This window comes from Onthophagus taurus, chromosome 5 (assembly GCF_036711975.1).
Source record: "Onthophagus taurus isolate NC chromosome 5, IU_Otau_3.0, whole genome shotgun sequence".
Classification (NCBI taxonomy): domain Eukaryota; kingdom Metazoa; phylum Arthropoda; class Insecta; order Coleoptera; family Scarabaeidae; genus Onthophagus; species Onthophagus taurus.
In genome coordinates, this window is record NC_091970.1 from 12152027 (window position 1) to 12224115 (window position 72089).

The following is a 72089-nucleotide window of genomic DNA, read 5'->3' on the forward strand; positions in this document are numbered from 1 at the left end:
TCTAAAAACAGCAGGTAGTTTACTTCCATTAATGGATGGGAAAGAGGAAACTACAAAACAATTAATAGATTCAATTGAATTATATCTGGACCTCAGAACCAAACAGTATTAAGTCACATTCTTTAAATTTTACAGGAGAGCAATTTGAAGATTTTGAACAAATGTATTTTTCAAACCGATTACTATTGTAAATAGGAGAGCATAGGTTTTTATTTTCCCTGTTATGATTTTGTAAGCTAACTAAAGCTGATAATAACCAACCTCCTACATTAATTTATTGAAATAATTTTAAATTAATTGTGGGACTTAATACTGTTTGGTTCTAACAATGGACTTAATATCTTGTGACTTAATACTGTATAGCTCCTACGAATTTATAGATACGTGCGACTTGATACTGAATTATTATTAAGAAACTCATAGTAGAACAATCCAAAGTAGAATCAAAATGAATTAATACCAATTATGACTAATTAATAAAGGGTAACAAAAGGCAAAAAGACACTAAAAATAATTTTTCTTACATTTGAGGCAATTTTGTTTGAGGGTTCATGTTTACCCCTTTGGTCGGGTATTACGATACCACCAAGTTGTCTTTTCGATAACGCATTACGTACAGAGGTTTGGGATATATTTAAGGTGTTAAGAAAATAAGTACGGCACACACTAAACTTCTTACCATCTACACTAAAAAAATACTTCAACGACGTTTTTCTTTTACCAGCACGAGATCCCGTTCTAGCACGTACACGCTCAACTGGAACTTCTTCTATGCAGCTAGCTATAAATTGTCTTTTCTGGTCAAGTTCGATGCTACCATTCCAAAATTGTGAGTGAATTAGAGCACGACTCTCAACTGATATGTTCTGCTTGCACTGCTTTTTACATTCATCAGGACAAGGTGCTTTCATTTCTTTTTTTCCAGTAAGCTTATTGGTGGCTGACAGATATTCTTCACCAGCAGCTCTCCTTTGCTTTCTAATGTTTTTCTTCCAATTAACGAAATTTCTTTTTCTTTTCTTTCCCTTAGTTTCTCGGATTTCTACAGCTCCTTCCTCTTGTTCTTCTTCCAGTTCTTTTGTATCACTATTTTCCTCAGGTAGATAAGGTGAGTCTTCAGATTCAGTATTATAGTCTTCTTTGTGTTGTAAATTATTTGCGTCTACTTCATCTGCTTTATAGTGAGGTCCATCGTCATTATTTTGAATAATAATATTTTGTAGAATATTGATTTTAGAAGGTTTCTCGTATTCGTGATTTTTATCTTCATTCCTATTGCCTTGAACAAAATACTCTGGTGAGCTTTCTGCTGGCTGAGACTCGTCTGTATTATCTCGTAGGATATCTTCGGTATTGGAAAAAGGCACATTATTTTTACTAACAAAGATGGTATTGTACACATTGTTATTCAAAGAAATAACATCCTCTGCAGCATTGCCATAACCGGTTGCAAGAATTTTCAAATTTTCATGAGGGATATCCTGCGTACTATTAGTGGTTGGATATATTTCCATAACTATCTCAGCATCTTCTATAATAATATTATTATTTAATAATATTTATTATTAAAAAAATTATCTTATTTACCGTTCTCCTCAGCCAAAAGTGAGGTTATAACAGGTTTTTCAGATATTTCGTTGCACTTGGCTTGTGTTAGTGTCATTTGTAATATCTTTTGGCCTCTTGAAGACATCATGTTGATCCTATTCGCTTATTAAATATTAAAACTATAAAATTATCAAGCATTTCTTGTTAACTTCACGAACAAAATAATGTGACTTAATATTATGACAACTGATGTACACTAAAACAAAACAGTATTAAGTCCAATCACCTAACCTCACATTTGGACTTAATAGCTAAATACTGGATATCTTCCAGAGCCAAACAGTATCAAAAACCTTTAATACTGTTTGGTTCTATTTAATACAGGACTTAATATCAATAATCTACACCTATCTCGTAAACGGGAAGAAACTGGACTTAATACGCGTCGTCATTGGAAAGAGCGGAAAAAAATACTATAGGAACAATCATAACCTCAAAAACGAAAAAAAATGGACTTAATACTGTTTGGCTCTGAGGTCCAGATATTCTGAATTGTTAAATGCAGATGGTAAAAAACTTTTAATTAATTATGTTTTAAAAACCAGACTATCTGGCAATGCTAAAGTAAGATTAAATAAAAAGTATGATACCGTTGAAACGCTTGTAAGAGATATAAGAGAAAATTATACAACTCGAAAATCTGCCACTACTCTGTCCAATCAACTCCATAATTCCCGGCAACAGAGTAAAACAGTTGATGATTTTGGTAGGGATATTGAACAGTTACTTACTGATTTAACTTTGGCACAAGCGGGTGATGATGAAAATTTACTAACAAGGGAAGTGTCACAACTGTGTCTCACCGATTTCGATGCAATTTGGTACAGTCATAGAATGGGCCAAAATAAGGTTCGTACATTTTTTTATACGTGCGGTAAAAGCCCCTGGGGCGAGTTATAGGGGTTGAAAGTTTGGAGAAAAAGTACGTTTTCACTTATATTTTAAAAATGAAAAGTGCTATCAAAATTTGGTAAATTGTAACTGATATTCATTTTAAAAGAGCTTTCTTTTGATGTATCACACATATACCAGAGGGTTAAGAAGGGCGAACTACCCCTATTTTTTTGGAATTATTTAAAAACCACCCTATCGATTTTGGCGGCATTAAGTATACTTCCAGCACGTTCAAAAATATTAGTTAAGGGTTTTTTCCCATTCGCTCTAGATCATCCCCAGCGAAGTTACGGGGGTTAACATGTAACCACTTTTCGTAAGAATGATGTGATAAAATTGTCAGGTATTTTGAAAATACTTTAACAAAACCGTAAATTAGTCGCACAATAAAATGTTTAATGTAAAATAAGGCATAATACACCATTTAGGGGTGGTTGGGGTTAACCACCCCCTTAAAAATTAATTCTATCCCGGGCATTACTTGTTGATTACGGCGAAATTTGGTACTGTGTTTGTTTTATATAGTTTATTAGTTTATTTTTATTCTACATAATGTTGCCAAAAATACACCTACCAAAAAAATTTTGGCACAATATTTGTTTTTTTAGTGCCGCTTGCTAAAGGTCATTTCTCAAAATAGTTTTTTCTAGTATAAAAGAACGTGTGCCCAGTGGGTAGATTTTAGTTTCAGAGCAACTGACAGAAGCAATGGTTACAATAAACCCAATAAACGTTTTAAATTTGCTAATGACAGTTTTTACTGTTATGAATATTCCCCAGACTCCTGTAAATGAAGCAGAAGTTAGTTTAAAAGAAAATATACAGCGTATTTTAATGGAAAGTATGGAAGACTACAATATGCAAATTGAAGACGAAACTGTATTAATTTTCGATTCATCCAATGGCATCAATGACGGTCAGCAAATTATTGAAGACCAGGATACAACTGACAGGTTTGTAGAAGATACTGATGCTCATTGTCCATTGAAGGATGACATCGACTACGAGTACAAATTAGAGGCGGTAAATTACTGGACAAGTGGGAAGAAAGGTTATTTGAAACTAGAAACCGTAAAAAACAAATACCGAAAAGTAACGTCAAAGACCCAATTGCACAGATGGTCTAAATATATTGAAGAAAGAGGGACATACAAAGAAAAATTAGCAGAAATTACCGAATTTGTAATTCATCAAGCGAGAGCCGCCGTAGATAATAAATTGCCACTACATGATATTGATATACGCAGATGGGCTATACAAGCTAGAAATGAAAAGAATTTATCTCCTCAACTGTTCAAAGCATCTCATAGCTGGGTGCAACGTTTTAAGAAAGCAAATCGGTTAGTAAGCCGAAAAATAACAAAATTTCTATCCCAAAAACAAATTGGAAATGTTGATCGAGTAAAAACTTTAGCAAAAGATTTCGTTAAAGAGGCAAAGCTACAAATCCAAATATATGGACCTGAAAACACCTACAATTCGGATCAGAGCGGTTTTAACTTGGAATTCCATTCGGGAAGAACATTAAGCGATTTAGGAGTTAAAACCGTAGAAAGTGTGGTCCAGTCGGTGTCATCTACAACGCACAGTTACACAATTCAACCCGTAATATCTGCTGATGGGAAACTTCTTTCTCCACTTTTTATTGTTTTAAAAGAACCCTCTGGCAGCTTTGGACCGAGGGTAGCAAATACAATGTTTAAAGCAGACAATATATACGTTTTGGCATCAAAATCTGGAAAGTTAACTTCAGAACACATGAAAAATTGGCTCCAAAATGTATATTTTCCAAATACTGGTTCTAAATCATTATTATTATTAGATTCTTGGAGTGGCCATTGTCCTGAAGTTATTAGTGAAATAACTCCATCAGGTACTAATTTTAAACATTTATCTATACCTGCAGGGACAACAGGTCAAATACAGCCCCTAGATGTATTTGGTTTCAGAATATGGAAAAATTTTATTAGAAGATTCTCTGATCAGATTATTCTTTACCAGTATGATGTCAATTTACATCAGAGGGATAACATATTAAAATTGCAATCGTTGACGCATAACCAGTTGGCTTCCCCTCGGTTTATAAATGTTTTTAAATACGCATGGTTTGCAAGTGGCTATATAGAGGAGAGACCAGACCATTTTGAAAATCCCGTGGAAGTTTGCTTTTCGAGTGAGAAGCCAACGTGTGATATCTGTGGGGATATAGCGGTCATAACATGTGCATGGTGTAAAAAATCCTTATGTTTAAAACATTTTTTCCACGACTTTCATTTTTGCCAACACTACGTAGAATAAAAATAAATTTAATATTGAAAATTAATATAATACATAAAAAACGTCAATTAGTAATGTAGAATAAACTTCTTTGGTATATTGAACTATTTTTTTTGTCAGTTGCTTTTTAACTCATAAATAAATAAAATATCTTATTTATCTAGTAGTTTTATATTTATTATTTAAAGAAAATGAGGGTAGTTTACCTCGTGGAACATCGATAGATAGATTTTTAAAAAACAATACCACAGTTACGATGGCAGTTTTCATCTTCGAGGTATAAACAAAAAACTACCCCTAATTTGTAACCCTTATAACCATTTTCAAAAATTTTTACTTCAAATATAAAACAAACACAGTACCAAATTTCGCCGTAATCGACAAATAACGCCCGGGATAGAATTAATTTTTAAGGGGGTGGATAACCCCAACAACCCCTATATGGTGTATTATGCCTTATTTTACACTAAACATTTTATTGTGCGACTAATTTACGGTTTTGTTTAAAGTATTTTCAAAATACCTGACAATTTTATCACATCATTCTTACGAAAAGTGCTTACATGTTAACCCCCGTAACTTCGCTGGGGTTGATCTAGGGCGAATGGGAAAAAACCCTTAACTAATATTTTTGAACGCACTAGAAGTATACTTAATGCCGCCAAAATCGATAGGGTGGTTTTTAAATAATTCCAAAAAAATAGGGGTAGTTCGCCCTTTTTAACCCTCTGCTATATGTGTGACACATCAAAAGAAAGCTCTTTTAAAATGAATATCAGTTACAATTTACCAAATTTTGATAGCACTTTTCGTTTTCAAAATATAAGTGAAAACGTACTTTTTCTCCAAACTTTCAACCCCTATAACTCGCCCCAAGGGCTTTTACCGCACGTATAAAAAAATGTGCGAACCTTATTTTGGCCCATTCTATGACTGTACCAAATTGCATCGAAATCGGTGAGACACAGTTGTGACACTTCCCTTGTAAGTTCGTTACGCATTGTTAATGAAAAACTCGCGATAAATTCGTTTTGTAACGGGTTGAAAAATCATGCATTAAGAACAATCCTTAAAGCACGAAATTGTAAAACCCCAAAAGATGCAATTAACGTTGCATTAGATGAGGAAATAAATAAACCCTCGTCATCTACTGTTTTTCAAATGAATGGTAGGGGTAATCAAATCAGAAGAACAAATTTTCGGAATTCTACACCATTTAACGGGTATAACCGAAACAATCGAGGAAGTAATAATTTTGCTCCTCATAACAATAATCGCGGATTTAATAATTTCAATAGCCACAATAACAACCGAGGTAATTATGCTGAATTTAGAAGTAACGATCGTGGTAGTCAGAGAGGATCATATCGCAGTCGCGGTAACTTTCGAGGTCATAGAGGAATCTCAGGTTCTTTTCGTAGAAATCATGCGTATTTTGCAGAATCTGACGCGATGGGAATTCCTGAGGTTACCAATAAAAATACAGCCAATGACATAAACGAACAGCGGTGTTTTCGTGAATAACTCTACAGATGAAGTAATATGTAGTATGAATGGTATGAATTATGTGCGAATGAGATACGGTACGGATGATCTATTATTTCTTTTGGATACGGGTGCAACATTAAGTGTAACTTTTTCAAAATTTTTACACAAAAATGAAATAATTGATACCACTAAACAAATAGATATAAGAGGAATTGCAGGTTCAGTAAAGTCAATGGGTTTAGTAAACATTCCTTTAAACATTTATTATTATAATATTACTCATTAATTTGTTGTTATGAATGATTTTGATTGTGGTGTGAATGGCATCATAGGATCGGATTTTTTTGAAAAATATCGTGCAACCATAGATTACGAAAAATTTTCATTTTCATTTTGGATTAATTCTTGTAAAATTATGTGATCAACTTAGAGTCTAAAATTGACAGTTTTGTAACTATACCACCACGTTGCGAAGTTATAAAGTTTTTCTCGACAGATTCTTCTGAAGACTGTGTGATTTTGCCAAGTGAGATATCTGAAGGTGTCTTCACTGCAGGAATCATTGTTCGACCAGATTTGAATAAGGTCCCAGTTAGAATTTTAAATACTAACGATAGGGAAGTTAAAATTAAAAATTTTAGACCTTCAAATGTATGTTTATCAAAATTCGAATTGCTAAATTTTGAAAACACTAATATAAATTTAAATAGAGTAAATAAACTTTTAGATTTACTTGATGTAAAACATTTAAACAAAGAAGAGGTAGACGCAATTCATAAAATCTGTGCTAAGTATGCAGATGTTTTCTTATTAAAAGATGATCCTTTGAGTGTTACGAATATTATTAAAGAAACTATTAAATTAAAAAAAGACGCACATCCAGTTTATGTCAAACCTTATCGGTTACCTCAAGCGCAAAAAACCGAAATCGACTCTCAAATAAATAAATTGTTAAATGACGGAATAATTGAAGAAACAAAGTCAAGTTGGTCCTCACCATTGCTAATAGTTCCTAAGAAAAATGATAGTCAGGGAAACAAACAATGGCGAATTGTTATCGACTATAGGTTGTTAAATAAAAATATTGAGGATGACAGATTTCCGTTACCTAACATTACTGACATTTTTGACTCCTTATCAGGCGCGTTATATTTTACCCATTTAGATCTTTCTCAAGGATATTACCAAGTAGAATTGGAACCATCCAATCGAAATTGTACAGCTTTCACTACCAACAAAGGCCAGTTTCGAATGACTAGGCTACCAATGGGATTAAAAACAAGCCCTAGTTCATTTTCACGGGTTATGACCATTGCGATGTCAGGTTTAAACTATGATTCATGTTTTGTTTATACGGATGATCTTATAGTGTTCGGAAATAGTTTACAAAATCATAACAAAAATTTAATAAAAGTACTCAATAGGCTTAGAACAGTAAATTTAAAATTAAATCCAGTCAAAAGTCAATTTTTAGAAAAAAAAATGTTATATTTAGGTCATATTATTTCTGCAGACGGAATTTCACCAGATCCTGCTAAAATAAATGCAATAAAAAATTACCCAATACCGAAAAATGCCGACGAATGTAAGCGTTTTGTAGCATTCGTAAACTATTATCGTAGGTTCATTGAAAATTTTGCTGAAATCGCATATCCGTTGAATAAATTATGCCGGAAGTCTGTACAGTTTCGATGGGATGACACTTGCCAAAAATCGTTTGAAATTCTAAAAAATTCTGCAATAAACCCACCGGTTTTACAATATCCTAATTTTTCAGAGAGTAATAGGTTTATTCTTAGAACTGATGCTTCTGGTTATGCAATTGGCGCAGTACTCTCAAATTCTGATGATAAGCCATTGTTGCATATGCTAGTAGGTCATTGAATAAAGCAGAAATTAATTATCCAGTCATTGAGAAAGAACTTTTGGCAATTGTGTGGTCCGTAAAGCACTTTAGACCATATTTGTACGGTAGAAAATTTGAAATATTTACCGATCATAAACCATTGATATATTTGTTCAGCATGACAAATCCTTCTTCGAGAGTGACTAAATTTAGGTTAGTGTTAGAGGAATTTGATTTTTCTGTGCACTATACAGGGTGATTCATAAGTAATGGGCCAAATTGTAAATGTACGTTCAGGAGGCCAAAATAATAATATTTTCATTAACAATAATGGGTCTTAGTCTGCTCCTTACTGAGATACAGGATGTTAAAGCGAAAAAAATAAAATAGATTTTTGTTAATAGATCAGCTACTTTTCTACATAATGACTCATAGTTGACTTATAGTTTTTGTAAGGGTAAACAATAATGTGTGAGAGGATTTGAGTTAACTCGTAGATGTACTTACGACAACTGTTATCAAAACCTACATGTTAATGTTGTGCGAAGTTAAATTAAATTTAAGCTTAATTATGAGCTACTGCAAAAGGTTTCAACATGACCACCACCAGCATACACGCATTTAACCGTTTGGTTAAGAATTGTCTGACTTTAAAAAATGTAGCAGGATTATTTCGTATTGAATTGGCTGCATCTTGAATTCTATTCCATAACTCGTCTCGTGTATTTATAGTAGGTTCAGCATAGACCATTGATTTCATGTAACCCCACACATGGTGGCCACTGAAATTCACTACCACGTCCAATCCAACGGTGAGGGAATGTTTCATTCAGATGTTCGCGCACAGCACGTGAAAAATGTGGAGGAGCACCGTCTTGCATGAACCACATATTTCTTCTTAGTTGTAATGGAAGATCTCCCAAGAGGTCGACTAAGTCATTATTTAAAAAAATTAAATATGACTCTCCATTTAAATTAGGAGGTAATTCAACTGCACCACACATTTATTTTAAACTCGTGCTGGAAATGTCTATCTTTTTTTAAACGAGGGTTTTCGGTTTCCCAGGCATGACTATTTCGCCAATTAAAAACTCCGCGTCTGGTAAAGGTTGCTTCATCCGTGAAAAGAATGTTATTTAGGAATGTTGGATTATTATTCAATTTTCCTTTTAGCCACTGACAAAATTGAACTCTGATTCGATAATCTGTTGGAAGTAAATTTTGCACAGGTATAAAATGATAGGGATATAAATTTTCCTTGTGTAAAATTCTAGTCACGGATGGTTGGCTTATTCCAGTTGCTGCAGACAATCGACGAGTGCTTATTTCAGAATTTTGCGCAATTCTTACCAAAATTTCATCTTCTTGCTGCGGAGTGATAATCTTAGGACGTCCTGTATGATATTTTGGACGAAATGAACCTGTTTCACCCAATCGATTATAAATATTTTGAAATATCTTCCGGTTTGGCTGCCTTCTGTAAGGGTACATTTCACGATATTTTCTGGATGCTGCTTGCCCAGAAAAACGTTCTTGTGCGTAAACGCATAACATGTCTCTCATTTCTTCGTTTGAAAAGTGATTATGTCTCGGCATTTTGATTTATGTTAGGACAAGAATGAATCAGTTTACTTAACAATAAAATGTTTTAAACTATTCATTAAACGTAAAAGCTCATTGACGCATGTGGCGACATCTACGAGTTAACTCAAATCCTCTCACACATTATTGTTTACCCTTACAAAAACTATAAGTCAACTATGAGTCATTATGTAGAAAAGTAGCTGATCTATTAACAAAAATCTATTTTATTTTTTTCGCTTTAACATCCTGTATCTCAGTATGGAGCAGACTAAGACCCATTATTGTTAATGAAAATATTATTATTTTGGCCTCCTGAACGTACATTTACAATTTGGCCCATTACTTATGAATCATCCTGTATAAAGGGAAAAGAGAATTCCGTAGCGGACGCGTTATCAAGAATTACTCTTGACTCTACAGATCTAAAAAATATGTCACACGATGTTTTTGTAACGACACGTGCACAGCAAAAATTAAGAAACTCTGAATCTGTGGTAAGCTCTGGCAATGATACTGATAAATGGACTGGCCATCCAGGAATTGTTGAATTGCTAAAGCGGCCAATAGGTTCAGTCGAATTAAGAAATTTGAACAATAATGAATTAGTGAACTATAACTATAATGATGTGGATATAATTAATTATAATGAAATTTTATATGATAAAAGGCATCAAATAATTTATATAAATTTAAGTTGTCGATCAATTTCAGCCCTAGACGCAAAGTTGAGACACTTAGAAGCTATATGCATTAATAATGAAATTTCACAGCTGTGTATATTTAAATGTAAAGAAAATGATAATTTAATTGCCAATTTAGCGAAATATTCACAAATAATCAAAGAGTTACGCGTAAAATTTAACATAATAAATAAAGGAACTTACATTGAGTGTAAAGAAACACGTCAATTAATTTTAAATGAATTTCATATTTTACCTACGGGAGGTCACGCTGGTATCAATCGTATGTTTAACAATATTAAGCGATACTACTGTTGGAATAAGTTAAAACATGATGTAACGAGATTCGTAAATAAATGTGATGAGTGTCAACGGTACAAACACTCGAGATCTCATAAAGAACCGTTAACACTCACCACCACCGCATCATCAGCCTTTGAAAAAATTTTCTTAGATTTGGTAGGTCCTTTGAATCAAGATAATGAAGATAACAGGTACATTTTAACCGTTCAATGTGAACTTACTAAATTCGTAGGAGCATATCCTATTAAAAGCAAAGAAGCCGAAACTGTAGCAAAATCTTTTGTTCAAAATTTCATATTACAGTACGGTATTCCACAGGAAATTGTTACGGATCAAGGTACTGAGTTTTTAGCAAGTGTTTTTAAAGAATCAGCAAAGGTTTTAGGTATAAAATAATTACATTCATGTGCTTATCATCATGAAACTTTGGGATCTTTGGAAAACACACATAAAAGCTTAGGCGCATATTTGCGAATTCAAACTTCCAAATTTCAAGATACTTGGAGTGCATGGGTACCGTTTTGGGCATTTGCTTTTAATAACACCGTGCATTCAGAAACAAAATGCACACCGTTTGAATTAGTATTTGGAAAAACATGTAAAGTGCCAACTAGTTTGCTTAATAACAATCAGCCAGTATATAATTTTGACGATTATAACCATGAATTGAGATTTAGATTGAAATCTGCATTAGACGATGCTAGGACGAATTTAATTGAATCTAAAAATAAGAGAAAATGTAGGTTAGATAAAAATTGTAAGGAAATTAACTTTAAGTTTAATGATAAAGTATTATTAAAAAGCGAAACTAACAATAAACAAGAAGCTATTTATAAGGGTCCATACAAAGTAATTAAAGATGAATCCCCTAACATAATTATAAAAATTAACAATAAATTAGTAACTGTGCATAAAAACAGAGTGAAAAAATACAGTGCATAAAAAAGAGACTGTTACGTGTAGTGTTATGTAAATTTAATTATAATAGATTATAGAATTTAAGATTTAATTGTTATAGAAATGTAGTGGAATAAATAAATTTAACATGAAAATTTAAAACATTAAGATGTTTAAATTTTCTTTAACAATAAGGGAGATGTAGTGGAATAAATAAAATTAGAATTAGAAATTAATTAGAAATAAGTGTAAATTATAAAAAATAGCATAAGTAGCATTAAATAAAAGACGATGAACTGTGCGGCTCGTGGAGTAAGCATTTTTGGTCGTTGACCGATTGCTTAATTGATGAGCACGCACAATGAACCGTTTGAATAGTGCAATAATTAATATTGCAAGGAGTATTATTTTAGCGATCAATAAAGTTAGTTGTTAAGGAAATTATTTTATGGTTTTTACTGAAACAAAGTTAAATATCCTATATGAAACTCCAAAAGGGACCAAGTTATTACAATGCTAACCGTTGCTGATTATCTCCTGGCTGTAGAACGTTCTGTTTACGATACGGATGAAGGACTTGGCGGTTCAATACGCGCCATGCAAAATTTTGACTTACATGTTGTTGCTCTAGCAGTATATGTGGTTGAAATTATGTCACCACTTACAGAACCACCATATATTTTTATACAGGTGCCCATTATTTGTGGAATATAGTATACAAAATAATTCTGACAAAGATTGCAAAACCTACCAAGATTTTTTCATTAAAAATTCATTCCAACTTTCGATTAACAACCCTACAGCTTAACAGTTAGTGTTTGCTTAATTATTTTTTTTCTCAGAAATTATTAAATTTTATAAGAACATCAGAGAGACAAAAAAGTTTTAGAATAGTTTTATCTATCTAACTAAAATTTTTCCAATGTATTTATCAGCTTCATAAAAAAAATCTAGGCATAAATTGAACGGAGGTGGTTACGTTTAGTAGTTTAGAAGGGTAGGTTGAAAGTAAAAATAGGATCAAAACGTGCCCTATTATGAGTTAAACATATTCCCCAAATTTAATTTTCCTAGCGTTTATGGTTTTTGAGAAAAAAAATTAAACAAAAATTTCCACCATTTTTGGAGGGGTGTAGCTCCTTAGGGGAGCCGAAGTCGCCCATGGTTCATACATCAAAGTACCCCTAAAACTGCCTAAAGAATCACCCCTAAAGTTTGGGCACGTCATTCAGATACACCTGTATATCTCGGTAAATGTTGACTTTATAAAAAAACATTTTATACAAAAGATGTTTAATATTTTATTTGCCATAATAGGACAGCATTCAATTGTTTATATTTCAGAAAACAAATGAGCAACGAATAACACTTGAATTGTTTTAAATGGCAATGTACTCTTTTGTTAGGTTCATTTGATAGAGATTGTTTTTCTCCAAATTTTAGATAAATTTTAGATTGTTTTTCTGATATAAGGGTATATCAGAAAATTTTTGAACAAATGCAAAAATTGTTTATTAAGAAAATTTTTAGTTTTTTATGAGTTAATATATTTTTTTATTATTTATGTTGTATTATTTATTTTAAAATATACCTTTGGTGATATTCTTTACATTTTTATTTTGTATTTATTTTAATAATTAATCTAATAGTAAATGATCAGATAATTGTGCAAATATTCCCATTATTAAAAATTTATTTCCACACTTAAACATTGTTTTGCATTCTACGTAAATTAAATGTTTAAATTTAAATTAGTGATAGAAAAATTTTTTGATCTATCCGAAAATATTAATCGCTTCAGGTTTGTTTTTCTTGGGAACTGTAAATAAGTAGACATTCGACAAAAATCCGGAATTCGAATATATGCTAATTTTTTCTGCTAATGTATAGAAAAGTGTCCCTTTCATTATAAAATGGCCTTAAAACAACTTTAAAAAAGCTGTAATCTGCTTTGAAGTTACTTGATTAAGACTGTTATAAATCACTTAATATTAGCAACGTAATTACGATAGAGTTTTTACAGAAATACTTCTGTTTGTAATCCAGTTAACGAAAATCGGTTTATATCCAATAATAGTGTAATATTTTGAGATTTCTAAATACATGCTTACTTATACTCACAAGTATGTTCTTGAGAAATATTGAAAACATTGAATGTACCCTAATTTCTAAAATATATATATATATATTTCGATGTTTATAAAAAAATGCTCAAAAGTGCAAGATGAACTATTAGCGTAGGTAGATTAGCTATAGTGTCTACTATGGGAAACTATCGATATCTTATCCGACCGCATCCGACCAAAGGATATTTTCGATATTATTTGTCCCGCTGTTCCTTACTAAAAATTGATATTTTTCAAGTTTTTAAAAAATTATTCTAAGGTGCAAGGTTAATATTACTACCACAAAAAGATTAGTCAAAGATTATAGGCTTAAGCCGGGTTCACACGCACTTTTTTTTACAAGACAGTTTTTTACTGAATAATAGTAACGCAATCAGCATAGATTTGTTCACTCGTCGTTTATACTGCAAAATTGCGTTATACACAGGAAAAAATCGTGTCGTGTAAAAATTTTAGAGTAGTTGGTAAAAAGAATTAGAGTAAAAATTGTAATATCACATGGTAAAAACAACTCTAATGTACACTATATTTAATATTAATATAGAGTTCATATATTATTCACTTAATAGAGTAGTTTTTACAGTTCTCTAAAGGAGAGTTCATTTTTACTTATGTTAGTGAAGTTATGTAAGATATAAAACATTAAATTTTACACTAGACGTGTACTTTTCCTTCGGGTACTTCGTAGGCACCGCACTATTTTGCTCGGGATTACTCGTCTGTACCACGTGATCAACATGTGGTGATCGGTATGATACAGCTAAAATTTAACGGTCATCTACTAAACGAGTCGGAACTAGATAGCGTCTCGAGACCTGATTTACGCGAACCATGACCATGATAGATGGAAAGGTTACTACTGTAGTCTCAAACACTCCTTCCGCTTCTACTTGTAATGTTTGTTTAGCTAAGCCCAGTGAAATGAATAATTTATCTGTTGTGCTCACGAAAGAGGTAAGATGTGATGTCTTAAAATACGGATTATCAACGCTTCACATGTGGATTCGATGTTTTGAGTGTTTAATACACATATCCTACAATCTGGATTTTAAGGGATGGTGTGCGCGAAAGGAGCATGCACCTTTAAAGGATGCAAGAAAAAAACAAATTCAAGCAAAATTTCGTAAAGAACTCGGTATTTTAGTTGATGTGGTAAAGCAGGGGTTTGGCTCTACTAATGATGGCAATACTGCTCGAAAATTCTTCAACAATTTTGATAAATCTGCCAAAATTACAGAGCTCGATGAAAATTTAATCAAACGTTTTGCTGTAATTCTTCAGACAATTTCATCGGGGAGAGAGATAAACATAAATGCGTTTGATAAATACTGCAAGGATACAGCAGAACAATATGTTTCTCTTTATGGGTGGTACTATATGCCATCAAGTGTACATAAATTATTAATTCATGGGGCGGAGATTTGCAAACATTTTTCAATTTTACCAATAGGAAAATTATCAGAGGAAGCAGGGGAAGCGAGAAATAAAGACTTTAGAAAATTCCGAGAAGATCATTCCCGGAAGCAAAGTAGAATTTTAGCCAATGAAGATGTAATGCACAACCTCTTGATATCATCAGATCCCCTTATATCAAGTATTAGACCGACATATTCACGACATAAACCATCAAATTTATTTCCGGAGGCAGAGCTATTGTTAGTTCATGATGAAAAGGGCGAGGAATATGATTCAGAAGCAGGATCATTCATTGGGCGCTTGTGTTTATTCTTCTGTTTATACTTTTCTGATTAACATTCAATTTGTTGTATGTCTTCTGTGTTGTTTTGTGTTTTAATACGTTTGCCACTATTGTTACTTTTCATTGAGCGTTTATCTTCATTCTTTTGTTTTTACTTTTTTTCAAGAGACAGTTTCAAATCTGCATTAATTGTTTACCAATTAACATTCAGGTGTTGAATGTTTTTGTGTTATTTTGAGTGTTAATACGGTTATCACGGTTACACCCTCTAATTACCGTTTGGTGTAATAGTTTCTTATTGCTATTTTTTATTACTCTTATTATGTTCGTTATATTTATTTTGTTTGTTAACTCTTTTTTTTGTGATAGTGGATTTTCTACCATTAAACTGCCCATAATACCAGTTTTTAAGTCATTTTCTCTGAAACTGTTCAATTTATGAAAGAAGTAATTAACTGAAAGACAATCTTCAACGCCGTGTATACATTATATGAGCAATATTTTGCCAATACATTTTTGGTATTATTTTCATTTTAAATGAAAATAGAATTTGTAGTTACTCTATGGTCAATTTATTACCGACCACCTGTATAACACTAATGTGTGTATTATGAACACACTGTATATGACTCAATTATTTTATAGTTTAACATTTTATAGTTTTTGGTAGCAACAATCTGTAAAAAAGAGCATGGTATAAAAATAAAAACACCCATGTCCACCCTTTTTCACTTTTGTCCCACTGTGCGACGTCTCAGTCACCGAGAATACCGAGCTCCACTATGTCTCGGGTAATGTTTGGGACGGAGCAATATTTGCGATGTTGCCGTATTTATACTCCGAAAGCAATCAAAACCGACTAAACGTTTTAAACCCATTTTATTTAAATTTGCTGCATTTAATAAAAAAATTGAACTCTTTAAATATGATTTACTTTACATTTCACTACCTGGTGATGCATTCCGTTTTTAAAAATTTTTTAAAACGCTATTTTAGAAACGTTACGCGACATTTTTTGAAAAAACTAAATGCATCACTAAAAACTATATAAAAAAATAGAAATTTTGATGTAACAAACATACAAAAATTTTATACGATGGCTGAATAAAATGGTATTCGTTGTTTTCGCTAATAGGTTATCCTCTTAAGTAGGCGAAAAACCAGCTTTTTATTGCTATTATCGTATCGATTCGAAGCCGGTAGAGATTTAAGATTTTTTTCGACAATCGTTTCGATATTGTAAGGAGCGGCTCTTACTTTGTTGTGTGGGCGTGCTAAAGGCGTATGCGACAAGCAGAACCTTGTCACGCCGGCTTGGATTTAGGGAGCAAAGTTAAATGAAAGTTAATAAAAGATATCAAGTCAAATTTAAATACTAAATTTAATAAATTAAAATCAAACGAAAACAACAACAAAAAAAATACAAACTAAAATTAATAAACAGAATGAAAGTTAAAATAAATTGAAACAAACAAAGTTTAGCTACAAAAATAACTCGAAAACTTTATATTGATTAACAACAACAGAAATTTTAATCTAGTAATTTACCTGACTTTACTTGAAAATCTGTATGATCAATTTAATAAAAAGAATAATTCAAAAATAATATCGAATATTACGTGGGTTTATACCAAATCAGAAAAAGCCAAGCAATTAGTTACAATCTTTACAAGTTAATATGTAAAATAAAACATTAACGACTTACCAAGGGTTAAAGCGATCATATTGAGAGGAGTGACTCGTCAAAAAGTATAACACTTTAATTTTAATCCGATCGAATAAAAGTTAATTAATAATCATTAATTAAATAACTTACATCAAACTTAAGAATTACCGTAGTCTTACTCGGACTTTACACTAAGACTCTTAACCGAAACCGAATAGGGTGCTTCGCCGAAGGAATTAATTTAAATAAAAACCAAACTGAACTTCACTCAACTGCCTCAAAAGGCGCTCCTCCTCAATATTTAAACCTTTACCCCCTGGACGCTCTTTCCTCTAGGAAAGTCCTTATTGGCCAACACATGGCTCAACCAATTAGAAATTGCAACATCAGCAATTAAACAAAAGAGAGGGAAGGAAAACAAAAGGAAAACGTTTTCCCCCTGAACGCTCTTAAGGGGCTTCGACCGCAACGACAAACGTATTTCCAATAATACGCGTTAACCGTTAGAAATAACAAAAAAAGTTTCAAACAAAAGTTGTTTAAAAATGGAAAATCTATGCTTCTTCTGTGAGATATTTGATTAATTATTGTTAATTACCGAGATTATTAAGAAGCATTTTTGAAAGGGCTTAGAAGAGGCATAGATAATTATTAAACAAACACTTTTTCTAAATAAAATTTTTTGATATTTCATAAAATAAAGGAGGAAAATGAGAAATTCCCACGCCGAAATATTGTAATAATTTCCTAATTTTTGTATTAGCCCCGCCCTCAAAGGATTGGTGGTGTGGCATACCAGTTTTTGCGAGATCGTGCGTAGTCTATCTACCATTGAATCTTTTACGACTTCGTAGAAATACAAATTCATTCTTTAGGAATTAGCCGTAAAAGCACAAAATAATATACGAAATGAAATATAACTTACCATTTTTTAAAGTAGGTATATTAATCCGAATTCTTACGTTTCGTTTTAATAATTTAATTAAGATATGAATGTTTAATAAAAATAAAAATTTGAAGTAAATTCAATAGTAGACTAAAAATTAAAAAACTACAGAATATAAATTAAATATATTATAATAAATAGTACTCCTATACAGCGTGCACAAATGCAATAATTTATTGTTGAGCTCGATTTTTATTATTCATTAAAATTAATGAAATTTATTTGCATTACTTTTTAACATGAATTATTGTGATACAAATAATAATCCAATGCATACCGTCCCCTTTCTCACGTAGTGGCGTATCTGACATGCACACAATTTTACAGGAGATGCAAAAAACTAAAACTCTATAACCATAACTTATTAAAACACAAGTAATAATAAAGATCAGGTTATTAAATTTGGACAACAGGATTTAGAAGGTTGCTATTAAAGATGTCTATGTCAAATGGGAAATATAACCCATAATTCATTCTTTTTTTGTTAAAAACATGCAGTTACGTCAGTACGTGACTTTGCACCAGATTCATTATATCAGATACGCCATAGACTATTTCCCTTTATGAAAATAAATTACACAATTTATACGAGGTTTTATTGTGAACTAATTCGGAATATGCAAAAATATTTATCTATAATAATAATTAATTATAATTAAAGATTAAAAAATGTTCATTAGATACCTAATTAAAGTTTATTCTAAACAGAAACAAGAATTAATGAAAAACGAACTCAAAAACTCAATTATTTTTTTCATGAGGTAAATTAAAAATAAATTGTTGACATTCTGGAATGCGAACAACTGGATGGTTTCCTCTACATAACGAAACAAGATCATCAAATTTCTTTCTTGAAATATTTATTGGGTGTTTATTCAAAGCAGCGACAGGGAAATCCAAAGGGTTCTTGAGTAAACGTTTGAGACGAATGCAGTCGTAAGTATTCTCAAGATGACTAGTTTTAAGAAACAACTTATCAGGTTCAGTTTGTCGCACTTGAATCTCCTTAATATCAGTCCATTTTATGCGTTTACCAGATTCGGATATTTTCACATTTAATATTCGAATTTCTTTCGAAAGAGCTTTGAAATCCTTGAAATCTTTGTATGTCATTGGAATGACGTTATAAGGAGACTTTTTTCGTGCTAACCGAATCACTGGGTGTAACTGTGAAGGCATAAATATACTGCCAGCTGTGGCAATAGCCTTAGAGATTGCACTATGAGCAGAATCGCCTTCGTTCTGACCATGGTTAGTTTCGAAATAGCTTAGAGTAATTTCGGTCAACGCTGAAAATTTGTTAACTGCGTACATCAGCATTGCTGCAATTATAGAGTTTTTATTTTGCCCATAACACCAATCAGAGAAAAGGTTCGCTTTCACTATTTTTTGTTTTTCACTGTATTCTTCTAAAGTCTTGAAAATGCAAGTAGCGATTTGCGAAGAACCCCTTCTACTAGCTGTTTCATCCCAAAAAAAAACAATTACAGTCTTTATTTGCAATATTATAAACAGTAAAATTAAATGTCGATAAGCGGCTTTTATAAAATATGGCACTTTCTTTGGATATGGGAACGTATATAACTTGTTGAAGGTCGAAAACAGCACATAAAATGTACGGATTTTCTTGAGCTTCAGATTTACATACTGCTTTCTTTGCACGAACGGCTGTTTTTTCTGCAGTATAAAGATTATACCTTTCTCTCAGATTCTCTTTCACACTTTCATCACCCTCGCGAAAAGTAAAACATAATGAACATTGGTCTTTTTTAGGGCTACTAAACGATAAATTTTGTTGTTTGAAGACTCTTCGATAAGTAGCATAACTAGGTACTCCATGGTTTCGTCCCTGTTTTTCTAATTCTTCCACAAAGAAGGTGTACATTTTACTCAAACTTAAGTCTGGGTGAAGATATAATTTTGATGTCTTCGCCCTACAGAAATGTGACTCCATCCGTGGAAATTTGTCTATTTGCTGTTTAATCTCAATTAGCATTTTAGATTCTTTTATTTTATGTTCACGTTGTCTTTGCCTTCCTCCTCGTTTTTCGTTTTCTAAAACACCAGTGTCGGTTACTTTATTCAGGGCTGTTCTGCACATTCTTTCAGATATGCCTAGGGTACTTAAGAACATTTTTTTGCAGACAACGTGAGGCTTCTTATCCATGCTCAGTGCGTATTTCAAGGTATATTTTCTACGTGATTCATTTTTCGTTGTTGTTCGAAACTTATTTGAGACCTTAATATGTCTTATTAGAAATTCACGCTGTAGGTGAAGGTTACCAAGTGCAAAAAAATCAGTGAATATGCATTTTCTCTGTTCTTCACTAATTTCGCAACACTCCTTACCCTTTGCTTTACATACTACACTGTCACACCGTGTTTTCATGGTTCTAGCAGGAACTATTTTCTTTGTAGTAGAGCTGATGTACTCCTTACCTGAGAAAGAAATTTAAGAAGGTACTAGTGATATACCGGTAATATTGTTTTTCAAGATATACCTAAATTCCTCTAATTATAATATATTAATTGATTAAAGAGGATTGGTTATTCATTAATGATTAAAATCCAAATACATGAAATTCCTCTTGATTTTGTATTTATTTTATTGTTAAGTCATTTAACGTTTCGAACTATTTACATAGTTCATCATCAGAAATCACTATAAAAAAGAAATTTAAAAAGCAACGTCGACGAAATTATCTCCTTTATTGTTGTTTTAACGATTTCCATAAAGGAGATAATTTCGTCGACGTTGCTTTTTAAATTTCTTTTTTATAGTGATTTCTGATGATGAACTATGTAAATAGTTCGAAACGTTAAATGACTTAACAATAAAATAAATACAAAATCAAGAGGAATTTCATGTATTTGGATTTTAATCATTAAACTAAATTCCTCTGTTTTTTAGCAAATTTTTGCGCATTACTTCGTTGAGTTCGAGGTGTAACCTCTTCTCTATCCTCTCCTTCAACTACAAATTCCTCTTGGATACATTTTTGCTCTTTGCCATGCTCACAAGAATCTCTCTCCTCAATAAAATGACGGAAACACAAAAGAACTTCGCATCGATGACATGCCGCAAAAACTTCTCCTGTGCATTTGTGAGCTTCACAGATTCCAAATGGAGGGTCATCATCAGAATCATATATAGGAAATTCACTGATATCATCGCAGCTGTCGATTGGGTTAGTCCTTTCAGTCTCTTTTAAATTTATTGTATTTTGTGTTTGCTTTAGATTAGCTAGTGGTACATCATCTTCTGAATCAAAACTATGTGAATCCTCAGAGACCGTCTGAATGTCCAGAACTTTCCCGTAATACCACTTTTTAACGTAACACATCTTCACCGAACATCCCACTGTTAAATTTTTACAGTTTACGGTTTGTAATTCATTAGCAGCAACCACATTTTTACTGTACTTTTTACTGTACAAGTACATCCATTTTTTAATTTTATTATCAAAAAACACAGAGCACAATATGAGCGCAAATTACACCGTGAACACAGTTGAACACAATATCAACAATCGTATGACAGATACGCCATATTTATGCTGTTGGCCAATTAAGCATGCTAGATTCACACATACCGTCGTAACTGACATACGTCAGTACGTGAGAAAAAATTAAAAAATATTAACACATACGACAGTACAAGATTAACGAATTCCTAGTATTGTGTTGGGAATTCACATACGCCACTACGTGAGATGGTGTGGACGCTTTAAACTTACTTACTGCCGGTATATCTCATTTTTTCATTCTTTGCTAGATACGTCACTACGTGAGAAAGGGGACGATACGTTTTAATGTACTTTCATGTTCTTCCTGAAGGCATATGAAGTATGTTACAACATTTTAACATTAGACTTTTGTTTTATGTGTTGATTATATTATTCACCAAACTGTACCACACCTGTAGATTATGTATTTAGGAATCTACAATAATTGAATATGTTTATAAATTTTGTAAAACAAAAATAAATATAATCCTCTACGAAATCTTTTACTGTTCTAAATATTTAAGAAATACTTAAATAATTTGTCGCAATTAACAAGAAGTAGAATGAAAGTCCTATTTAATATAAAATCTTATTTATACAAATATGTATAAACAAGATAGTTGAAAGAAAGGTCGTATCTATTATTTATAGAAACATATGATTATAGAGTATATTTATTTGTAACTCTATATTAATTAATCGTATAAATAAAATATTAAAAATTAAAATGGAGTATCTGATGGACTGTTTTATGTGTGTCTATCTGTTTATTTATTATTTTATAACTATAACAAAATCACCATGGGAAAATACATTATGTTGATATAACAACCCATGGTGATATAACATGATGTTCACATGATGTTTCTATATAAAAATAATTAGAGTGCATGATGCGCTACAATGATGTATATTATTCAAATTTTAGAATCCACTCATGCATCATTAGGCTACAGCCTATGTTCTCTTTTCCAGACTTTTTATTGATAAAGCTGCAATTATTGCTGCGCAAACTCCTTGAAGACATGATATCTTTGAGTCCTAGATCAAAAAGTGGACTACTTATTAAGTAGACAAATAAAATTATCAAAAATTTTGTTCCTAGACCCAATATGAATACAATAAAATTGTACATACTTATATTACAATAAATAGTTTCTTTTCTACTTCGATAAATAAATATCTTTACAAAACATATCGTTTGTATATCATATCGGTTTTCTGGTTCACACTTATTCACCAAACCAACTCTCCATCAAACAGTTCCTATACGAAAAAATTTTTTTAAATCAAGTGACGTTTATACAGGGTCATCCACGACTACCGTCCATTAGAACTTTACATGGTTCTGGTCAATACAAAAATTTGAAAATTCAGATTTAAGTATTATTAATTGCGTTCTCCTCGACTAAAATATTTTCAGATTTCTTGCACTTCCGGTTATACCGGAAGTCGCCACCTACTTTATTTTTTTAAATGGAACACCCTATATAGTTTTACATATTTGGATTTGTCTGTTTTCAAGGTTTATGAATAACTTTACTTTTTGCAATTTAATTCGGCCGTTCGCGAGTTATTCGAATTTTTCTAGAAAAATCTGCTCCAGCACACATTTGTTCAAAAAATCAGAGAACACTCGATTTGTCACACTGAATTTTTGTTCAATTTTAGGCCCCTGTATGTTGCAGCCGACACGTACGCACAATTATTTGGTCACACTCTCCATAAATTATTATCAAATTCAAATAATCCTCATTACTAAATTCCAAACGTGACATTTCTTGAGAATAGATCACTACAAAAAGTAACCTAGTCATCACACCAACAGAAATAAACCATAGCTTTAGCAAATGTCAAACTGTTTAATAACTGTTTAAACTGATCCTCTGATAACACATAACCACAACAACAATCGATGATTTATAAATTATAGAAAGTAACGTTGTAGTTGACATTTTTGATTGAAAAATATTATAAAACTCAGGGTGTACCATTTAAAATATGAAAATTGTCACCTCTTCCGGCGTAACCACAAGTACCCGGAACCTGAAAATATTTTAGTTAAAAAGTTGGCATCAAACATCACAAGTCTGCAAATTTTCAAACCTCCACTTCATTCGGTTATTCACTAGGTCACGCTAGGTATTCATGACACACTAGGTTAAATATCGATATTTGTGTGCATTTTTCAATAAACCCTAATTATTTCCCAAACTATAAATGTTAGGTATAGGACATATGGGATATAAAAGATGTAAAATGAGACACCGAAGACGACTAAGTAATAAAATATGGGGGGTGCCATTTAAAGAAATGAAGTTATGGTACTTCCAAGTTTCGAAAAGGTAACATGCCATAGTAAAGTAACCAAACGTTCTAGACAGCCATACTCGGCACCAAAACATACTCCATCATGTTGCTTAAGCATGTTCTGAATCCTAAATTGATACCCCAAAAATCGAGTGTTCTCTGATTTTTTGAACAAATGTCTGCTGGAGCAAATTTTTCTAGAAAAATTCGAATAACTCGAGAACGGCCAAATCAAATTGCAAAAAGGAAAGTCATTCATAAACCTTGAAAACAGACAAATCCAAATGTGTAAAAATATACAGGGTGTTCCATTTAAAAAAATAAAGTATGTGGCGACTTCCGGTATAACCGGAAGTGTTAGATATTTGAAAATATTTTAGTCGAAGAGAATGCAATTGATAATACTTAAATCTGAATTTTCAAATTTGTATTTTGGCCAGAACCCTGTAAAGTTTTAATGGACGGTCGTCGTGGATGACCTGTATACATAAATTAAATTAAGTTCAAATAAAATTATTAATGTAACGTTATTAGTACATTATTACTATTTATTATACTATCTATATCTCCCGATTAGTATCATTTTATTATTTAAAAGAAACGGTAATGCGAAACTCATTCTTTTTTTTTGCTGAAATTTAATATGTATTAGCTGTTAATTTGTTTCGTTTATTTATATTTAAAACTCTAATTGATATAGAAACAAATGGAATGCTTTTAAGTAAATTTTATTTGCGGAAATAAAAATACTTTTTAATACCTTTTTAAGTTCCCTTCCAAACACTAATGACGTTATATCTTCATATTGCGTTACCCAATAGAAATATAGAATGCAATCGACACGTAGTTTTAGATACAGCCCACTCGACCGTCCTTCGAGCTTCCTACGCTCACACGGCGATGCCCCTCAGAAACTTTAAGACCGTGATCGAAGCCCCTTAACTCTAAGAATAATCTTACTGGTCAACGCGTGGTTTAACCAATCAAACAATTACAACTATAACAATTAGACAAAAGAAAAGGAAGGATGAGTCGAGCAGCGATCCCCTCTATCCGAGAATGAATAAAAATATCAATAATTAATTACCAAAATCTGAACTGATCTGCGGTTCGCTACAACACTATCCGAGCTATCATTTAATGATTCAATACTAGCATTTTGGTCAGATATATTTTTTAATTTTAAAATTTGGTTCAATTTGTACTTTAAGTCATTTTTATTGCCGGTCGTATCGCCTCCCAATTGACACAATATGTTACGTAGCTCAACAAGCTTCAAATTATCGACATTTAGAGCTGAGTAATCCATTTTTCTAAACCACCAATTAAAGTAAAAAAAATTTTAAATCACAAATTAAATTCGCCGTATCGAAGATCCAAAAGTTGACAGAGTTCGGGAGAGAAGGAAAAGAACCGGTCTCACAGGCTCGAGGTTAATAGTACGTGGAAATAAAACGCGAGATTCACTCACAATATCAACAATTTACACCGGAACACAGGATTCCATTAGTCATAATTGTTATGAACTTTGAAATACACTTTGATTTAAGATTGTTGGTCACGCAAAACCCACAAAATTCATAAATTAATCACAGAGCGTGCTTAGTTGCAATCTTCCGCCTCCAGAGAGAGAGAGAGGGAATGATATCTATTAAAGATATCTTTGTAAGCGGAATAAATGACAATGAAACTAATACGACATTATTAAAGACGCAAAATTCGGACATAGAGAAGGCGTTGGAAGTATGCAGAACAAAGGCTATTTCAGAAAAACAAACAATGAACATAAAAAAGAAGGAATTGAGGTAGAAATGTTAAGAAGAAGAATGAGGACATGTGGAAAATGCGATAGAAACCATAAATATGGCCAATGCCCAGCGTACGATAAGAAATGCAACATTTGTGGTAAAATAGGATATTGGGCAAGAGTATGCAGAAGGAATTCAAGAGGAGACCATCAGCAGCGTGATGAGAACACATTTAAGCAAGTAGCAAGCATATATATATAAATAAAAAATCAAGAGGAAATTTCTATAATCATATTTTCTTTTTTTAATTTTTCTGTACTTTTCTTTCCGTTCAACAATTTCTTTTCACCAAAGAAAATGTTAGAATGAAAAGTGTTAACAAAAATATTTTAAACGCATTTTATTTAAACATAAAAATACCATTTTTATTTCAACGAAAAGAAAACTGATCATCGCCGTTGACGTATTAACAAAATACTCCGAAAATATCCTAAATAGTTAAAAATTCCTTTTGATAAGAAAATCCTTCATTCTCACCTATTTAAAGAGTCGTTTCGATCCCTTTCTCAAATTACACCCAAAACGGATTTCAAAACAACTACTTACACAATCCGAACATGTTGTGGGTAATACTTTTTATTAATTTATTTATAACGTCTGGTTATGCGACTAAAAATAGTCAACATCATGATGAGCATCATCAAAAGCGAATTTTTGGTTGGCCTAATAGCTGTCGAACTTACAATGATACAAGCGCATCTTTACAACAAGTAAGTTAATTTAAACATTTCAATACCTATCTAACTTTAATACGTTGTAGTCAATTAATAACGATAAGTTGATTTATATGGTTTTAACGACAAGACCCTTCACCGGTCAATGTTTTGAATGTTCCCCAGCAGGATCTGGCAGTTCAACTTATTTTAATTGCAATAGAGGCGGCTTAATTCCACGTAATTTTAATATTGAAAACCCGAAAATAGTCAAATACGTCCCTAAGGAATACGTAATTGTTTATTCGTGCAAAAACGTTGGACTATTTATACCTCGATGGGAAGGTTTGTTAAAAAAATATATAATACCTACCATAGATAACTCATACATTTTTTTTATAGAGTCCGTCTATGTGTTAACCGCTTCTTCTAAATTGACTTCAGATAGAGAAAGAGAAATTAGAGATATCATTACTGGCATGAGACTTCTTTATATTGCAATAAACACTCGTCTTATTTGCCCTTGAAATGTAACGATAAATTGAAACAAAAAGTATATCTTTCAAAAATAACAGTTAGAAGTTAAGTTTTTATTTTCCTTAGAATCTTTCAGTCTTTCATGGTTGCGATGCAAGATAAGTCTACTTCATTTGCGAGTTTAGATTCGTTCTCAACCTTTTAGTAGAAATACTCTATTCCTTATCTTATCCTGAAACCATCTTCCAACGCACCTGGGCAGCGTGGAAGATTAAATCACCTACAAGATATCATTTACAGAATGTGATTAAAAAATTGTACAAATTCAAATTTCAATACATTGATTGAATCCAAACAAAATATTGCGTTGTTTTTATGTTATTCAAAAAAAACATCGCTCTAGATTGTATATTGATGAATTGATAGAGGTGTTTTTTTTGTCTGCGTTTAGAATTGCAATTTAACATAAATTTTTTGGTCTTGGAAGTCTTGGACACCTGTATTAAGGTTTAATGAATTAAATCAACATATTTATTTAATATATTTATTTTTGTCAGTATAACTTTAAGCGTCGCAACCAGCTTCTTCTGGCCAATCACAAACTTGTAAAGTTGGGTTGAAATGTAATCCAGCTGGGCATTCCGCAAGCTCCGGATTTTCACATTTATATAATAATGTACAATCTTCAGGGTGTGGAAAAAAGAATTGAACTAAAAATATACGATACTGTAAAAAATTCGGTGTTAAAAAAATGTGAACTTACTAGCAACAGCATAGGCAATTAATGCCAAGAGAAGCAAAGAAAGAGCTACAGCTACAAGTATTATTATTTAATTAGAATCTTCATAAATTATAAAACATGTATAAAATCTTACCCTTCATCGTTGGTGTACGTTATTGACTAATATGAAGTTAAAACTATTTGCTTGCGTTTTATATTGCTTCTAATCACCTTGATAGACGGTCAAGGTTAATTATAATATTATTGGGCAACTAAGATACTAACAAGTTCATGATTTTTGTTTTTTATCTTATACTGTAACACAGTTATGCTATTAATTTGAAAGTAGTTGATGTATTAATGAAATAAACCATATACAATGTAAACTTTGTAGAGGTACCTATACGATGTTAGCTCTCAATTAGATAAGATTTTACATCTATAGTATTTTAGTTCGATGACTTTGAATTACCGCTCGTAAATACTCTATCAAGATCAACATCATTCGAATCACCGTAGTTTTTTTCTATCAAAATCATAAAAGGACAGACGCCGTGCTTATCTTCCTTCTTGTTAACCTTGTACTTACATCTCTTAGAATAACACACTGCCAGAAATTCTAGCCCACAATAAAAAAAAATAACTTAGACAATATAAGCACGGAATTCAGAACATTAGAAAAATTAACTAAAATTTTGAGCCTTTTCGAGGAGTCATCTCCACGGCGACCTTCACAATCAAAATAATGTCATAAATTCATTTTTATTAAAAATAATTAAAAGTAAATTCGAAGGCGATGCAAAAGAGTTTAGACAATCTTGTACATGTTTTGATAATTTTAGCCACATTTTGTTCATTTTAGACTGTTTTGAACAAATTTAGACAATGTTTGGTAATCCATGTTGCGAGTCATAATAGTATACAATAGCGAATCGATTAATATGATTCGACATGTGAGCCATTCGTTGCATGTCTCGGAGTCGACAATACAGTAACTTAAGTAAGAACACCACACAACATGATTCATAGTAACTATTGACGAATGAAAGCAACAGTCAAGCAACGAATTAGCGAATATGATTCACTAAGTGAGCCATTCGCTGCAGGTCTTTGAGCTACAAATAAAATAAATTTCGTATGAATTGTCTTCGTCTCTCCGTACTAGCTGTATTATGTTTATGGATTACCACAGCATTAATGGCGTCCTGGTGTTTTTTATAGATGGCTGCATTTTCTGCAAACTAACCCATAATCTTGTAAATGTCAAAATCGATCACTTACATTTATAAATCTGCCATAAGTCAGAAACTACAAGCGATACAGAAAAATGTTTTGCACGAAAATTGTTCATTTTGAACCAAAAAAGCATAATCCATAACAAAGATCTATTCTAGATGGCTGCATTTTCTGAAACTACTTCATAATCATCTAAATGTCAAATTCAGATTACAATTTGTAATCTGAATCCGACAAACAAGACGTAAAGATAACGCTAATTGAATTGAGGCTCTGAGCCGACCGTTATAACCGTTAGAGGTCAATCAGTCATCGACATCACACTCGCTTCGATGGGTATCTCGTCTTCGATCCACAATTGGACGGTTTCCGACAATGTTTCTATGTCCGACCATAGATGGATCACTTTCGATCTTGGTACCATAAAGATTGGAAAGAACCTAAAGCGTAACCCCAGAAGGACGGATATGGGCGTGTTCAGATCCTTGCTAACTGCGTGTTTGAGCGACATTGGGTTGCGTAAGCCAACTGAAAGCTTTAAAGTTGAAAACCAATCAGTCTCTCCTCCTTTCTTTTGAAAACTCTGGAAAGACTGTGTGATCGCTACATTAGAGATTTCTGTCTTCCAACTAAACCAGTAAATCCTAATCAACACGCCTACACTCAGGGCAAGTCCACACTAACAGCTCTTCACTCAGTGACCAGCTTTGTTGGTGGAGCGCTGGACCTAAAGGAGTCCGCCCTGGGTGTTTTCATAGATATAGAGGGAGCTTTTGATAAAACAAAAGCTTGTGCTGTTTGATAGGATGCGAGTAGCTCTTAAATTGATAGAGACTTGGTGTGACGAACAAAGACTCTCTGTGAATCCTAAGAAGACAGAGATGATTCTTTTCACACGGATGAGGAAGGTTGGCAAGCCCAGAATGCCATCCCTTGCTAATACTCCATTGGTATTGTCAAAAGAAGTTAAATATCTGGGCATCACGCTTGTCAATAAAATGACATGGAAAGCCCACCTAGATAATAGAGTTAAAAAAGCGTACGTTGCATTCGGTCAATGCCGGAGGGCTATAGGTAAGACATGGGGTTTGTCTCCCAAAAATGCCCTCTGGATTTACACGACTGTAATCCGACCTATACATATGGTGCAGTAGTATGGTGGTTAAAGACCCTACAGTCGACATCTACTGCTGCACATATTAAAGTACAGAGACTTGCGTATTTGTATGTTACAGGTGCGCTGCGGACTACCCCCACTGCAGCCATGAAAAACATGTTAAACCTAACGCCACTTCATTTGTTCATCCAAGAGGTGGCATTGGTGACCATAATTCGACTGCGAGCAGCAGGAATTCTAATGGGTGAGAGAAATAGTAAAAATGCCAATCTCTGGAATAAAATGGTGGAATACTCACCACTTCTGGATTGTGTAACGGACATTATACCCCTACAACACATTTTTACGAAGAAATATCTCACCCACCCAAGTTCCACAGAAGTAGAGGTAAAAAACAGCCTTAAAATCTACACTGATGGTTCAAAGAGACGAGAAGGAGCTGGAGCCGGAGTCTTCTCTTACGATATCCGACTCCACGTATCTGAACCTCTAGGTAAAAGTACCACCGTCATACAGGCGGAGTTAATCGCCATACAACTTGCCGCTGATGTTATTGTCAGGTCCAACTTGGTAGGTAAGACTTTTACAATTTATACTGACAGTAAACAAGCTATTTTGGACTTCAATGTATAAAAGGACACTCGACTTGTTCAGGTAACAAGCACGCTGATAGGCTTGCCAAAAGGGCTGCCAAGCGAGCGCCATGTTCGTCTGAACCGATAATCGCTCCGTCCTTATCAACTCAGATTGAGATTATTAAAGATTTTACCCACAAAAAGTTTATGAACTGGTGGGATAGGGTTAAGGGCTGCCATCTGTCTAAGGAAGTATTACATTATCCTTCAGCAGAGGCAGCCTTATCTTTCGTAAGGCTTTACGAACTGTAACGGGACTCGTCACGGATCACTGTAAAGTAAACAAGCATCTTTATAACCTTAAGCTTGCTGTTAGTCCTCTCTGTCGCCTCTGTAAAGAGAGCGAGGAGACGGTCCGACACATCTCGTGTGAATGACCCACTCTGCAAGACCTCAGAATGAGAGACTTCGGAGAGGAATGGCCGACCACAGATGGCATCAGGAATACACCTCTGAGCTGTATCCTAGCCTTCGGAAATTCCTTAGGCTGGTTGATATAGCCGGAGAGAGTGTAGGAGGACGTACAAGGGGCCCGTTGGGGCCTAGGTGCTGTATGCGTAAGCATACCCTCCGCTTTCCTACATACATACAACGCTAATTGAAGCTCCTGTATCAAGTAATAATTTAAATTTATTGTTTTTGAAATTAACTGTTATAAAATTTTCACCGTTTAATTTTAAAATATTAGCATGAATAGAACAATCATCTTTAGGAACGAAAAAATTGATTTTCTTCCTCTTTTCCTTCTGAATTTATATTATTTAATTCTTGTGCAGTATAAACACTTCTACTATTATTGTTCGAGTTGTTGAAATATCCACGACCTCGTTGTGTTCCTTGAAAATTATTAAAATTACTGCCGCGATTTCTGAAATTGTTTTGTCCTCTAAAACTATTCTGTCTGAAATTATTTCTACCTCTGAAACTGTTAAACCTATTGGATTGATTTTGGTGTGTACTTGTATTATTATGATTATTTTGATAAGTTCTAAAGTTGGATGGTGAATTACGCATAAAATGATATACTTGTGCAGATGAAGAACCTTTTTTAGAGTTTTCCTCATCCTTCGCACCAGCAATTCGTCTTTTAAAGTAGAATAATTCTTAGCCTTAACTATTGTGCTCAAATCATGATTTCGTAATCCGTTAGCAAATACATTAATAGCCACTTTTTCATTTTCTACACGTAAAATTTTTGCAGCGTCATTGTTCCCGTTTGATTGACTTATAGTTAGATTAGTCTAGTAACCTATCAAACTCGTCTATCGATTTATTATCTTGTTTTGGGGTATGTAATTCTAAAGATAAAGCGGGAGCGGATAGTTTCGTTAATAAATGTTCTTTCATATCACGAATTAAGTCACTATTATTGCCGTAGGTGGTATTTAACTTAATTTCGCGCTATGTGAAAGTTTTGCTTTTAAAACAAATATTGTTAATAACTTTTTACAATCATTTAACAAGTCATTATATAATTCGATGGAATCAATTAATTCGATGTGGATCTGACAAAACGACGTAAGCGCCATTTGTCAAATTTTGCAGTAACTTAATAAAAATGATTGCTATGTATAATTATAATTGAATTATAACGCCAATACATTTTTCATGTTTTGTTTAACTACCATAACCGTTCTAGTACAACAAAGTTAGCAACAAATACTTGGATTTCCAGTAAAAAAGGTTTTCATGTCGCTTAAGTCGTTTTAAGATTACAAATGGCGCTTAAGTCTTAAATACATGTAGTTACGCCATTCACTTTGTATGAAATTGTGATCAAAGTGGTACTTACGTCAAACTTACGTCGTAGATAATTTTTTCCATTGATCACTTGTTGCCTCTTACGCAGCTGTATGTTTCGTTGCTTAAGCAAAGTGTTTACTAAGGCCAATTGATTTAGTGATGCGTAACAGTCACATTGCTGCCAATGGTTATTATTTTTTGAATACTCTATCAATAACTAAATCATACAAATTATGATCTTAATATGAAAAAAAGAATATTTATTCAGTAACATAGTAAGAATCAAACTAAGAAAAATATAAAATTTTTTCTTATGTACCTACGCAATGACATAAAATAAAAAATACTTTTTTAAACAAATAAAAATTGTAAATGACTCTTTTAACAACAAAAATAAAAATATTCATTAGTGACATAAATAATACTAAACTAAAAATCACATTTTAAGTAGGTATAGACACGAGTACAATAAGGTAATAAATTCAGTTCTGCTGGAAGTCTTCAATATCAGTGTCAGGTAAGATGTCCGGGATATTAGCTTTCGTTTTTAATGAAAAATATTCATGATGATATTGGGGCTCTATTACAAACTTTTTACACAGGTCAGTAAGATCATCATATTTGTTTTTATTGATTGGCAATTCAGAGTTGTAGGCACGTTGTGGGACAGCTTTACCCAAGTTTTTAGTCTGGAGGGGACTTCGTCTGCATTTCCATCGTCCTCCTCATAAGCGTACTTTATTTTAATACTATTTGAACAGCGCTTGTCAAAAAGTATTTCCACTATATCAGATATTTTAATATCAATGCCGGACGACGTTTTAAGTTTTTTATTTGGAATTATGCTCTCCCAATCGAAAATTGCATCATATTTGGTAACAATCACATTATAGGGCTTTGGTTTCGTTCGAGAATTTCTTATTACTGTCGGCCATTCTGAAGGAGCTTGAATGAACATGTTCTTTGATCTTCGTTCGATTACTGCGTGGACACTATCAACTAGCATGTATGTATGCCCGGATACCAAGTAAGTAATTCTGATTGTTTTAATGTTTTCTGACTTGCTGAGAAAATACGAGATCATGCTAATCATATGCTTATTTTTATTCTGTCCTGGACAGTTATCACAAAAAAGATGAATGTTTTGTTTCGCAGTTGCTATATTAGAGTCTAAATTAGATAAGTATGAAAACAGATGCGTGCATATTTCATTTGCCCCTCGTTTTCCATCATTTTCCCCCCATACATAACAAAATGTATTGGAAGATCCACTTTCGTATATGCAAAAGTTATAAGTGGCGTATTTTCTAGAGAAGCCTAATAACATACTAGTGCCATGGGGAGTGGTCAACACCTTTTGTAGGTCAAAACTAAGCCACAATAGAGGTCTCATCTATTTTGGTTTGTTTATTTAGAAAATATTGCTTCGCTTTATTTTTTTTTCTATATGGATAAAGTAATCAGCTTCATCCTTTTCTGTTCTTAAGTTTTTGGGTAGATTTTTATATCTCTCACAATTGACACATTTGTCTTTCTTAGGGACATGAATTCCTATATTGTACTCCTTTTTTAAAATTCTTTTGAAGCTAGAGTTACTAATAACTTTGCCGGAAATTTCATTGGTATACATAGTATACAAATTTTTAAACGTTTTTATATCCGCAGGAAGATACAACTTAGAAGAAGACCCTCTACAATAATGCGAGGGAACAGCTGGTAACCTTTTAATAATATTTTCAAGGTCCAACTTCTGATCTTTGGTAATTTTATGTGATGGCTCATGCTTACCTCTCAAGTCTTTCACTTCAGAAAATTTTCCCTCTATGGCGTTTCTTATTATTCTCTGCGTAATTCCTAAAGTTGCAATGAAAAATTGTTGACAAACTTTCTCTTGAACTTGTTGACGTAGAAAATGGTGTTCATATGTTAATAATCTTCTTGAATTTTCATTTGGAGTTCTTTTCCGTTTCACTGGAACCAATTTTATGCATCCATTTATATAGGATTTTTGAGATACGCCATTTCCCATTCTCCAAAAGTTATTGAATAACTCCTGTCGCTCTTCAACGGAAAAGAGATTGCAGTTATTCCTACACTTTTTATCCTTACATGGATTTGGTAATATTGTTTTAGGGGGAACTGTTTTTCCTTTGTAGTCTTTGTAACGTTTCCCAATAGATTTTCTTCTTTTATTTGTCGCTTTACTTCCCAAGTCGCTCCTCTTTCGCTTCCGCTTTTCAGCTAAATCATTATCATTAGAAAAGTTTAGACCTGATAAGTTATCAGTAAGATGGGAGTCAGATATGTCAGAAGAGTCGGGAGATTGCTGAGAGGTACAGGGCTCGCAGGAGGCCTGGTCGTAAGAGAAGTCATAGGATTGTGGGAGTTTGTCATCTTGTTTCGGTTGACCAGTTTCAGTTTCAAATTCGTATTCCGAAGAGCTGCTACTGTATACTACAAGTCGCTGACGAGCACACTCGTTGAGGTTTTCATTAGATTGTGTATTATCTTCAGGATTCATTAATACATTTAAGACAGTATTATCTCCAAAATCCATGACAGGAAGTAGCTCTGTCATGACTGCTAATTCATTCAAATTCGCACATTTATTTTCATTGTTTAAGTTTATAAAAATTAAATCATTTTTTTCAAACGATTCTGCAATCCAGTTCTCATCAGGTGCATTAGGTTCTTCGGGAATATTTTGTTGTTTTGCAGTGGCATTTTTAGGGTCTTCCACAATAATAATATTGCTATCTTGGTTTTCTTTCTCCTTTAATACCATGTTTAATATTTTTTTCCCTCGAGACATCCTAAAACAAAAATGAATCGTATTTATCCGCGTAAGCGACAAACATGAACAGCTTTAAAAGTTATTTTGTGATAAAATTGAGGATTTTCAAGGCAGGTGTTATTATTCAATTGAATGATTAGTGTGACCCAATGTTGTTATACCGTAAAATACATTCATTTAAAAGGTCAAACAACCGCATTAACCAATTCAAGAACTCTCATAAAACAAAATGCTTTCACTGGCGGTTACGCGGTTGGATTTTATTAGCGTAAAGTGCTTAAGCGACATATTATAATTTTATGAAATTTCTTTACAAAAATGCAGTATATTCCTATAATAATTAAGTTTGAGGTCTTTAAAAAAGAATGATGTTACAACAAATGCAAATAATAAACATAAATACTCACTTACCTATTTAATAATGTAAGCACAAAATCACTAAACTTGTCGGTTACGACCACGCATGAACCCTGAGTTTTGAGGTTAGGGGCTTAATTTGGAGCTTAAGCAAATTTAATCATGAATAAAATGCCACGGCTTAATTTGTCGCTTATGAGACCGGTACCAATCGACGCAGCGTACTTCTATTTACAAGAAACCGCTAAAACCCAAGTTTTTTAGATTTGGCGCTTACGTCGTTTTGTCAGATCCACATCGAATTGTTTTGTGATTTCTTCCGAATTGTCCATTGTTGGTAACAAATTGGAAGCTGTTTTTAAATCAAACTTTTCAGCCATTTTGGTACTACAAATTATTACTTTTTCAATACTAATTTTTCTTTCTGCCAAACAACTTCTTATTCCTTTTAGAAAATTTTCTATTTCTACAACATATGCCCTAGCTTGCTTAATTATGTCAATACTATTTTGTTCTTTATTAAATGCTAAGCTAACAATCGAAAATTTGTTTTAAATTTTTTCTAACTTTAAAAATTTCTTATTAGTTATATCTAAATTTTATCTACGTTCTTGATTATCGTTTGTTAAATTTCTATTAAAAACTCTAAGCTCTTCATAAAGTTCTTTAATTATAACAAAATTACTCATTTACTAAATGTTAAATACATACTTCTAAATTTTCATTATTCCAAGTAATCCATTTACTGGCACTTCTCACTTTTCACGTTTTTCCGTTTTCTTTTTCACTTATATACAACACACACTGTTGTATCCATGAGAGATTCCCTACTTTTCTTCATCTCACGTTGGACGGACTTGACGATCTTCTTTTCCATTCTTCTACGATATAGACGGCACTCAACGAATATTAGCAGCATCAAAATCAATCGCCAACTGAATTGAATGATGTTGATGGATTATTTGTTTGGCCTCCACTATTGCCTGATTGCACTATTGGGATTTCTTCTTGTTTTGATTGATTTTTACCCATTTTCGTTTTTTCTTTTGTTCTTCTTTCTTATTTCTCTATTTTCAGTTTTCGTAGCTGCGGCTGGCAGGGTCGCCATGTATTGACCCCATTTGGGTCTTTAGGTGGTTAGGGTGTATACAGGGTGCCCCGTTAAAGTTACGGAGCGGCTGTATCTCGACAACGGTAAAGCCTAGAAGTTTGGGAAAGAAATCCTTATAGGCAAAGTGGCCAAGAGAAATAGCTGGAAATTATTTTGAACTGCGTAATTCGACCGCTAGGGGGCGTAACTGCCATTGAGAAACATAAAATTCCCGCTATCTCAGGAACTTAGAAGATGAGCTATAATTTTGACAACATCATTTAATAGCCTGGATAATACCGCTTCGCTTTTGTTTTGCGATATTTCTCATATCTGTCATAATAAGGGAGGGGGAGGCCAATGCGTTTTCATATGTTTACATTTTAATATCTCTTGGACCATTCAACCGATTTGAATATTTTCGGTGTTGTTTGAAAGACCATTTTATGCTCTTTTTAAAGATATTTTCAGTAAGACCGTTTGCTTTAAAACAAATAAGCTAGAGGGCGTTATCTGCAGCGATTACATATTTTTGTGATTTTTGAAAAAAAAGTTAAATGGAACGGTACTATTTACTTTACTGACCCTTAGTCACCTTAAAATTTGCAAAATTTTAGTGAAAACCGCATCTCGATATTGCCACCCGTTCTCGAATTATAGAAGAAAATGTTAAAAACTCGAGTGCCATCAATCGGATCCAGTTACCTCATCGAGAAAAACAATTCACATAACCATGGTAACTGTAAACATGTCCTTTACTAACACAGAAGCGTATGATAGAGCGTATGATGATTTATTTTCAATGTTTTGAATACGATGCAACTGCATGGCAAAAATGTGCAATGCAATTACGACAAAGAAAGACATTTTTCTCTAGAAGTGTTTTTAAGATTGACTTAGCGATTGCGGTAAACTGACAACATCTATTCAACATCTCTATGAATTCGTAAATCACATTGGTGCGCAATGTGATCCCACATAATCTGGGAACTCCGAAAGCAATTGTCCACAAGATTCCTCAAAGGAATAATATCTCCTCCACATTGTTTTACATCAGGCCTTAACAGATTGTGATAACAGATTGAACAATTATCATTGACTTTTAAATATGATTTGGGCAAATCCAAACCTTTTATCACAAATGCCATGGATGCATGAAACATCTCTCCACAAGCTGGTGTAAACTTGCATAATATGTATTCTTGGTTCGAGCAAAACCCACATTATTGCTTTCACCCCTTTATCTAAATTATTTTACTATTGGGTAGACTAAACGACCTGACTTTTCAAGAAAAACCAATTACCAGGGAAAATATGACAAAACACTAAATGCCGGTAGAAACGTCGAAACTAGATTCAATAAATGCATCGAGGTTTATGGAAGGCATTTCGAACATTAGTGAACGGTTTTTGTCAAAAATTTAAGTAATTCTAAGTATTTTGGTTTATTTTGTTTTATTATCATTGTTGACGTTTCATTGATCGGTTGGCTTTTAAACACGCCTCAAAAGTAGTTTTGAGGCAGTTCTAAGCTTGGATAAAGTGTGAAGGAAGGGTCCAGGTAATAATATTTTTGTGCTCTCTTATTTGTTTCCTAAGGTAACTTGATCCGATTAAGATTTACGAATTTTCAACATTTTCTTCTATAATTCGAGAATGGATATAGATATCGAGATGCGGTTTTCACTAATATTTAGCAAATTTTATGGTGATTAAGGGTCTCTGAAGTAAATAGTACCGTTCCATTTAACTTTCTTTCAAAAATCACAAAAATAAGTAACCCTTGCAGATAACGGCCTCTAGCTTATTTGTTTTAAACCAAGCGGTCATACTGAAAATATCTTTTAAAGGAACATGAAATGCTCTTTCAAACAAGACCAAAAATATTCAAATCGGTTGAATGGTCCCGGAGATATTAAAATGTAAACATTTGAAAACGCATTGGCCTCCCCCTCCGTTATTATGACAGATATGAGAAATATTGCAAAACAAAAGCGATACGGTATTATCCAAGCTACAAAATGATGTTGTCAAAGTTATAGCTCATCGTCTAACTTTTTGAGATAGCGGGAATTTTATGTTTCTCTATGGCAGTTACGCCCCCTAGCGGTCGAATTACGAACTTCAAAATAATTTCCAGCTATTTCTCTTGCCCACTTTACTTATAAGGATCTTTTTCCCAAACCTATAGGCCTTGCCGTTGTCGAGATACAGCCGCTCCGTACCCTTAACAGGACACCCTGTATATTTATTTCCGACAATATTTAAATACTTTTCAGTTTAAGAATACTGATTTATTTTAGTTATTACATGTCTATTGTGTTCGTTAAAACTATGTGGCTACCAATGCTTTTCGCTTAGAATTATTGACTACCTATACAGTATGTCCCCGGATCGAGTTTACGCTTTTCAATTACACTTGAGAAGAAAAAATTGAAATCCTCATCTTGTCTTTTAGTATTATTTTCAGAAATTGAAGAGTTTGTATGTATAATGTTGTCATTACATAAAATTGTGTCAATGCAGAAATCTTTCACACTGTTAATTGGTTCTAAGAAAGAATTCGTTGGGGGATAAAGGAAGCAAGCTGCTTTGTGGTAGATGCTTAAATTTGGAACCCACTTATTTCAATCTGGTTCAAAATATTTTCTTTTAGTTTTCGTATAGGACGGTATAGGTGGGTGTGTTCATTTTCTTGTGTACATGCTTGTCTTAAACTATTCACTGAAAGGTATACATAATTAATGGTTACATAATTTACTCCTTGCAGTTTCCGATTAATTATGTCAAATTTATCAAAAAGTTTAACCAAAATGTTTAACATTGGGAACATGTCGTTTACATAACGTGATACTGTTGTTGAATTCGGAATCAGCTCGTCAATGTTAATATTACTTCCATACTTTGCCCCAATATCGATCAATTTTTGAACCATTTTTTTGAAGCCCTTTCCATCTACCGATGAAAAAGGCCGACAATCTTCAATCACCCATTGAGAACAGGCATACAGTACACTCTCTGTGTCTTCACTATTTACATGTGTTATTTCTCGTTCGCCATTATTATTAGTTTCAATATAGCATCTATGATGAACGAGGTTTGAGGTTTGCTTGCCATTATATTTTAAAATTTTGTTCATTTTCGGCAATAAACAATTCCATCTATTATACTGTCATCTTGTTTTTTAATAAGGCCAACTAAATTCCAAATTTTACTCACACTATTTGGTTTTGCTATTATATGATAATCACCAGTATTGATTTTTGTAATTATTTCAACATTCGCCATATCCATATTGATTTACAACACACTCGTTTTTTGAAAAAAACTTCTTCGTTAATGACAATTTCTCGATGAGAATATAAGGAACTTACAATTAGATAAAGTCACTACTGGTCACTACCAATTGACATTTCACAAATTTGTAACAAAAGTAACTAGATTTGTTAATGTCATAGCCTTCTAATAGTGTCATCTATTAGATATACATTTCTTGAAAACGATTTTTTAACACTTTTTTTGGTTAACTTTGAATAATTTTAAACAATTTCAGATAATATTGCACGTGCTTAGACAAGTTTAAATAACTATAGATATTGCGCGCCGAATTTAGATAATTTTAAACACAATCATTTAAAAATAAAACGAAAAAACTTCTTAACTTGCTATATTTAATAAATTGGAAGTCAAACTAGTTTCGGGGCTAGCCCCATCCTCAGTGACAACTGAATTTAAAAGGAGAAAATACAACGTTAAAATCATTCGAGAAAATATTAAATTAATTTTGGACAATATTGAAGTTAAACTTATAAAAATATATAAAAATGTAAATGACGAACAGAAGCAAAAACAAAAAAACGAAAAAACTTCTAAAAACTATTAAAAAAAAAAAAAAACACATTAAAACATGTTAAAAATATAAAATCCCAAAAACTACTTACTGTCAATAGAAGACTAATATTGTAAAGTGAAGATCATCAAAAAGGCAATTGAATGCATGTATAAAGCTGAAGGCGATATAATGCGGTGTTAAACGTGTACAGGGTGTCCAAATTTCGATGGGTTTGCAGGGTATCTCAGTTATTATGAAAGATAGAAAGTTGCGGCTTTCGCGAACCTGAACTACTTTTTTGTGAAACTTACAATGGCGCAAACCAAATTTATGAAGCCCTCTTTGTTTTTGATATACAGGGAGTGTTTCAAAATTTACGATTTTCAGACAGCTCTTGTATCTCGGCTATCCGTAAACGTAAAAACGGGTTTTAATAGATTTTTTCACGTAGAATCCAATGGTGCACGTAGAATTTTTCTAATCATCACGGTTTTTCAGTTATAAAGAGCTGAGTATTTTAGAAGTTGGGTATTTAGTATTTGAGTTGTGTTTATAACTCAAAAACCGTGATGACTAGAAAAATTCTACGTGCATTATTGGACCCTATATTAAATATACTGTACACAAATATTCGAGGTATTGGTAGTGGAATGGGGATGCTTGAGGGATACATTCAGGATAAAGATTTTAAAGTTTTGTGCCTTACTGAGACTTGGCTAAAAGAGTATGAAAGCGTAAATGTTTCAATATCTGCGCTGTATCCTTGTTCTTGTTACAGTCGTCGGGTGCATATTCGTGGAGGTTGCATGATATTAGTGAGAAATGATATACCTTGTAAGAATCTTGATAGGCTGGTCTGCACTTCAATTGAAAAACATTTTGAAATTAGTGGAATAAAAATTCTAGACCTAGATATAGTCATACTTACTATATACAGATCGCCAAGTGGTGATATTGATGTTTTTGTTGAGAAGTTAGACCATGCATTGTCTTTCTTTCCTGCTTCTCAGAGAGTCATCGTTACGGGTGACTTTAATGTATGGTTTGGTACTGATAGGCACGATACGTGCTTGGTACTTGAATGTTTCAATACTTTCGGCTTTATCCCATTGATTGAAACGGCAACACGTGGAAAAAATTGTATAGATAACATTTTTATTAATTTTGACTCCACATGTGTTGAAGCAGTAGTAAGTGACCAGTTGTCTGATCACAACAGTATCGCGGTGAGGTGCACACTAAATCAGGAGTCACGGTTGAATAAAATTACTTGTAGGCCTATGACGGAGAGAGGCAAATTTGTCTTTTATGAATCTGTGTCAAATATTGACTGGGACTTTGTTTCCTACAATGACTTGGATATTGACAAAAAGTTTCAAATGTTTTTGAGCGCTGTACTGGAGGGCTTTGAAATGGCTTTTCCCGTGAAACAGGTTGGTGAGAAACAGCTGGGGTCCTCTGATAACTGGTTTACTCCTGAACTATGTATGCTACGCAATAGGCTAAATGTTCTCAATACAATTTATAAAGTAATGAATACTAACGAAGTAAAAAATATGAGAAATATAGTCCATGCTCAATATAATAAAAAAATTAAAGTAGCTAAAATAGAATATAATGATAGACTTATCAAGGAGTCTCAATGTTCAGGGAAAATAATGTGGCAAATTATTAATCAAAATCGGCCCAACACCCTTAATAAAATTAAAGCCGAATTTGACCCTAACGAAGTTAATGATTTTTTTCTAAATGTACCCGTTGATATAATTAATAACTTAAATAACTCCCATTTAGAAAATAAATTTACTTATTTTCTTAATAAAATTGACGCAAAACATTGTAGTTTTTCATTTGGGAAAGCATCTTTTATTGAGGTACGTGACATTATTGATTCTCTTAAGCCAAAGTCAACTAAAGATATATATGGCCTAAGTGTAAAATTAATTAAACAAGTTAAAAATTTAATAATTGAACCTCTTACTAAACTTATTAATTTTGCTATATGTGAAGGAGTATTTCCAAATGCTTTGAAAACAGGTTTAATAGTTCCCGTCTTTAAAAAGGGAAGTCCTGACCAGTTAGAGAATTTTAGGCCAATCTCACTCTTGCCGGTGTTCTCGAAGATATTTGAAAGGGTGCTGAGCAGTAGGATTGCTGATTACTTTGAGGGTAATTCCTTGTTTGCTGCCACACAATACGGATTTCGTAAGGGTAAATGCACATCTGAGGCAATAGCTGACTTTGTTGAAAGAACTGTTGAATGCTTTGAACAGGGGCAATATCTTGTTGGAAGTTTTTGTGATTTGAGTAAAGCTTTCGACTGTGTACAACATGACCTTTTGATTGAAAAATTAAATAAATATAATTTTGATAATCTCAGTTTGAAACTAATCAAATCTTATCTTACAGGTAGAACTCAAACTGTTAAATGTGGAAATAGCTTTTCAGAAAAGAAATTAATAACCGTGGGTGTCCCACAAGGGTCAATTCTGGGACCGTTATTATTCTTAATTTATATCAATGATCTTGCTCAAAATATAAGTCAGTCGGATGTAATAATGTACGCCGATGACACAACCATAATAAACTTTGGAAATAACCATGAAATGACACAGTCGAAGGCGCATACTGCACTAAATAATGCCGAAATGTGGTTTACGTCGAACAAACTGAAACTAAATACTGAAAAGACAACAGTTACTGCTTTTTCAATGCGGTCTACCTTGAATTCTGATTGTGTTAAATTTCTAGGCGTTTATCTGGATCCTAAATTAACTTGGGACAAACATATCCAATATGTATTTAATAAACTATCTAGTAGTATATATCTGCTTCGTCTCTTAAGCAATAATGTGTCAAAACAGGTATTAAAATGTGCGTATTTTCGCTGTGTCAAAGTATAATGACATATGCACTCCTGGTTTGGGGGGGTGCCTCAAGCTGCGATAGAATATTTCGACTTCAGAGAAGAGCAATAAGAATTTTAGACAACTTAAAATACAGAGATGATTGTCGTAACTCTTTCATAAAGCAAAAAATTTTAACCTTCCCGGGATTGTACATCCTGGAATGTGTGATCTATGTCAGGCAAAACCTTCACAAGTGTGTTACTCACGATAGTGTGCACGGATATGAAACTAGGAATGGAGCACACTTGATACCTAATTTCTGCAGGCTTACCAGAAGTCAACGCCATTTTAATTTTGTGGCAATAAAATTTTTCAATAAAATTCCTGCAGAAGTTACAAGGCTATCACATAGGCTTTTTAAACTAAAAATGAAATCTTTTCTTATTCAGAGGGCTTATTATTCGTGCCTCGAGTATTTGGATGATGTTGTAAATGTGGGTGATTTTGAACCTGTTATTAAAATTAATTAACGATCAGTTGTTATGCTGTGTTTGTTACGCCGTAGATTGTTTGTTTTATTTCAAGTAGTTTTTAACATGTATTGTTTAATATGAATTATGACAAGTGTGACATATTATAATGTATTGTATATTGAAATATCGAGCATGAATAAAATTATTATTATTATTATTATTATTATTATTCCACGTGAAAAAATCTATTAGAACCCGTTTTTACTTTCTTACTACGTTTCCGGATAGCCGAGATACAGGAGGTGTCTGAAAATCGTAAATTTCAAACACTTCTTATATATCAAAAACGAAGAGGGCTATGAAAATTTGGTTTGGGCCATTGTAAGTTTCACAAAAAAGTAGCTCAGGTTCGCGAAAGCCGCAATTTTCTATGTTTCATAATAACTGAGATACCCTGCAACCCATCGAAATTTGGACACCCTGTACAGCAAATTGATTAAAATGCCGGCAGCAAAAAAGCACGTTATTTTAAACGCTAAAAAGGAGAAGAAAAATAAAAATAAGTAAAAGAAGAGAAAAAAAGAAAAACAATAAAATAAAAATAAAAAACAACTAAGAGCATTTAAAAAATCACTTAATAACAAAGATATACCTTGTTAAAAATAAAAAAAAAAATCAAAAACCATATTGAACCTTTAAAGAGACGTGAAGAAACAAGACTGAGGACAAATGTGAAAAACACACTGAAAAGAAATGAGATAAAGAAAAAGAGAAAAAAGTGAAATGGAAATATAGAATTTAAAGAGCGCTAAAAATGAATATAACTTGTAAATTGAATTGTTATTTTAAATTTAGGTATGTAAATAAAGGATTATACAAATTTTGAACATAGACATTCCCATTCGTCCGATAACAGCTTTTAATTCTTCACCTACTGCTAAAATTTCAAAATTTTTATTAAATATTTTTAAATTAATTGATTTTAAACCAATTTTTACAGTAAATTATTTATAAATAAAACTAAAATTCTTAATTTTCATAACAAAATTTTAATTTCCTTTGATATTACTAATCTCTATTCTAATGTTCCAATAGATTTAACTCTAGAATTAACCTCAAAAATTTTTAAGGATTTTTTTAATAACAATAGAACATTGTAATATAATACTGAAACATGTTATTACACAAAATTTCTGTACTTTTAATAATGAATTTTTTCATATATCAGAAGGACTTCCAATGGGAATGCCACTGTCAAGTCTTCTTGCTGACATTTTCTTGGATCATATAGAAAATAATTATATTATTAATAATGTTAATCCTTTTAAGAACAATATCCATTCTTGGATTCGTTATGTAGATGATGTAGCTTCGGCAAATGAATTCTTAACTTTTTTAAATAATGTACATCCTAAACTTAACTTTACAACAGAATTTGAAAGTAATAATTCTTTAAATTTCTTAGAGCTAACTTTAACTCGTTCATTTGATAAATTAGATTATAACATTTACAGAAAATCTACTGTTATTCCTACAACTATCCCGTTTTATTACACATCCCATGTCACAAAAACTTTCTAATTTTAGATTTTTAATTAATCGTATGTTTAATTATCCTTTAACTGAAAATAACAGAAAAAATGAAATTAACTATATATATTCTTTGGCTTTAGATAATAACTTTCCTACTAAATTAATTAAAAACCTTTTTTATAAAATTCAACGTCAATATGACCCTTTATATGTTAAAATTTCCACTAATACAATTTATAAACCTATTGCGTTTAACCATTTTTCTTTATTGTCTAAGAATATTTTTAGTAAGTTTAATATTTCATTGGCTTTCTCAAATAATAATTCCATTCTTAAACTTTTATCCAATTATCACTATAAAGATTTTAATCATTTGAAGGATAGTGGGGTATACTCTATCAGTTGCTCTAATTGTAATGTTATTTACATTGGTCAAACAGGGAGAAAATTGGAAACTCGTATTAGCGAGCACAAACACAAAATTGAAACGGGGCATAAAATTGATTATGATAACACATCTTTAATTCACAAATGTCGGTTCTTTTGGAATTGCTGGAGATTCACAAACTGAATTTAAACAATAATTATAGACCTTTAAATGATCAAATTCAAAATTTGTATAAACCTTTATTTACATACCTAAATTTAAAATAACAATTCAATTTACAAGTTATATTCCTTTTTGGCGCTCTTTAACTTCTATATTTCTATTTCACTTTTTTCTCTTTTTCTTTCTTTCATTTCTTTTCAGTGTGTTTTTCACATTTGTCCTCAGTCTTGTTTCTTCACGTCTCTTTAAAGGTTCAACATGGTTTTTGATTATTTTTCAACAAGGTATATCTTTGTTATTAAGTGATTTTTTACCTGCGTTTAGTTGTTTTTTTATTTTTATTTTATTGTTTTTCTTTTTTTCTCTTTTTTTATCTAATTTTTACTTATTTTTATTTTTCTTCTCCTTTTAGCGTTTAAAATAACGTGCTTTTTTTACTGTCGCCATTTTAATCAATTTGCTGTACACGTTTAACACAGCATTATATCGCCTTCAGCTTTATACATGCATTCAATTGCCTTTTTGGTGATCTTCACTTTACAATATTAGTCTTCTATTGACATTAAGTAGTTTTTGGGATTTTATATTTTTAACATGTTTTAATGTGTTTTTTTAAATAGTTTTTAGAAGTTTTTTCGTTTTTTCGTTTTTGCTCCTGTTCGTCATTTACATTTTAATAAGTTTAACTTAAATATTGTCCAAAATTAATTTAATATTTTCTCGAATGATTTTAACATTGTATTTTCTCCTTTTAAATTCAGTTGTCACTGAGGATGGGGCTAGCCCCGAAACTAGTTTGACTTAAAATTTATTAAATATAGCAAGTTAAGAAGTTTTTTCGTTTTATTTTTAAATAATTCACTTGCAACATGTATCTACACTCTAAATACAATAATTTCAGACATTTTTGTGTATGTTTAGCCAAATTTAGATACAATTTAATCATTTTAGACAATTTCATAAAATTTTTCAGTTTTGAACAACTTTAGACAAATTTAAACAATTTTAGATAAATTTTGCGCTTTTAAATAATTTTGAACAAGTATACATAATTTCAGTATTATTTTGAATATTTTTCACTGGTATTTTGTAAAATGTTGATAATTTTAGATATAAATAATTTAGACAATTTTGTACAAGTTTGGCCAAGTTTTGATAATATTAGCCACATTTTGATCGTATAAAATATACGGTTTTGAACAAGTTTAGACAAGTTTAAACAATTTAAGACAAATTGAACGCTTTTAAATAATTTTGTACAAGCTTACATAATTTTAGTAACATTTAGAGAAATTTTGATAATTTTAAATACGTTTTGAATATTTTAGACAATTTTGTATAAGTTTAGCCAAATTTAGATAACTTTGCATAAATTTAAATTGTGTCTTAAATTCAACTTAACATTAATTTATTTATGTTCGGTAGTAAAATAACAACGATTGTGTACAAAAGCACTATTGTGTAGGTGAGGCAATGAATCATTTGAAATGATTCGCGAAATGCGCTCTTGATGTCTTAGGCTACGTGCGCATTCGGCGGCCATGTCGCGGCTGCCAGTATTCTTCCAAGCGATTGTTTGGCGGCCAGAAATAATCAGTAGAATTCACGGGTTGCTAATATGAACGTCGAGGAGATAGCTGTAATTGTGTATTTAGTTATGCGGAAGAAGAAAAAGAGAAATGCACGAATAAATATTGGGTGCATCCATTATTACGTGAACGACAATCAAAAGGACTGTTTTATACTTACTACTTTGACATCAAAAATTATGGAGCCAAATTCTTCAATTATATGAGAATGTCAAGGAGCACGTTTCATCACCTACTGGATGGAATAAAAACAAAAATAAGTGGAAGTAATAGCCGCTTTCGTCAGTGTATATCACCAGAAAAAAAATTAGTTATTACTGTGAGGTAAGTTATTTTTACTAAAATATAATATATAAATAATATAAAATATAATAAAAACTAAGGATATAATTCAAGCACTTCCGATGCTTGTGAAGCATTAGAATATTCGGATTCTGGTGATTGCACCTGCTGTGAACTCAAACGGTGTTGACCGTTTGTAGAGTTATCAAATGTTCCAGCACTTGGAATAGTAGAATAACCTGGATGATAGCCTTGAAAACTGTTGGTATATACATTCGAATAATAATTGTTTTGGTTGAAACGTTCAGATTGTAAACGGCTAGGTTGAAACTTGTCTATGGTTTCCATTAACTCAATTCTTGCTCGCATCTTTGCAGCAGGGGGGATATTTTTAAAGCCATCTAACAATGATAAAAAAAACATTCGATCAGAGTCCGATTCATTTAGTGTATCTCTCTTTTCTCTAGTATTTATACTGTCTTTTAATACTGTAATTAGAGCCTGTACTCCGTCGTCATCACAATTAGGAGCTCTCTTTCTCTTTGATCTGAGTGATTGACTATTTTCTGGGTTTGGAGAAATTACTGAACTGTCATCATTATTTGTCTTAGTGTCAGGCAGATCTGGCATACTGGATTGTGTATTGTTGCTCCCCAATATTGGTGTCAGAAACTGAAGTTGGGTAAAATAGATATAAGGTGATTTACGCTGTGCACCAGAACCACTTCTGACACCTTTTATCCGACGTAGCTCTCTTTGAAAAGAGTCCCTTTCCATTTTTTTTGAAGCGCTACACCTGTAAAGAAATTTTATTTAATTTATTAAGTAAGCAAATGAAAAATATGTTCATTGAAGTAATTTTTTACAGATATTTGGCGACAGGATGTTCTTTTGCACATATAAGTCATGATTTCCGAATTGTATTAACAACTACAGGAGAAATAGTATCGGATGTCTGTCAAGCAATATGGGAAAATATAAAACCAATCGCGATTCCGCCTTTGACAAGGGATAAGTGGAATGAAGTAGCGGAAGGTTTTAAAAAAAACGCACAATTCCCAAATTGCATCGGTGCTGTGGATGGCAAGCACATTAAAGTTAAATCACCAGAGCATTCGGGTTCACTTTATTTCAACTACAAGCACTTTTTTTCAATTGTATTACTTGCAATATGCGATGCAGATTATAAGTTTATTTATATAGATGTTGGTGCATATGGTAAATGCAGTGATTCTTCTATTTTCAAAGATTCTGTTTTTTATGATAGACTTATGAGCAATAACTTGGACATACCGAGTAATAAGCCAATCAAAGAAAACGGTCAAGCAATGCCATTCGTCTTGGTGGGTGATGAGGCTTTTTCTCTGTCAGAACATATGATGCGGCCATATGCAGGAAGAATCTTGCCTGATACCAAAAGAACATTCAATTACCGACTCTCACGTGCTCGCCGCTACATCGAATGTAGTTTTGGAATATTAGCAAGTAAATGGCGCATTCTACATCAACCCCTAGTCGTTAAAAAGGAATTTGCAGTTTCGATTGTCAAAGCTATATGTGTTTTACATAATTTTGTGCGAGAACGAGATGGGTATAGATTTGAGGACACATTCTTTATTCCTCAAAATTTATTAGAAATATCTCCATGTCATCCTTCTAGAGCAAATAGAACATCATCTCAATACAGGGACATGTTTGCAGATTACTTTTGTACTGATGGTCGCTTATCATGGCAATAATAAACGATTACTTACCCAGTTCTGCGTTTTCTTTTTCTTCCAAGCCTTCGCCGCCAAACATATTTGTCAGTTCTATCCATAGTTGTCGCTTCACATCTTTATTCGAATAATCACTTGACGACATATCCCATATGCCCCTTCTAGCTTCAATTTCAACTATAAATCTTTCGGTATCGAAATGATCCTGGCGAGACATCGTAGCGAAAATATATAAAATATTTGAAGATGGAGTACCGGCCGCTGCGGCTAATGCGCTCGCACTGCGCGTATGGTAAGGAAAATGAATGATCTCGACGGCACACAGTGGGACGAAAGTGAAAAAGGGTGGACATGGGTGTTTTTATTTTTATACCATGCTCTTTTTTTACAAATTGTTGCTACCAAAAACTATAAAATGTTAAACTATAAAATAATTGAGTCATATACAGTGTGTTCATAATACACACATTAGTGTTATACAGGTGGTCGGTAATAAATTGACCATAGAGTAACTACAAATTCTATTTTCATTTAAAATGAAAATAATACCAAAAATGTATTGGCAAAATATTGCTCATATAATGTATACACGGCGTTGAAGATTGTCTTTCAGTTAATTACTTCTTTCATAAATTGAACAGTTTCAGAAAAAATGACTTGAAAACTAGTATTATGGGGAGTTTAATGGTAGAAAATCCACTATCACAAAAAAAAAGAGTTAACAAACAAAATAAATATAACGAACATAATAAGAGTAATAAAAAATAGCAATAAGAAACTATTACACCAAACGGTAATTAGAGAGTGTAACCGTGATAACCGTATTAACACTCAAAATAACAGAAAAACATTCAACACCTGAATGTTAATTGGTAAATAATTAATGCAGATTTGAAACTGTCTCTTGAAAAAAAGTAAAAACAAAAGAATGAAGATAAACGCTCAATGAATGATGAACCAACTCACAACTGAACAGATAACTAATTTAATAAATAATTGTAACAAATATAATAAAAGTAAAAACACAAAACAACACACAAGACATACAATAAATTGAATGTTAATCAGAAAAGTATAAACAGAAGAATAAACACAAGCGCCCAATGAATGATGAACCAACTCAATGTTCATTCTAAAAATTCTCCTGCTTCTGAATCATATTCCTCGCCCTTTTCATCATGAACTAACAATTGCTCTGCCTGAATATCTCGGTCTAATACTTGATATAAGGGGATCTGATGATATCAAGAGGTTGTACATTACATCTTCATTGGCTAAAATTCTACTTTGCTTCCGGGAATGATCTTCTCGGAATTTTCTAAAGTCTTTATTTCTCGCTTCCCCTGCTTCCTCTGATAATTTTCCTATTGGTAAAATTGAAAAATGTTTGCAAATCTCCGCCCCATGAATTAATAATTTATGTACACTTGATGGCATATAGTACCACCCATAAAGAGAAACATATTGTTCTGCTGTATCCTTGCAGTATTTATCAAACGCATTTATGTTTATCTCTCTCCCCGATGAAATTGTCTGAAGAATTACAGCAAAACGTTTGATTAAATTTTCATCGAGCTCTGTAATTTTGGCAGATTTATCAAAATTGTTGAAGAATTTTCGAGCAGTATTGCCATCATTAGTAGAGCCAACCCCCTGCTTTACCACATCAACTAAAATACCGAGTTCTTTACGAATTTTTGCTTGAATTTGTTTTTTTCTTGCATCCTTTAAAGGTGCATGCTCCTTTCGCGCACACCATCTCTTAAAATCCAGATTGTAGGATATGTGTATTAAACACTCAAAACATCGAATCCACATGTGAAGCGTTGATAATCCGTATTTTAAGACATCACATCTTACCTCTTTCGTGAGCACAACAGATAAATTATTCATTTCACTGGGCTTAGCTAAACAAACATTACAAGTAGAAGCGGAAGGAGTGTTTGAGACTACAGTAGTAACCTTTCCATCTATCATGGTCATCACCATTTGATGTTTTATAGTAATGCCGTTAAAAAAGGTTGGTGTAAGTGCGTTTATTTGATTTTGCAAATCTGCCATTTCTTGCTTAATAACTATATTATTTTCTTTTATAAATTCAAATTTTATTGGGCGGCAATAATGAGTAGAAGATGGGCGAGGATTTTCCCAAATCACGACATCATTTGGAGTTGACAATTTTAGGGGTACACAACTTGACATGAATATGAAAGAATCATCTGCATCTACATCGTTAAATGTTTGTTTGTAGTTACTCTGGCTGGAAGCTCCATCAAATCCCCATTTACTAATTAGCACTAGTTCTGTTGATTGCAATTTATCCAAGCAAGTTTTTAAAAGTCTCGATACCGTTAAATCCAGAAGAGCTTGAATTTTAATTTTTGCCGCAGTGTCCGTAACATTCATAGATTCTAAGGGTGGATAACAGGCCTTTTTTGCCATAGTCACCTTATAATATGATGGAATCAGTGACTTTCCTACAGAATCTCTCAAAGTATTGTATTGCCATTTTGATAAATTTAAAGATGTATAAAGAGCAAGGCTGTCATCAGGGGTTAATGTGGGCTTTTGTTTCTTTTTTTGAAATAATATATTAGATACTTTGGAAATATCTTCAGAATGTTTGAGAAGGTGGTTTAAAATCTTGGCCAGTTCGCGAGATCCATGTGTACCCATTTTTAATCTTGTTGCAAAGATAAGCTCATCCAAAGTATTTTCTGACCGCAGAGCGTTGGTCCTCCTCTTCTTCTGACGGTAGCTTAATTCCAAAAAGGGTCTTCTTTTAAATTCAGTTGAATTTTGTTGCGGACGTATTGTTTCTCCAAATATTTCATTTTTTAGACCCATCGGCCAATTAAATATTGAATGTAACCAAGCATGTTCTCGGATTAGGAAGCGCTTTTTATTATAACAACACTTCTTCCATCTTCTGAATAAATTTACACAAAATTTCCGAAGACACTCCTTCAAAATCTTCTGTTTGTCTTCTGATAAAATTCTGTCCATTGTTGATGCAATGGTATCGTAAAGTTCGCCATACTTCCATAATTTTTTATTTTTGTTCACGATGTTGAACAGATCTTCATTAGTTTTTAAATCCATAATGACTTTTATCGAAAACTGCTATTAAAAGTTTACTTTTAAAAATGACAGTTTAAATTTTTGATTTCTCAAAAGTTAGGTTATGTTTATAAATTTTAAAATCATAGCCTACTCCAATTTAAAATTTTAAATTGACAAGACAGAATGTAACACTAAGGCTGGGTTCACACGGCACGTTTTTTTTGCAGAATACATTTTTACTGAATAAAAATCAAATCTTATCTTAAACAGTATATAACGCAATTTTGCAGTATAAACGACGAGTGAACAAATCTATGCTGATTGCGTTACTATTATTCAGTAAAAACTGTCTTGTAAAAAAAGTGCGTGTGAACCCGGCTTAAGCCTATAATCTTTGACTAATCTTTTTGTGGTAGTAAATATTAACCTTGCACCTTAGAATAATTCTTTAAAAACTTGAAAAATATCAATTTTTAGTAAGGAACAGCGGGACAAATAATACCCGTTGCTAATATTAAGTGATTTATAACAGTCTTAATCAAGTAACTTCAAAGCAGATTATAGCTTTTTTAAAGTTGTTTTAAGGCCATTTTATAATGAAAGGGACACTTTTCTATACATTAGCAGAAAAAATTAGCATATATTCGAATTCCGGATTTTTGTCGAATGTCTACTTATTTACAGTATCGTGCCACTGTGCGGCAGCGACTGGCCGCTGGCCGCCTGTGTGTCGCGCCTGTTTTCAACGGCCGGTCGCTTGTCGCCATATGCGTGCGGTTTTTCACATTATAAAGGATAACTTCGATTTCAATGGTCGCCGCGACATGGCCGCCGCGGCCAGGCCGACGAATGCGCACGTAGCCTAAGTCTTTTCATGCGATGTTAACCGTGAAAGAGAGAATTTATTTAGTACTGTGCTATGGTACTAGTGAATAATGTTTTTATACAAAAATGCCAGCAAAAATATCCGGACACAAAAATATCTCATTTTGGGGCTCGCAAACTGATGAAAAAATTTGTGGAAACGGGTTCTGTATTATCCATAAAGAGGCAGACAAAGAGACTAAACGAGGAAGACGCTGCTTTTCAGATAGCTTTTCAACAAATGACATTGTTTCTTCCCAGCATTGTCGTTATTGGAGCAATGTAAATCCAATTACCTTTAAATTTTATATGGTCAATGTACTTTCAGCAAGACAGTTGCCCAGCTTACCATTCACACATTGTGTCAAATGGTTAAAATTACAATTTCGTCAAAAATGGATTGAACGAAATGGTCCTATTTGATGGCCAGCACGTAGTCCTGATCTTACAATTATGGATTTTTATTTTTGGGGACGATTGCAACAAATTGTTTATAGTGAACCATTACAAGATGATGCAGAACTATTAAAACTAAGAATAATTAAAGCGATAGAAGCGGAAATTCGTACTTCTTATAAAGAATTTAGAACTCGTCTTCAAATGTGTGCCGAATTGGGATGGAATTTGTTTGAATGAGGATTTGTTCACTTACAAATAAATAATATTTATTACTTACATAGTGTGTTATTACATCAATTTACATTTAAAATTAAGTATTTTCAGTATTTTTTTCCCAAACCTCTAGGCTTTACTGTTGTCGAAATACAGCCGCTTCTTACCCTTAATGGGACACCCGGTATAGTTTATTTTGTATAATGGAGTTGTTATTGAATACAAATAAAGTTAAAGAAAAAAATAAAATTAATAAAGTACCAAAATCGGCCAAATTCCAACATAAAATGAAAATTTTGAGAAAAATGCTTGAATTATTTCATTTTGACTCATACATAATGATGATTTTAAATATTAAGCCGTAACTAAAAGAGTTGTAAGATGTTTGAACTCTTATTTTTGCTGCTACAGTTTTTCCTGAAAAAACAGAATTGTTCGAATCACTCAATGTGGGCAATTCGAAATTTCAAACATTACAAAAACATTTCTTCGAATTTTAAGCTAAATATTTCAATTCCTATCACAAATATTTTAGATAAAGAAACACTTTTATACGTCACCACTTAACACTTTACATTTTAATGCTTTTTTTTTGTAATAACTCCATTTAGTTGTTGTTAAAAAATGAACGCCTTTCAACGTGTTTTTATCATTATCATTTCATTCGGATTTTTTTACTTTATTACTTACATACTGTTAGCAACAAAACCACCAAACGACGATATAACAATAATTTTAAAGAAAAATCGACAAATTTTACGAAACCTCTTTGATTTAACCATCAAAAACAACTCGATTTTCTTCTTAGAGACGTCTTTTAAGGATTTCGAACACGAAGTGGTCACGATAAATCGTCGGGCGTCTTGCTCGTTGGAATCGGCAGCTTTATATCATCGAAATCGATCGATTTATTACATTTACGTGTTTCCAAATGACATCAAAACGATTTATATTCAAGACAAATATTTGAATACGGTTTTAACATACGAAAATGTTCATGTTGTTTATGCGAAAATTGAGGATTTGGTTAAAAATACGGAAATTGAGGGGTTATTTAAAAAGCATTTAATTGAAACTTCGGATTATTTCGTCGAACATTTCAGTGATGCTTTTCGTGTGATCGTTTTAATGAAGTTTGGTGGGATTTATATGGATAGTGATGTGATTGTATTGAAATCTTTGGATGATTTGGGGGGGAATTTTATTGGGAAAGAATTTGAAACAAGTTTGGCTGGGGGAATTATCGGTTTTGATGGTAACAGCATCGATTTATTGGATCGAATTTTAAAGGATTTTAACGAACATTATAATCCAAAATCGTGGACGGGACATGGTCCTTTTCTATTTACTAAGTATTTTATTTTAATTTATTAATTTTTTTATATTTATTGAAATTATTTTTTTAGGTGGGTGAAAAAGTTGTGTAATGCAACGCGAAATTTCCTTTACCACAAATGTGATCATTTAAAAGTTCTTCCCACGAACTTATTTTACCCGATTTTTTATGGTAGTTGGGAAGATTTATTTGATCCAGAATATGTCGATGAAGTACTTGATAAGGCCAAGAATAGCTATCTAATTCATTTTTGGAATAAATTATCCTACGATTTAATAATTGACAGTGACTCGAATGCTGCTTATACAGTTTTAGCGAAAAAACATTGTCCGAAAACGTTTTCGAAGTTAAATAAATTATTTTAATTTTTTTGTATAGAAAATTATATTAAAATTCACCCTATAATGAAGGTTAAGAAGTAAAGAAGACATTTCTTCCAAAATCTTCACCTTCTTCTTGTATTTCTATTTGTTGTTCATTATTTGATTTTTCTCCAGTGAATATAATTGTGTTCTCTTCATGTTCGAAGTTGAAATCTTCAATAAAGCGTTCTTAATTTAAATTATTTCAACAGCAGAAGTAGAAATAACTAAGTAAGATGCTAAACGAAATACAATACATTATACAGGGTGATTCATTAGCTCTATGACAAACTTTGGCAGATGAAAGGTGATGCGATTCTAAGGAAAAAATGTTATATGAATATGGGTCCGATTCATTTTGGTTAAAGAGTTACAAGCCTTTGAAAATTTTACACAGTTTAATAGGCAAATGAAAAAGTAACATAAAAAATAAGTTTAAAAATTACAAAAATTGTTCGAAATGTCCGCCTTCAGCTTGAATGCACGCTTCACATCGACGAAGTAAAGATTTGCAACAATCGCAACAATAATTATGAAACACAAATACAGAGTTGGCTGTGATAACAAAACTGAGTTCTTTATGTCAAACATTTCAATTTACTCTATTCTGTGTGTTTCAAAGTTTATAATTGTCAGAGTTTTGATCGAAAACGAAAATGCATGTGTTTACGACTGAAGAATATGCAGATATTATTTTTGTATACGGGCTTTGTAACGGAAACGCTCGGCAAGCAGCAAGAGAATACCTTCGTAGGTTTCCAAATAGACATCAACCTGCCCATACAGTGTTTAGTGCATCATGTCGCAGACTGAGAGAAACAGGTAACCCCGCTCCACTACATTCCGTTCGTCCCCATGATGTGAATGTACAAAATGAAGAATGTGTTATTGATTTAGTACTTGACAACCCTTCAATTAGTACTCAGCGTATAGCCGAAGTTTTGTATGGCGTGTATTGAATCGAGAAATGTTACATCCGTTTCATCGCCAAAATGTTCAAGCATTACATCCTGGAGATACTGAGCAACGCTTAGCATTTTGCCACTGGATTATTCAGCAACATGCTCAAAATAATAACTTCATTTCCCAAGTTCTGTGGTCTGATGGAGCATGTTTCACTAGGGACGGCATAAATAATTATCATAACGAACATGTGTGGTCCTTGCAAAATCCACATGCAATTAGACACATGCAATTAGAGGAAGATTTCAGCAACGGTTTAGTGTAAACGTTTGGGGTGGCATTTTTAACAATTCTTTGCTACCTCTATGGGTGATAAATGAACGCTTAAATGCAAATATGTACAGAAATTTCTTGGGACATAACCTTTTCGATTTTATCGACGACGTACCACTTAACATCGTTCAAAATATGTGGTGTCAGCACGATGGTGACATGAACATTTTCCAAACAAATGGATTGGCAATGGAGGTCCAGTATTAATGGATATCCAGATTATTATTTCTGGGGACACATGAAGCAGCTTGTGTACCATGTAGAAATTACTACCCGTCAGCAACTACTGGACAGAATTCAAGATGCAGCTAATAGCATACGGAATGATCCAAATATCATACGTCGTGTGATAGAATCTTTACTTCGTCGATGTGAGGCATGCATTCAAGCTGAAGGCGGACATTTCGAAAAATTTTTGTAATTTTTAAACTTATTTCTTATGTTACATTTTCATTTGCCTATTAAACTGTGTAAAATTTTCAAAGGCTTGTAACTCTTTAACCAAAATGAATCGGACCCATATTCATATAACATTTTTTCCTTAGAATCGCATCACCTTTCATCTGCCAAAGTTTGTCATAGAGCTAATGAATCACCCTGTATTATAGCAGCGATTCCCAAAGTTTTCCTAGTGGTAGCACCTTTTACGATAAATAAAAGGATTATTATTTTTTTTTTTAAATTCACTTTATTATTTTTATTATACATATATATATATATATATATATATATACAGGGTGTCACACAAAAAACGCCCTAAGCTGTAACTCTGTCATTTACATTCCGATTTTCATGAGCGGGTTATCAAATGAAATGGTTTCATGAATACTATATGATTCATGCTACAAATAAATTTTTTCCAAGGCCGTCTTCAATTTTAAGCGATTATTAACTTTTGCTTTTCAAATTGCTCTATATATTTTTCTTTACGTCATTGGATAGAGATTGTTTTTCTGAATCCACAGCTGTACAATACATCCATTTTGAATATAATTTTAGTAGAGAAAAGACACCTGTATATACAGGTTGCCACACAAGAACGCCGCCAGCTGTATCTCTGTCATTTACCTTCCAATTTTCATGACCTAGCTATCAAATGAAATGGTTTGATGAATACTATGATTCATGCTACAAATAAACTTTTTCCAACGCCATCTTCAATTTCTAGCGATTATCAACATTTGATTTTCAAATTGCTCGGTATGTTTTTCTTCACGCTATTGGATAGAATTTTTTTTTTCTGAATCCATTAATGTACAATACATCAACATTAATTGTAATTGTAGCATAGAAAAACATTAAAATAGTTTCTAAACATTCTCTTAAAGTCACTTGTGTTATACTGTAGTGTGCCATGGGATAAATGAAAAACCAACTTATAAGTATCATTTACAACTGCTTGGGCATTGAAATAGCATTTAATGACTGTTATCAGTTTTGCGTGTTATTTTTTTCCATGGCACACTGCAGTATTACAGAAGTGACTAAGACAATGTTCGGAAAATGTTTTAATTGTTTTTCTCTGCTAAAATTACAATTAATGTTAATGTATTGTACATCAATGGGCTCAGAAAACAATTTCTATCCCATAACGTGAAGAAAAACATACCGAGCAATTTGAAAATCAAATGTTGATAATCGCTTGAAATCGAAGATGGCGTTGGAGAAAGTTTATTTGTAGCATGAATCATAGCATTCATCAAACCATTTCATTTGTTGCCTCGTTCATAAAAATCGGAAGGTCAATGACAGAGTTACAGCTTACGGCGTTCTTGTGCGACAACCTGTATGTACAGGTGTCTTTTTTCTGCTAAAATTACATTCAAAGTGGATGTATTGCACATCAGTGGATTCAGAAAAACAATCTCTATCTAATGACGTGAAGAGAAATATATGGAGCAATTTGAAAAACAAAAGTTAATAATCGCTTAAAATTGAAGATGGCCTTGAAAAAAATTTATTTGTAGCATGAACCATAATATTCATTAAACCATTTCATTTGATGCCTCGGTCGTGAAAATCGGAATATAAATGACAGAGTTACAGCTTGGGGCGTTTTTTGTGTGACACCCTGTATAATAAAAATAATTATATACACAAGTATATTTACAAGTATATTTTACACAAGTCAAGTTCCTCTGGCGATGAGGGCTGTCTTCAATATACGATGGAATCTTTCTATTATTCCATTGCTTTGGGGGTGGTATGCAGATGCACGAATTTGTTGTATTCTGAGAAGTTTGTTAAATTTTGAAAAAAGTGTTAAATAATTTTCATTTATTTGGCCATGCTGGTGTAAAAAGAACATATAATATAAAAAAATATAATTTTTGGACAGGAATGCGAAAAAGTGTAGAGGATTTCATAAGAAAGTGTGATGACTGTCAGAGATTCAAACATTCAAAAGTGCACAAGGAACCTTTGACAGTAAGTAGTGCAGCAATTCCGAAAGTTTTCTTAGATCTAGTGGACCCAATTGATAACGATCTTGAAAATAACCGCTACATTTTTACACTACAATGTGAATTAACAAAATTTGTTGAAGGATTCCAAATAAAGAAGCAGACACAGTTGCTACAGTGTTTGTAAACAATTTTATATTGCGATACGGTGTACCACATGAAGTAGTTACAGATCAAGGGACAGAGTTTTTAGCTTCCGTTTTTCAGGAAACTTGTAAATTATTAAAAATAAAAACCTTAAAATCAACAGCTTATCATCACCAAACCCTCGGAGCTTTCGAAAATGCACGTAAATCTTTAGGTGCATTTTTACGTATTCATACTGCTAAATTTCCAAATGCATGGAGCTCTTGGGTTACATATTGGTGTTTTTCATATAACAACACTGTCCATAGTGAGACAAAATATACCCCGCATGAATTAGTTTATGGGAAACCGTGCCATCTACCATCAAATTTAACAAGTACCATTGATCCTTTGTATAATTTTGATGCTTATCCGAAAGAACTTAAATTCAGACTTCAAACTGCGTGGAATGACGCATAAAATAATTTGCTGGAATCAAAAATCAAACGAAATACGATGAAAAATGTAAAATAGAAAATTATGTAATAGGAGATAAGATTTTATTAAAAAATTAAAGTGGTAATAAAATGGACTCTATATTTAAAAGTCCATATAAAGTGATAGAAGTTAAGAATCTAAAGAATCCAAATATAGTTATTAAGGTAGATCGTAAGTTTGTAGAGGTTCATAAAGATAGAGTAAAATTGTATCAAGATAGATAAAAAAGAAACTATTGCACTATGTACAGAGTGGGCAAATTTGGGTGTTATTATAGGCTATCTCAGAAACTATAAGAGATACGAAAAAAGTAGGTGCCATGTCCCGGTCTCTTTTTTCGAGACTAATTCATTCCATCAAACCTCTATCTTCTTTTGTTTTTAAGTTATAGGCAAAAAGTCAAATTTTCGTGATTTCAAAAAATGCTCATATTTCGTTTATTTTTCAAATTATAGGAATGGGGTTGATACGTTCTTAAGACACTTTTTTAAGTGGAATATACTGCCGTTGAAAAGTTTTAAATATACTTGATGAGTTTTGAGATACAACACAAAGTTGTGTTTTTTTAAATACAAACTATACTTGATTATGATGTTAAAGAAAAGAGCATATTTTTAGCTTTCCAATGATGTATCGCATGTATGGTGTATTTGCAGAAAATAAGCGTTAATTTTCAATTCGAAAATAGTAAGCGCTAATGTTCATAATTTTGATTATAGTAGGCGCGTCCGGACAGTAAATACTACCTAGTGGCTATAATATATGGTTTTGCACGAATATGACAGAATAAAGTTGGTTTTGTACCAACGAATAAAAACTTTGAATAGTTAATTTACATTTCTCAGCATCTTATCCCTGACTTTGTTCACCAATAAAAAATGATTAGCAAGTAAAGTTTGTTTATTAAAAATACAAGAAATGTATTAATTAATGAATAATTAAATATGGACAACTTCAGGAACTAAACAGTCATAAACTGTCATCTTCTTCTACTCAACTTACTGGTTGTAAGATTAGAACAGTTCGGTATCAATGAGTGAAATCTTCGGTAGTATTTTCCCAGTTTTCCCCAAACATAAGATGTAGAAGTTATTTGATATCAGCAATTTTTTCTTTTGAAATTGGGTGAGATAGAGGAAAATTAGGGATCATAAATTGGGAGCGGACTTTCCATTGAAACACCGTTTGAATGAGGATATGAAGACTTATGTATCATCTTCAAAGCGGACTCCAATATATTCTATATATAATTTATACTCTGTTTGTAAACCAGGAGGAGTATTTTAAATTTGTCACCAGATTGACCTTGCACGTGATTGGTTGAATGCGAGGAAGGTTCACACACATGCAATTTTGAATTTTGATTTTAAATTTGAAGGTTAGATTATTGATCGTTCGACCGTTTCGTGTCATTATTGTAAATTTTGTGTTTTTAAACCCTTCTTTATTATATTTTAAAATAAATACACTCATAACTTCAATGTTAGTTTGTATGTTTAGTGTTGACGATAACAAACGAAAATAAATACAATAATAAGGCCCACTTTTACCACCTCTTGATAAATTTATCCCATAGATGAATTGGCGCTCTTAACCAATGAGAGCGCTTAAAACCGCTGTAACCATGGTAATTATCTATCGGATAATTTCTATCGGAATTTATCAAAAGGTGGTAAAAGTGGGCCTAAGTAAATAAACAAATAATAATAATTATTAATTTAAATTTACCGCCAAAATATCTAGTGATTTTTCCTAGTGTAAATCTGACTTTCGCGTTTACTCCTCCTGTTTTAAAAACAGAGTATAGAACTTCTTAAACGGGAAACTCGTTTCGCAAAATTCATGAATAAAATAACAAGTAAACTCACGTTGCTATAGTAACTAAGTAGTATTTAGCGTTTTCCTCGCCTACTATAATTAAAAATTTGAATTTTAATCTTTAATATTTTAAAAATTGAAAAATAACGCTTATTTTCCGCAGAAATATCATGCGTGCGATACATCATTGGAAAGCTAAAAATATGCTCTTTTTAGTAACATCATAATAAAGTATAGTTTGTATTTAAAAAAATACAACTTTGTGTTATATCTCAAAAATTATCAGCTATGTTAAAAAATTTTCAACGGCAGTATATTCTACTCAAAAAAGTGTCTTAAGAATGTATTAACCCGATTTCTCTAATTTCAAAAATAAACGAAATATAAGCATTTTTCGAAATCACTAAAATTTGACTTTTTGGCTATAACTTAAAAACAAAAGAAGATAGAAATTTGGTCTTTACGGGATTGGATTAGTCTCGGAAAAAGAGACCATGGCAGCTACTTTTTTTGTATCTCTGTATCTATTTTCGAAAATGTATACCATTTTAAATAGTATCTTCTCAGCTTAGACATCAGGCGATACAAATTTTGGGCGACGACGCATACAAATTTATTTTTTCAACGAACACTTTTTTTTCTGTTTGGAAATAGTATGCCTATATAATTCTTAGCAATATTGAATAAAAAACACTTCATAAGATTATGTTGCATCATTCCAAACCTTAAGAATATAACAGATATCATGAAAAAATATTTAAGGTATTCTGGCATCTAGGATCCTATGACTTGCAGAATAGTTACGTCTTTGGATGTATTCAGTTATCATCTAAGAAACGTTCCTATCATAATAAACAATCTAAACAAGAATCTAGCAGACACTTTAACGCTAAATATTTGGCGACTGTTGGTAGGAATCACATAAGGCTTTGCAAAATCGAATTTAAGAGGATATTAAATGGAATCGGGCTTTATTTATCCTTTTATAATTTTGATAAAATAGATAAATATTTATTGATTAATTAATTTGTTTATATTTTTTTATTTGACAAAATAAATAATCATAATAATAATAACATTTCCTGGTAACTAAATGTAATATCGATTTTGGTAACTCCATTTCTAATATCGGTTTGCCACATTACTCCTCCTCTATAAGAAAGAAACAATTGTCGTTATTGAACGAAATGTTTAAAATAAATGATTAAGATTTAAATCAAATTTGACCTGTCTAGTTATTTTATTATTGATTACCTCATTAAAAACGTCTGGTAATTTGTCATTAATTAAAAATGCTGGTTTTAATCTATCAATACTGATTGAAATTTTCTTATTGTTTTTGAATATCATGAAATGTTTGGGGTCGAGTTAAGTTTGAGAAGCCTCCGGACCTCTTGTCTTTCTTAGCTAAGAGATTCGTTCCACCAGGGTGTGCCCCGATTATTACTTTTCACCTTCAGTGGACTACTACTGTGGTAGGCTGAAAGAACTGCCATAGAGATCGTGCCTATTTCAATTTGATCACAGTTCCTAACGATAGCGATGACACTACTTAGGTTATCTGCAAGGCAACTCTTAAGCAGTACAGTTTTAGATTCCATCGCTAAGTCAATTTTAAAGTGAATTTGTCTGTGATCTGAACACGGCGGTTTAGAGGGTATCCTCCAGGAGGTTATAAGCCGAAAAGAAGGGTATTAAATATGGAAAAAGAAAAAGAAAATTAAAACACTTTATTATTTGTTACTTATAAGAAAAAGTAGTGCAATAATATCTAAAGCATTATTGTTATTAACATTTTAAACATTTTTCAAAAGTTTCTTGATTTTGTAACGGTGACTATCCAATTGTAGAAAATATAAACCCGTTTAAAGTCCTAAAACATAACTTACATTTTATCATTTTCAAATTATATAACTTACTTTAGCAGCTGCTTGATGTGATACCGCCCCAAATAAAGGAGCGTTTATTACGAGTGCTTTTTGGCTTATAGAAAGTAAGAATGAAACATCTTTTCGTGTTAAAACATCAGCATCGATCCAATTTATATTATAAATAGCCATTGACACATTAAAAGCCTGTTAATAACAAAGTATGTTAATATTATTCGTTTTAGTTTAGAATTTGTGTAATTACCGCTGTAGTAAATCTTTGTCCCATTAAATGGCCTATCAATAATCCGATAAAATTTGTTGCTCCAACGAAAAGGCTTATTAAATCCTTCCTCTAAAATTATTACGTAAACAAATTGAGAAATAACACATTAATATGAAATATAAACCATATTAAATTCAATTGTTGATATAGCTAAAGCAAATAAACCAAAAAACTTTACAGGAACCAGGTATTTTATGTAGAAATTACTTGTGAATTGAAACATCCTAAAACAAAATTAATTGTTTAAGAAAACTTGGTAAGTTATAAATAATATTTACCGGAATAATTTTTGGTGATACAAAATAATAGGTTCCAACATTTTTTTATTCGTTTTCTTATTTTTCGTTAATTTTGTATTATTAATTATGTCGGTGAGGATTTTTATACGCAAATACAATAATTCCATCGAATACCAATATAAAGATGATCCAAATATTAAGAGAATCATCAAAATCGACATAGAATATATTTGAAATAACACGATTAATGTTACTTCCCAATGTTTTAAATTAAATGGAACATAAAGTTCATACAACAAACAATGTTTCAAATTTTTAAATTTAGCGCAATTTTCGTCAAACATCACGCCATAAATTAGTAGATACACTATAAATGATCCTGCGTAGTGTATTGATTTTAATATAATTTTGAATCTTTTATCGATAATTTGAATCCTTTCCGGAATACCAAATTCGTTAAAATCACTCAACAGGTCAACCAATTTAAGAAAATTATGTCGATTTAGCCATAATTGAAAGGTACCGATTACACATAATGATGCCATCGCTCCAAATTGGAGGTGAAATAATAATTTTACAAAATTCATCTTGTAATCTAAATGTTAAACCACGATAATTATGGATTAGTATTTTTGTAGATGTTACTCACTTATAACTTCAATAATAAATGGATAAAATGCCCACATCATATTTATGCCACTTAAAATAGTTGGTATGAGACCTCGAAATCCTGTGGGGGTGGGCCACGAGTGATATTTGCGGAAATATTTTTCCAAATGATAAAACCCCAGGGTTTTTTTCATCTTGAATACGACCGATCTAAAATATCTAAAGATATTGAACGGAAAACTGAGCTTCGTAACGTATAAATAATAGCAATATTAAAAATTTAAACATAAAAATTGATTAGGCTCATACGATCTTTTTTAACCAATCATAGCGATAGTATTAAATGTTTCAATATCAACGATTTTATTTAAATTATTGTAATAGGATACATCCATTTTCAATATGTGTTAATATTTTAAAAGAAAAATTATGTAATGATACTTTGGTGGTAATTTATTAATTTATCGTCTATTAAGTTCATAGTGACAAGATGAATTGTGGGTAAAGTAGATAACTATTGTTACAGTTAGAAACAGTATAAATTTGAATTTAAATGAACAAAACAAAAACAAGACAAAAAGTAATTAGTAATAAAATCCAAAAATTATAGAAGTCAAAATCACGAATTCAAAACTTAAAATCTTCAAATATTAAAAATAAGTTTTGTTGTAATGGTAAGTTGGAAAATAAATTGGAATTGTATTTTTTGTTTTTTTTTTTATACTTGTACACTAATTGTAAGGGTTAATAAAGGCATTATTATTCCCTTTATTTCTCAAACTTAAAATTTGGTTACATAATTTGTATAACGACCCAGAAAAAGGTAAGTATATACAATATTTGTGTAAAATATAACATTAAATATACATTGTAAAAAACATATATATACAGGGTGTTCCGGTGACTCGGGGCATAAAATTAACCTCATATACTAGAGCAAAATTGATGACGATTCGTGAAAAAAAATTATTATAAAAGTCTTCAAATGGCCAAGATATGAGCCATCAAAGTGCAGAAATTTTAACACATTTTTCTAAATATTTTCAATACCATTTATGATAGAGCGTTGAAATTTGGTACAGGGTACACAAATATCAAGCAAAATCATTGAACCAGTTTTGACTTTGATCGGGCGGCGGCAACCATGCTATACAGGCTGTCCCTAAAATTTGTTTGCTAATAGAAAATTTATTTTATAAACTTTTATCACTCTTTGAAAATTTTGATAACATTGACCGTTTTCGAGTTATACGCGAAAATATTAAGCTTCGATTTCAATGATAACACTAAAAAAATAAAAATCTTCGAAAAAGTCAAGGTTGGCCATGGCAATTAAAAAAAATTAATTGAGCTGTCAACTTGCTTATGTCGTTTAAACTCAAACGATAGTTTTTTGTTAGTTAAGTTTTTATTAATTTTAAGTGTCCAAAATGGAGAGTTACACATTTAGTGAACAAGCTGACATGATTTTGACATTAAGGGAATGTCATGGAAATAGGCTACGTAGGAGAAAATACTACAGCTAGTACTTTGGATATGGCGAGGCACTTTTTAACTTCAAAAACAACTGTCTGGAGTGTTCTTCACGAGCAACAGCTTTATCCATTTCATTGTTACAAAGTTCAGGAAGTTCGACTGGCTGATTACCCACTGCGACTGCAATATTGCCAAATAATGCAGCACAAAATTCAAATTGATGATCAGTTTTAAGAAAAAGAGCTTTTTACAGATGAATCCACTTTTTCTAAAGATGGAATCATCAATTTGAGAAATTTACATAGTTGGGCGGACAAAAATCCAAGATTTAAGGAAACTTAGAAATCACAATGGAGATTTTCTCTTAACGTTTGGGCTGGCATTGTGGGCGATGTAATTATTAGACCCGTTTTCTTGCCATCAAGGCTGGATGGACATACATACAGGCGACATTTAGAGGAATTAGATGATTTTTTAGATAACGTTCTTTTAAATACAAGGCAAACAATGTGGTATATGCATGATGGTGCTCCTGCGCATAGCACACAGGCTGTCCAAGAATTTCTGAAGGAACGTTTTCCGGGACGGTGGATTGGACGAGGAGTAGGTGCACCGATAAGTTGGCCCCCCCGATCGCCGGATCTTACACCTGTAGATTTTTATTTATGGAGACGCGTTAAATCGCTAGTTTACTGCGTTGAAATAACTTCAGTTGATCAACTGAGGTTGCGAATTGTTGATTCATTTGATCAACTTCGAACTGAGATTAATGTTCTCCGCAGAGTGTGCTTTAATTTAAGACGGCAATATCAGGCTTTAGTATTTTTTTCTTCTTTTTTATTTATTACTATTTGTTTATAATTTTATTGTTCTCGTTAATATTTTTGTTAGAATTTTTGTTATGTTCTTGTTTGTTGAAATTACTTTCTTTTACTCAACTAAAATAAATTAACACTGGATTTAACTAAATCTGTACTTAGAAATTTATGCAAATAATGGTTATTAGCTCAGTCGTTTTTCAATTGTCATCGCCAACTCAGATCTTGCGGAATATGTTTCCTTTTTTTTGTTTGTTACGATTGAAATCAAAGCTTAACATTTTCGCGTATAACTCAAAAACGGTCAATGTTATCAAAATTTTCAAAGAGTGATAAAAGTTTCTAAAATAAATTTTCTATTACAAAGTACAAAAATAAATGTAGGGTTACGAGCGAACAAAAAAGATCTGAGCAAACAAATTTTAGGGACAGCCTGTATAGCATGGTTGCCGCCGCCCGATCAAAGTCAAAATTGGTTCAATGATTTTGCTTGATATTTGTTTACCCTGTACCAAATTTCAACGCTCTACCGTAAATGGTATTGAAAATATTTAGAAAAATGTGTTAAAATTTCTGAACTTTGATGGCCTATATCTTGGCCATTTGAAGACTTTTATAATAATTTTTTTTCACGAATCGTCATCATTTTTGCTCTTGTATATGAGGTTAATTTTATGCCCCGAGTCACCGGAACACCCTGTATATACATATACTATTATCCCGTACAAAGAAGAATCGCATACACATTCGGTCACACACAATTCCCCCGCTTCCCCTCACACCATCACTACACGTCCCCAAACCACGCACCATCAACTCCCCATCACTCTCCGTATCCCGGCACACGTCTGCAGCACCACCGCCTTCTGCAACCGCCTGTAGAGTTCCGGCGCAACGCCCATCTCCTTGAGGCTCTCGTGAAGCTTCATTGGGACCTCTCCTGTGGCTCCTATTACCACAGGCAGGATACGCACGCTCTCGACGTTCCACATCTTCTTAATTTCTTCAGCTAGCTGTACGTATTTGCTGATCTTTTCTCTGTTGGTTTTTTGGATATTTGCGGCCAGCGGTACTGCTACGTCGGCCATGATTACCTTGTTTTCAACCTTTTGGTATATCAGTATATCCGGCTTGTTGTGTTGGATAGGCCGGTCCGTAAGTATCTGTCTGTCCCAGTAAACCCCTACTAATTCATTTTCTGTGACAGGTCTCGGTTCGTACTGGTAATATGGATTAGGATCGTCATGTTCGGCTAAGTATTTCTTTATTATTTCTTTGTGTAGTATTTTAGCAACACTATTATGCCGGTCCAGGTACTGCGTCGGCGCCAGCATTGTACATCCGGCCATTATATGGTCCAGTGATTCCTCCTTATTGTTACATATTCGACACTTAACAGAACCGATGTTTTCCCGCATTATCCTCTTTCTATAGGATCCAGTGGGGACCACTTGATCTTGGATTGCGATAAGAAACCCCTCGGTTTCTACAAAGAGTTATTGGAGACTTGCTACTTTGTCGATTCCCTCCTCTTCTATCATAGCTCTGTATCGGTCGTGTAACGGTTTACTTTTCCACTGTTCCACAAGCCGTCCTTGGCTGGCGTACTGCGTCTCCGGATCATAATTCAGATCGGCCAACCGCAGCGGAGTGGACTTTTGCTCTTCACCCACAATGGCCTTATGAATTGGGCTGCTTTCCGACTTTTCCGTAAAGTATTGACGTAGGTTCTGTATTTGTCTGTAGTGACTTCGCCTGACGCTAGGGATTCCCCTTCCACCTTCTTTTCGAGGTAAGTGAAATCTCTCAATTGGACTGTTCGGGTGGTGTGCTCGGAATTTGCGAAATTCTTTACGTGTTTTTGTGTCTAAAGCATCAAGTTCGGTTTCAGTCCATCTTATGATGCCGAAACTATAGTTTAGTACCGATGTTGCGTACGTGCCCACAGCCTTCGAAATGTTCTGCGCAGACAGCTGTGATTTTAGAAGAGCTCTTGTTCTTTTAAGGTACGTCTCAGTTAAATTCTTTTTGGCTCTGACGTGATCAATTCCGCGTGCTTGTAGATACCCAAGGTATTTGTATCTTTCACCTTCCTCCAAACCCGCTATTCCTTTCTCTCCTGCTATTTCATACCCCTCATGCTCTGTCCACTCCCCCCTAATCATTGAATTTGTCTTGCATTTATCAACTCCGAACTTCATACGGATATCATCGCTAAATTGCCGCCTGTATCCAATAGCTTAGTAAGATGTTCTTTCTTTTCTGCGTACAACTTCAGGTCGTCCATGTACCACAGATGGCTTACGCAAACCTTGGAGCGACCCAGGTTTATTCCTTTCTTAAGCTTATTAAGTATCGATGTAAGGGGCTTTATGACTATGCAGAACCACAGAGGGCTTAATGAGTCCCCCTGGAATATACCTCTTCGGATGATAATCGTTCCGGCATTCAGAGTATTATCCGGACTTCGCAGTATCAAACTGGTGTTCCACAGCGACATCGCATGAGTCAGGAACTGGGCTAAGCGTTCTTCTACATTGTGCACGGTCAGCACCTCGGCGAGCCACGAGTGCGGAACACTGTCAAACGCCTTCTGATAATCAATGTACGCAGTGTGTAAGGATGTTTTTGGTCTCTTGGCATAGGTCGTAACAATAGCATCAATAATTAGTTGTTCTTTACACCCTCTAGATGCCTTCCTGCATCCTTTCTGCTCCTCGTCCAACAACTTATTTATTTTCAGGTGATCATAGATTTTCTCCGATATTATGGAGGTAAGTATCTTGTATATTGTTGGTGTTAAGAAATAGTCGAGACCGGCGCGGGAAAAATCTGAGACGCTTATAGAAAGTTACTTAAAAACGCGGGGGTTAGAAAAAAACTGTCAAAAAGGAAAAATCTTACTGTTCTTGTAGAATAAGTAGAAGTATCTCTTCGAATAGCAAATAAAAGCCGAAGTGCTTCTATCGAACGTGTGTATTAACACGATTGAAACTACTTTTTAACGAAAATTACACGGAACGATTTATTACGCTTTTTGATGTCAACTACAACAACTCGTGAGAACAACTGAATAACAATAACGAATAAAATACGGAACGGCCGACTAATTAACTTAAATTATAAAAACTTTGAACATTACCGCCCGCCTTGCCGAATGGCAACAGAAAATTTTAAAAAAATATACAATAATTTGAAAATTGACCCTAACTGAAATGATTACAAACTAAATAAGAAAAAATGACCGCAGGAAAACAAACTTTTACATTAAATAAAATAAGAAAATATTTAGAAAGAAATTAGCAATAAAAAGACTGAATTAAATGTAACTGATGAAATGAAATGTGAAAAATAACTGCAATTGAATAACATTACTAATTTGTACAATCTGGCAAAATGCTTAACTTAGCGAACGGACGAACAAGCGTTGAATTTGCGGTTTTGAGCGTTGCGACGCGAGCGTGGCCATCGGCACCGGAATGAATTTGAAGAATTCTTGCTAGAGACCATTTCGCCGGAGGTAATCTTTCATCTCGGATGAGTACAAGCTGTCCAATTTGAGGAAGATTTTGTTGATTGAACCATTTCGTAGCGTTCTGCATAGATTGTAAGTAAAACTTTTCCCAAATCTTCCAGAAATCTTCGACCATACGACGAAGAAGCTGTCATCGAGAGAGTCTCGATATCTTTTCATCGAAGACGGACGGTTCCGGAACAACGGCGAGAGCGTTACCGATGAGAAAGTGAGCCGGAGTCAGAACATCAAAATTGTTCGGATCGTCAGATATTGAACATAGAGGTCTTGAATTTAGCACGGCCTCAATTTGAATCAAAACGGTGTTGAATTCTTCATACGTAAGAACTGTCGATCCGACAATTTTTCGAAGATGGCCTTTAACGGATTTTACTCCGGCCTCCCACTTTCCACCGAAATGTGGTGCTCCGGGAGGATTGAACTTCCATCGGGTGCCGTCGCCGCTCAAGAGACTAGCCATTTCTTTCCATTCTTTGGACGCTGCGGAAAACATGGAACGCAGCTCACGGTCAGCTCCAACAAGATTCGTGCCACAGTCGCTGTAGAGGCATTCACTGATACCTCTTCTTCCGGAAAATCGCTTGTACGCAGCAAGAAATCCTGAAGTTGAATAATCTGTGGCCACTTCTAAATGGACGGCTGAAGTGGCTAAACAAACAAACAGAATAAGATAACCTTTATACGTCTTACTACCACGTCCTCGAAGATGCTTCAAATGAAAAGGTCCGGCGTAATCAACACCGGTGTGTAGAAACGGGCGGGATGATATGACTCTTGAAGGCGGAAGTTGGTCCATCAACTGCTGGCTGATGACTGCTCGTTGTTTCGCACAAATCATACATCGATGAATGAACGAACGGACAGGTACTTGCCCTCCAACGATCCAGAAATGGCGTCGGATTGAAGATAAAGTTAGTTGAGTTCCTCCATGTTTGTCGATCAGAAGAATCATAATTGGCGAATCTTTTGGAAGGATGATTGGATGCTTCTCATTCCAATCCAAATTTGAAAATCGAAGGCGCCCGGTCACTCGTAGAAAACCTTTACCGTCTATGAACGGAGAAAGTCGGAAAAGAGAACTTGAACGCGGCACTACACGGCCGTCCGTTAGAATTTGAATTTCGTCCGAGAAATGGAGTTGTTGACACTCGCGCATCCAGAACATTAAAGAGTCGTTCAGTTCATCAGGAGAAAGTATGTCTGAAAACTTTGAATTAGTCTTTACTTTATGAAAAAATCTCTTACACCAAGCAGTGACTCGCAGAAGCTTGTTCAACGACGAATATTTCAACTTTAAATCCCATCCTTTTTTCATAGCAGTTGCGGTGTTGGATGTATGGATAGAACGTGCTTCTGGAATTTCTTTGGCATCCGAATTGGTCCGAAGAGATGGCCATTCTGAGGGTGGTGAGCGAAGCCAAGACGGTCCATTCCACCATAACGTTTCGGCTTCAAGTTTCGTCACTGAAACTCCACGGGAAGACAAATCGGCTGAGTTTTCTTTCGTCGGAACGTAGCGCCAATGAACATGAGAAAGCTCCTGAATTTCTGTTACTCTATTCCGGACGAAATCTTTCCATCTTGAAGGACTGCAGATCCAGGAAAGTGCCACCGTAGAATCGCTCCATAGAAAAGTTGGAACTTCGTTGACATC

The 72089-nt window shown here is 33.0% G+C and overlaps 3 protein-coding genes and 2 long non-coding RNA genes across 6 annotated transcripts in view; 2 read left to right on the plus strand and 3 right to left on the minus strand.

Moving 5' to 3' along the window:
- The first annotated feature begins 26152 nt into the window (after window positions 1-26152).
- Window positions 26153-26872, plus strand: LOC111420800 (uncharacterized). The gene is made up of 3 exons (XR_011640385.1): window positions 26153-26348; window positions 26399-26636; window positions 26694-26872. It is a non-coding gene; the product is annotated as an uncharacterized lncRNA (long non-coding RNA).
- A 426-nt stretch (window positions 26873-27298) lies between these two features.
- On the minus strand, window positions 27299-28134 carry LOC139429875 (uncharacterized). Of its 2 annotated transcripts, XR_011640460.1 has the most exons (3): window positions 27644-28134; window positions 27532-27582; window positions 27299-27478 (listed from the first exon to the last, which is right to left on the minus strand). It is a non-coding gene; the product is annotated as an uncharacterized lncRNA (long non-coding RNA). The 2 variants fall into 2 exon arrangements; XR_011640459.1 differs by having other exon boundaries at window positions 27532-28134.
- Window positions 28135-54418: 26284 nt separating this feature from the next.
- On the plus strand, window positions 54419-55531 carry LOC111420801 (lactosylceramide 4-alpha-galactosyltransferase-like). Its single transcript, XM_023053843.2, has 2 exons — window positions 54419-55178; window positions 55233-55531. The coding sequence occupies exons 1-2, from the start codon at window positions 54451-54453 to the stop codon at window positions 55525-55527; spliced, it is 1023 nt and encodes a 340-aa protein (XP_022909611.2). The 5' UTR covers window positions 54419-54450; the 3' UTR covers window positions 55528-55531.
- Window positions 55532-67712: 12181 nt separating this feature from the next.
- Window positions 67713-68318, minus strand: LOC139429810 (uncharacterized). The gene has a single exon (XM_071196021.1). The coding sequence runs from the start codon at window positions 68316-68318 to the stop codon at window positions 67713-67715; it is 606 nt and encodes a 201-aa protein (XP_071052122.1).
- A 2247-nt stretch (window positions 68319-70565) lies between these two features.
- Window positions 70566-72089, minus strand: part of LOC139429812 (uncharacterized) — a 4409-nt gene continuing 2885 nt past the window's right edge. The window contains exon 3 of the mRNA XM_071196029.1: window positions 70566-72089. This exon is cut by the window's right edge and continues 909 nt beyond it. Within this exon, the coding sequence (XP_071052130.1) occupies window positions 70566-72089 (1524 nt within the window).

Coding starts and splice junctions, on each gene's coding strand:
- LOC139429810 (XM_071196021.1), bottom strand. CDS start 68,318: ATGCGGGAAAACATCGGTTCTGTTAAGTGTCGAATATGTAACAATAAG.
- LOC111420801 (XM_023053843.2), top strand. CDS start 54,451: ATGAACGCCTTTCAACGTGTTTTTATCATTATCATTTCATTCGGATTT. Junction 55,179..55,232: donor GGTCCTTTTCTATTTACTAA/GTATTTTATTTT, acceptor TTATTTTTTTAG/GTGGGTGAAAAAGTTGTGTA.